The sequence below is a fragment of the Lepus europaeus genome, chromosome 19, assembly GCF_033115175.1.
Source record: "Lepus europaeus isolate LE1 chromosome 19, mLepTim1.pri, whole genome shotgun sequence".
In the NCBI taxonomy this organism is placed as follows: domain Eukaryota; kingdom Metazoa; phylum Chordata; class Mammalia; order Lagomorpha; family Leporidae; genus Lepus; species Lepus europaeus.
Window position 1 is genome coordinate 20,685,092 of NC_084845.1, and position 68,820 is coordinate 20,753,911.

The following is a 68,820-nucleotide window of genomic DNA, read 5'->3' on the forward strand; positions in this document are numbered from 1 at the left end:
CCTACAGAGGTGACCAGCCATGACAACGCTTTCCGTTATTAGCTATAGTGCCTGAGAGAAGCGAACGCACCTAGGAGGGAGGTTGGCCTCAGCCTCTTATTTCAAAGGGTCACACTCAAAGATCTGGTGGGCCATTCAGCTGGTATCAGACGAGAATGGTGGAATGTGTGAGAGGGGAAGCAGAGAGGGGGCAGGGGGCGGACGTGGCTTCTACCAGCTCCCTTTCTGAGAGCACATCCCGCGACCCCATCATTAGATCCAATCTCCATCCTCAAGCCAGTTGGGATTTGGCATCAGCTTAAAAAAGATAAGAACAGAAAGCAGGTGAAATACAAGCACAAGGTTCCTTGAAATTCTGCAGCATCACAGGCTACATAGAATGTTCCAGCTGTGCACATCCGGAATGCTTTCATCACAGCAGAAACGGCGAAGGCATACGTTGTGTTCAACGTACAGTCCTCATAAAGCGAAATGCTTGGTTTCTTAGAATAAAATTGCCGGGGGGGGGGGGGGGGGGGCGCAGCATCTCCTGCGCTCGCCAGCACCAATGGTGCCTGGATTTCCTGATCGACAGCGCCCCCTAGTGCTGTCTTCTACTCATGTCCCTAACTCCGTGGTGCAGCCTCACATTCCGCCTCAGCTGAAAACAATGGCTAGTGGGAATTTGCTGCAGGAGAGACTTCTTTCGTTGACTTCCCTTGAAGGAGAAGACGTCAGGTGTTTGAATCTGGAGGATGAATCTGTACCACTTCTATGTGTAACATAAGCTGTCATGTTTGATGCTTCGTTCATTCCTCCAGTGAAGAAGCGTTAAGCTAAGCCATGCGGACTGCAGAAGGCACCGTGCTGAGATCTCCAATGAAAACGAATGCTTTCCCAGGTGAACAGCAGAGAGGTGTGAGACCAGCGTCCTGAGACGTCGTTGCCTGGTGTGTGCAGGGCAGATGGACACCACTGTTTCCCACATCAGACTTCCTCATCCTACCTGGCTCAGAAAGAGATGTGGGAAGCATATTCTCTCTCTCTTTAAAGATTTTATTTATTTATTTGAGAGGGAGAGCTACAGACAGAGAAAGCTACAGACAGAGAGAGAGAGAAAGGGAGATACAGAAAGAGAGGTCTTCCATGCTCTGGTTCGCCTCCAAATGGCTGCAACAGCCAGAGCTGTGCCAATTTGAAGCCAGGAGCTTCTTCTGGATCTCCCACACAGCTGCAGGGGCCCAAGGACTTGGGCCATCTTCTACTGCTTTCCCAGGCCATAGCAGAGAGCTTGATCAGAAGTGGAGCAGCCGGGACTTGGACTCGAACTGGCGCCCGCCCATATGAGATCTCGGCATCACAGGCAGAGGCTTAGCCTACTGCGCCACAGCACTGGCCCCTAGCATATACTCTCTTTATCATCCACCCCACAACTGATTCCAGTGCACCTGTGCTGGGGACACAAACCGTCCTAAATGTCCTCCAAGCCAAGAAGACAGCCTTGCCCCAGCCAGGGCGTAGCAGCTTTCTGTGGAGTTGGGCTCAAGGCTCTGACACTCTCCCGTGGGTCTCAGTCTCAGACACTGGGGTAATTCGTATGCATGAGAAGGCAGCGGCATTTGTGGTGCGGTTCTGAAAGGCAGTATTAAGGGCGAGAATTTGATTTGAAGTGAAGGGAAGACAAAGAAAGGTGTGAATTTAGTTCCAGACCCTGCAGAGGATGAAATAAGATGTTCTGCTTTGGCTCGAGACGCTGTGGATCTGTCCCTCAGTGCACCTGTCCACAGGTGGCTGGGATCCACTCCCTGCACGCTGCCTTTGCTGTTCTTTGAGAACAGTTTCAGAAATCCCAAAGTCACCGCGTGGACACCAAATGATCCTGTAAAGTGTGGGCACATCGCACGCCAAAACGGCCCGAAAGAAACTCGACCGGTTTGTTCTCTCAAGATGGCTTTTCTTTGTCTTCGCCGGCAGCCTGTGGGTATGTACGTGCACCGGTGTACAGCCAGAATGGAAAAGGCTGGTAAATATTAGGCAATGTTCAAAGAACTGGGAGAGAGGAGCTGATAAACTCTCAACATAAAGGAAAGATAAGAAAGCAGAGGAGCCAATTGCCTGATTTGATCAGTTTATGCTGTTATGTCGAAATATTGTACCACAGCCCGTAGAAATGTACAGTATTGCCTGTTAACCAAAAATTTTTTGTAATGTTTAAAAAAGGAAAATAGGGGCTAGTGCTGGGGATGTAGTGGGCTAAGCCGCCACCTGCTATGCCAGCATCCATAGGAGTGCTGATTCGGGGCTCAGATGCTCCACTTCTGATCCAGCTCCCTGCTAATGACGATGACCCAAGTCCTTGGGGCCCTGCTACCATGTGGGAGGCCAGATGGAGTTCCTGGACCCCAGCTTTGGCCTGGCCCAGCCCTGGCCATTGCAGGCATTTGAGAAGTGAACCAGCACACGGAAGCTCTCTCTCATTCTGTGCATCTCTCTGCCTTCTATAATTTATGTGTATGCACATATATAGTAACATATGCATATTGTAAAATAAATATCTGGTTAAAGAAAAAACCAGAAAAATTGACCACAGTGCTGTGTCTTCCAGGAAGGGTCATGTGACTCGTGGGAGCAGAGCCTCTACTGTATCCGCCCCCCCTTCAGAAGAGGAGGGCACCGAGCCTAAAAGTTTGGCCACATTAAAGGCAATACATCAGTTCAGAACTCTGGGCCTCCGGCTGCTGAGGCCAGGAGTGGACAAGCAGCCCGCCGACACTGGCCAGGGGAAGGGGCACCCAGGGAGGGCATGGCAGGGAGTTGGAGGCCGGTCCGGTGCATTGAGGAGAGAGCAGCCAGAGGTCAATACTTGCTGAGAACCTGGCTGGGCCCAGGGAACTTCTGAGAAGCAGGATGGCTGAGAATTCCCTTCAGGGCACGCGAAGGGCTGTGCTGTCACATCCCAGCACCTTTGCCGCTGCACGCCCCTCGGGCCGAGTCCGCAGCATGGCCACCTTGTGTCTGAGGGCGCTTTAGGGAAGTCCCTGGGAAGACGTGGGGCTCCCCCCTCACTCAGGCCAGGCTGTGAGAAGAGGAGAAGCACAGGAGGTGGGAAGGGAGGTGCAACAGGGACCGGGAAGAGGCAGGCTTCGGGAGCACCCAGTCAGGAGAAAACAGGAGGAGACTCCTGGCCGACATCCCACTGCAAGTGGGTTGAGGACTTGAGTCACATTTGTTTATTAATGGTAAGGGTGACTGTTAGTAACCCCAAAGTCTTGGAGACACCAAAGGCTGATAAGTATTAAATTCTTTTTTTTTTAAAGATCTATTTATTTATTTGAAAGTCAGAGATACACAGAGGGAGAGGGAGAGGGAGAGGGAGAGGGAGAGGGAGAGGCAGAGAGAGAGAGAGAGGTCTTCCATCCACTGGTTCACTCCCCAGATGGCCACAACAGCCAGAGCTGCACCGATCCGAAACCAGGAGCCAGGAGCTTCTTCCAAGTTTCCCACACAGGTGCAGGGGCCCATGGTCTCCCACGTAGGTAGCAGGAGTCCAACGACTTGGGCCATCCTCTGCTGCTCTCCCAGGTACATTAGCAGGAGCTGGATCAGAAGCAGAACAGCCTGGAATCAAATTGGTGTCCATATGGGATGCCAGCACAGCAGGCCGTGGCTTTAACCCCGCTGTGCTATAGCGCTGGCCCCAGTATTAAAATTCTTACTGATATAACTAGTGAGAGAAACTACGTATACCAGTTGCTCTTCTGGACGCCAGAGACACCCGGGAGAGTAGGACATCATGAGTCCACTCTCGTGGACCAGACTTCCGGGTGGGGACCAGTGCCCCACGAGGGTGGACAACCACCCTCCAACCTGCTCTCCTGAAAGATGTGGCCTGCAGGCAGCCTGGAATGCTTGAGCAGGGTGTATGAACCCCAGGCGTGGCACTCAAGGTTCAGTCTTCCTCCCTGAGCTCCCTATGTGACAGCCCTGTCTGCGGTCACCCTCTGCTCCATGACAGCCCTGATCGCCGTATGTGTGGGAGGGACCCATGAGGGGAACCTTGTCGCTCTCGGCCACGGTTCTGTTCCCCAGTGGGAAGCTGACACCAAACAGTGCCCCGAGGCCCTGGTTATTGGCTTGGGAGACGTGAAAGGTAACTGACCGCTTTAGTTATTTGATTAGAAAAACAAATAGTACATGAGGGCTTTAGCCCTATGGTCGTCTCCCCCAGCTCTCAGAAAGCACCAGTACCAAGGATGATCCTTTGTGGTGACCTGCAGGGACCCACGCCTGCTGGTTCTCGTGCCTGTGGGCAGCCCCCGGCCCCACCAGTGAATCCTGGATGTTGAAGACACGGTGGCACTATCTTTCAGAGGTAGGCCATAAGGATACCTTTTTGGGTCACCTGCCTGAAAGGAGTAAGCCCCTTGGTCCCGAGCTCACTGGGGCAGCCGTGCGGAGGGGCCCACCTGTGGAGGGACGGAGGCCTCATTGCCCACAGCCGGGACCAACTTGCCAGGCCAGGGGATGAGCCGCCTTGGGAGCCCCTCCCCCTGCCCAATCATCCCTTTGGACGTCAGCACCTCCGATGTGAACAAAGCAAGGGCCACCCAGTCATTGCATGTCCAACTTCCCGAGCCACGGGAGCCGGGAGAGCCGGCAGATGTTTCCTATCAAGTGTCTGTGACGAGGCCACAACAGCAAATGCACTGAAGTGGGTGCCGCTCCTTACTACTTGTATGGGCGTTTTCTCAGCTTCATATGAAGTTTCGGAAAGAAAACTTTGGTTTTTTTTTTTTTTAAGCTTTTATTTAATGAATCTAAATTTCCAAAGTACAGCTTATGGATTACAATGGCTTCCCCCCACCCCGATAACTTCCCTCCCACCCGCAACCCTCCCCTTTCCCGCTCTCTCTCCCCTTCCATTCACATCAAGATTCATTTTCAATTCTCTTTAAATACAGAAAATCAGTTTAGTATATATAAAGTAAAGATTTCAACAGTTTGCCCTCACATAGCAACACAAAGTGAAAAATACTGTTGGAGTACTAGTTATAGCATTAAATCACAATGTACAGCACATTAAGGACAGAGATCCTACACAATATTTTTTTTTAAAGTTGATTAATTTTCTATGTAATTTCCAATTTAACACCAAGTTTTGTTTTTCCATTTTCAATTATCTTTATATACAGAAGATCGATTCAGTATATACTAAGTAAAGATTTCATCAGTTTGCACCCACACAGAAACACAAAGTGTAAAAATACTGTTTCAGTACTAGCTGTATCATTACTTCACATTGGACAACTCATTAAGGACAGATCCCACATGGGACATAAGTACACAGTGACTCCTGATGTTGATTTAACAATTTAACACTCTTGTTTATGGCGTCAGTAATCTCCCTAGGCTCTAGTCATGAGTTGCTGAGGCTATGGAAGCCTTTAGGGTTCGCCGACTTCGATCTTATTCCAACAGGGTCATAGTCAAAGTGGAAGTTCTCTCCTCCCTTCAGAGAAAGGTACCTCCTACTTTGATGGCCCCGTTCTTTCCACTGGGATCACACTCGCTGAGATCTTTCATTTAGGTCTTCTTCTTCTTCTTCTTCTTTTTTTTTTCAGAGTGTCTTGGCTTGGAAAGAAAACTTTGTAACTATTACCTGCTTAAAAGGTTACAGCAGGCCTGTGCCCTGGCTCACTAGGCTAATCCTCTGCCTGCGGCGCTGGCACTCCGGGTTCTAGTCTCACTTGGGGCGCCGGTTCTGTCCCGGTTGCCCCTCTTCCAGTCCAGCTCTCTGCTGTGGCCCAGGAAGGCAGTGGAGGATGGCCCAAGTGCTTGGGCCCTGCACCCCATGGAGGACCAGGAGGAAGGGCCTGGCTCCTGGCTTCGGATTGGCGCAGCACAGCGGCTGTGGCGGCCATTTTGGAGGTGAACCAATGGAGGGAAGATCTCTCTCTCTAACTCGGCCTGTCAAAAAAAAAAAAAAAAAAAGTTGCAGCAAAGGTCCTTAGCGTTGCCAATACAAGGTTGTGAGCGGACCCTACTGCCAGCCCTGGAACTCCCAGGCTTAGGTAACAGGGTTCCAGTGCTGGGTATGCCTGTGGCCCAGGTGGCCGGCAGGGGGCGTCTCTGCAGCTCAGCACCAAGGATGCTGGGGTCTCCTTGGCGGGGGGCCGAGGGATGCCAGTGATTAAGGAAAGACCGTGTTTCACAGAAGACATAAAAGTCGGCCATGACTCATTTATCTTGTTGACGTGGCCTGCAGAGGACTCAGCTCGGCGTGCACCAGGGCTGTTGTCTGGGAGGGCTTTGCACACCATGGCGGATCCACACCTGGTCTTGCTTGGGACATAAATGACTTCGTCATGTGCAGCTCCGTGTCTTGCTCTCTGTGCACAGGGCAATGAGTGAGTACGGCGCCCTCCCCTGCCCACCAGCCCCACGCATAGACAGGCACCAGGGCCTGGGGGAGGGGGTGGAGCTGCCCAAAGTGCCTGGGGCTCCCGGCCCCAGCCTTCCCTGTGCCCACTGTCTGCTTCATGATGGCAAGCCACTGTGTGGGCTCCGTACCTTTCAGGTTTCTGCAGATAGTCTGGGGAGCTTACCCAGCTCACTCTGCGAACCGTCGGCACCTGCGGGGCCTCAGATCCCCGGGGCCGGGCGGCGAGTGGTGCGAGCCTCCCACCCTGGCCTGCACAGCCCCAGGCAGCCCCAGGCAGCCCCAGGCAGCCCCAGGCCCTGTGCTGCTCCACAGGCCGCTCCTCTGCTAAAGCCTGGCACCCGCTGGGAACCCAAACCCTGAGAGGAGCGAGGGTACAGGCGGGCACCTGCCAGCCCCCATGCTGGGGGAAGGGGCCTCTTGGAAGAAAACGCCCAGGTAAGTCCAAAGATGACCTGTTGCCCCCGAAGGCACCCTGTTTAAGGCCTGAAGGTTGGGGTGAGGGCCCTTCAAGCCTGGTCAGGGAGGCGGGGTCCAGCCGCTGTGCTGCACTCCAGGCAGGCGCCCCGCAGGAGGCGCTGAAGAGCAAGTGCGGGCCAAGCAGGCCCCCCCTTTGCCGCAGGTTTCCTCCCTGAAGTCAGACCCCAGCTCCCCCAAAGCTGCTGCAATTCTGCAGTGGACAGCCCCGCCATCGCCATCGGGCGGGAGTGGGGTGGGGTAGGGGAGAAGGCGAGCCTCCAGAGACCTCACTGTTGCCAAGCATCCAAAGCAGGCCCTGCAAATTCCAAGGGGCCTCTCTCCAGGCGCTCCAGGTGTGGGAATGTTTTCCATGCTGGAGAACTTCCTGAAATCCTCTCCTCCCTGATTTTCTCCCTATTTACTTGTGTGTGTGTGTGTGTGTGTGATTGTTTGGGAGCCAGAGGGAGAGAGCACCCATTTGAGTTTAACTCCTGAACGCCCCCAGTGGCTGCAGCCTGGCTGTGAGCTGGACACCAGGCACTCCATGTACGTCTCCCACGTGGGCGGTGGGACCTGTCACCAGTGTGTCGCCGGGTCTGCACCAGCAGGAAGCTGAAGTCCAGAGCTGGGTATGGAACCCAGGCACTCCGATGTGTGACGCCAGCGCCTTAACCAGCAGCTTTACTGTTAGCCCAAACCCCGGGCCCCTGTGTGTGTTTTGTCACCCCCTGCAGCAACCCCTCCCTGTCCAAAGGCACGCTGTACCCAAGGGCCAGCCCCCCGCAGCTCGCTCCCCTCTCCTCCTCGCTCCTTCCTGCTGGAGAGTGGTGGCTGGGAGGCCAAGAGGCCCGGAGCTTGGTTCTGATTCTGTTGATCTGGGGTTAGGGAGCTCTGGGGTCGGGGAGCTCTGGGGTCGGGGAGCTCTGGGGTCGGGGGGCTCTGGGGTCGGGGAGCTCTGGGGTCGGGGAGCGCTGGGGTCGGGGAGCTCTGGGGTCGGGGGGCTCTGGGGTCGGGGAGCTCTGGGGTCGGGGGGCTCTGGGGTCGGGGGGCTCTGGGGTCGGGGGGCTCTGGGTCGGGGAGCACTGGGGTCCGGGGGCTCTGGGGTCGGGGAGCTCTGGGGTCGGCGGGCTCTGGGGTCGGGGGGCTCTGGGGTCGGGGAGCTCTGGGGTCGGGGGGCTCTGGGTTGGGGAGCACTGGGGTTGGGGGGCTCTGGGGTTGGGGAGCTCTGGGTCGGGGAGCTCTGGGGTCGGCGGGCTCTGGGGTCGGGGGGCTCTGGGGTCGGGGAGCTCTGGGGTCGGGGGGCTCTGGGGTCAGGGAGCTCTGGGGTCGGGGAGCTCTGGGGTTGGGGAGCTCTGGGTCGGGGAGCTCTGGGGTCGGGGGGGCTCTGGGGTCGGGGAGCTCTGGGTCGGGGAGCTCTGGGTAGGGGAGCTCTGGGGTCGGGGGGCTCTGGGTCGGGGAGCTCTGGGGTCGGGGGGCTCTGGGTCGGGGAGCACTGGGGTCGGGGGGCTCTGGGGTCGGGGAGCTCTGGGGTCGGGGGGCTCTGGGGTCGGGGAGCTCTGGGGTCGGGGGGCTCTGGGTCGGGGAGCACTGGGGTCGGGGGGCTCTGGTGTCGGGGAGCTCTGGGTCGGGGAGCTCTGGGGTCGGGGGGCTCTGGGGTCGGGGAGCTCTGGGTCGGGGAGCTCTGGGGTCGGGGGGCTCTGGGGTCGGGGAGCTCTGGGGTCGGGGAGCTCTGGGGTCGGGGGGCTCTGGGGTCGGGGAGCTCTGGGTCGGGGAGCTCTGGGGTCGGGGGGCTCTGGGGTCGGGGAGCTCTGGGGTCGGGGGGCTCTGGGGTCGGGGAGCTCTGGGGTCGGGGGGCTCTGGGTTGGGGAGCATTGGGGTCGGGGGGCTCTGGGGTCGGGGAGCTCTGGGTCGGGGAGCTCTGGGGTCGGGGGGCTCTGGGGTCGGGGAGCTCTGGGTCGGGGAGCTCTGGGGTCGGGGGGCTCTGGGGTCGGGGAGCTCTGGGGTCGGGGAGCTCTGGGTCGGGGAGCTCTGGGGTCGGGGAGCTCTGGGGTCGGGGAGCTCTGGGGTTGGGGGGCTCTGGAACTAGGGAGCACTGGGGTTGGGGAGCTCTGGGGTCGGGGAGCTCTGGGATTGGGGAGCTCTGGGGTCGGGGAGCCTTCCTTCAGTGGTTGCAGACTCTAAGGCAGAGAGGGCAGGTTCTCACGGTGCTGGACGGCTGTGGGCAGGCTTCTGGGACTTCCCACAGTCCTTAGATTTGCCCTGGGCCTGAAGCTGGACCCGAAGTCCAAGATTTGAGGACCACCCTTTCCCAGAGGGGCTTCTTCTTGGAAGCAAAGACCTTCCCACTTGGGTCAGAAAACACGCCCTGGAGTCTCAGCTCTGCTCCACCTGCAGGAAGCTCTCCAGGGCTCAGGATGCAAGCTAGAACATCTCCAGCTCCCACTGTGCCCTGCGCTAGGAAAACACCTGCCCGAACGCACCTGATGTTTCAGCATCTCTGTCGTCACCGTCACTGACCTTAATTCCTCCTCAAAATGCAGTTTGTCAGCTTCATTGAATGCCAAGTTTGTCGCGATCTCATCAGTCATAACACAAACCACGCAGGTGACACTCACCATCTAAGTGACTTTTGTAAGGAATTGTGTGTCCCACAGGCCACCAAGCAAACACACGCCAGGGGTGACTTCACAGGATGCGTGTTGGAGAAGACGCATCCTGCCTTTGAACAAAGTCTCAAACAGACCCAAGTTTCCCAAAAACGGGAAAGAAAGACAGGCTACTACCAAAAAAAAAAAAAAAAAAAAAAAAAAACCTAAAAAATAAAATAAAACAAACAAAAACCACACCAAATCTGCAGCAGCATTAAAGTAAAACTACTTGGGAGAAGAAAAAATTTCCATCCTATGTGCAATTTGAAATAAAAACTTCAGAATTGTAATAGTGACTACCACAATTTTCTGTAATAAAACATCTATTATAACAGATATGGCAATACAATAAAAGTCCTATTGTTCCAGAAACTGTATTATAACTGAAACAGGATAATTATAGAAATACTTGCGTGAGAATTGCATGTTCAACAGAACCATTGAAAGCCATTCTTCTCAGCCTGCAAAGAAGTCTTCTGAGCACAGACCTCTTCAGCAGGATCTGAAACGGAGGGAGACAAGGTGCACTTGGGAGACAAGGTGCAGTTAGGAAAAAAACTATGCTGGTAGCACAGCCTTCCCAAGCCCCCTGGGGAGCACATGCAAGGTTTTCCAGGGCCCTGCTGCAGGCTTCTGCCCTTACCGGGAATACTCAAATCCGAGAGTAGGGCTTTTTTTTTTTTTTTTTTTTTTTTTTTTTTTTTTAAGATTTCTTTATTTATTTGAAAGTCAGAGTTACACAGAGAGAGGAGAGGCAGAGAGAGAGAGGAGAAAGTCTTCCATCCACCGGTTCACTCCCCAATTGGCTATTGTTGATCCGAAGGCAGGAGCCAGGAGCCTCCTCCAGGTCTCCCATGTGGGTGCAGGACCCTAGCACCTGGGCCATCCTCCACTGCCTACCCAGGCCACAGCAGAGAGCTGGGTCGGAAGTGGAGCAGCTGGGACCTGAACCGGCACCCACATGGTTTGCTGGCACCGCAGGCGGTGGCTCCACCTGCTACACCACAGCGCCGGCCCCGTGAGTAGGTTTGAAGGAGGGCATCTTGGTACATCCTTGCAGGAGACAGATTTTTGGGTGAATCTCAGCTCTGTCAAGTTCTTCTGTAAATTCTGCCTTGGAATTTCCAGTGTTTTAGAACCCTTGGCCCCTGGGAATGCTTTGCAGGGATCCAATCAGATGCTGAAAGCTTTGCTGGTCCTGCCAGCCTCCCTGCCTGCTCTTCAAGGCTCCTGTCTTCATGCAGTCCGCACACTGTCGAGGGTAGGGGCGCTCCCCCACCACGTTCTAACAGAGGAAATTGAGGACTACCTGCTGGCGAGCAAGGGTTTGTCTGGAGGCGCGTCTGCACTGGAGGCACGCTGTTTTCACGTTTCACTTAGCTCTATCTTTTTTTTTTTAATGTGGCTTTGGGGAAATTGATGAGGATTAGAGAGGAGGGAGGGGCCAAAGGACCTGCAAGGCATCCCTTGTCTCTCCACTCCTGATGGACCACGTCCCATTGCAGGGAACTCGGCACCTGAAAGAGCCCCGAGGAGATTCGCAGAGTGCTGACGGAGCTCAGGGACTGAGAGTGTACTGGGGGAAGCACTAATACTACGAGACCCTGATGATAACACACAGTCAACACCACGGCGAGTACCGAGAGCGCTGCTAAGTGGTGGCCACAGGGACACGATAACCGTCTACAAATATTTGAAGGATGTAAACACCAAGGAAGCAGATGAATTAATTATTTAGGAGAGCAGTGATGAAGCCCCAGACAAGATCATTACCAGTAACAGAGCCACCTTGTTCCTCGTCAACCCTTTCAGAACCAAGCTCTCCCTAAAGGCACATGGCCCTCTTGACACAGGCTTGGCCTATTGTGCCACGCAGGGAAATGTATGTCCCGTGCATGGGCTTGGATTCTAATAATCACAGCTGGCATTTGGTGAATACCTGGGGTTATGGGTTAAAATCGTGTTGCCTGGGGGCTGGTGTTGTGGCATAGTGGATTAGACTGTAACCTGTGATGCCAGCATCCCATATGCTCACTGGTTTGTGTCCCAGCTGCTCCACTTCCCATCCAGCTCCGTGCTTATGGCCTGGGAAAGCAGTGGAAGATGGCCCAAGTGCTAGGGCCCCTGACATCCATGTGGGAGACGTGGGTAAAGCTCCTGGCTCCTGGCTTTGGCTTGGCTCAGCCCTGGGCAAGGGGTAGCCACTTGGGGAATAAACCAGTGGATGGAAGATCTCTCAATCTAACTCTATCAGATAAACAACATAAATCTTTGAATCTAAATAAATAAAATTGTGTTGCCCAAAAAGATGTGGAAGTCCTAACCCTGTCGCTGTAAATGTGGCTTCATTTGGATCTAGGGTCTTTGCAGATGAGAGCGAGTGAAAGCGAGGTATTAGGTGGTATTTCTGCATCTTTAGAAGCAGATGGAGATGCGCGCACAGACGCAAAGACCCAGAGAGAGTGCTCTGGGGGGAAAGAAGCACAGAGGCAGCTGCAGCACCCACTGCTGGTGACCAGAAAGAGGCTGGGAAGGGGCCTTCCCTACAGAGGATGCTGCCCTTTGAGAAAGATTGTCCTGGGGCAGGTGCTGTATTAAGCCGCTGCCTGCAATGCCAGCATCCCATCTGCACAGCTGATCAAGTCCTGGCTGCTCCACTTCCAATCCAGCTCCCGGCTAACACGCCTGGGGAAGCAGCAGAGGATGGCCCAAATGCCTGGGCCCCTGCACACACGCGGGAGACCACAAGGAGCTCTGGGCTTCAGCCTGGCCCAGCCTCAGATGGTGCGGCCACTTGAAGAGTAAACCAGTGGATGGAGGACCTCTCTCTCTCTCTCTCCCCCTCTGTAACTCTGCCTTTCAAATAAATAAATAAATCTTTCAAAATACACATCAAGTCGACCCTAGTGGATCAGTCTGCTAGAGCAAAATCCTCCCTCGGGGTATTTATAAACAGCAGAAATTGATTTCTCCCAGTTCTTCAGGCTGAGAAGTCCAGGACCTCGGGTGAGGCCGGGTCCTCAGAGGTGGCACCTTCCTGCTATGGCCTCACTAGCCACAGAGTCCCTCAGGCCACTTCTACAAGCACCACCCATGGCAGGAGCCCTCATGACTAATCACTACTGCCACCCATGGCGGGGGCCTCATGACCCACTCACCTCCCACAGAGCCTACCTCTCCTGCCAGCACACCGGGGATTAGGTTGGAACGTGGGCATTTTGCAGGCACAGTAGCATTCAGCCCAGAGCAGGGGCACAGCCCTGTCCACACCTCAGTTTCAGATTCCAGCCTCCAGAACAGCGAGACAACTGTGGTGTCCGCTCCAGGCCACCCAGTCGGAGGTCCTCTGCATGGCAGCCCGAGCAGATGAGTGTGCCTGGTACCTGTCCACGCGGGTGCTCAACACTGCTTGTGGAAGGGATGGGGGTGGGAGGGCAGGGAGACCTCCCTGGCCCACAGGGGCCAAGGACTCAACGTCCCAGACAAGGAAACCGAGGCACAGAGATGTTGAAGAAACGTCTCGAGTCCCTGTAAGCGTTACCAAAGCAAAGCTGCGGGCCCGGGCTGGCGCACATTCCACTGAGACCCTGTGTTTGCAAGGGGCCCAGCTGGTATCCTGAGTTGCACTTCCAGGCTCCAACGTGGGTAATCATTTTATGACTTCACTCGCGGCAGGATGCAGGCCCCCGGCTGCCGTGGGCTGGCCACCCGCGTGGACTTCACACGCTGCCCTTTGCACGTGGCTTCCGCTTTGCTGTTTCCTGCACAGCATGTCCCCATCTTTGCCCTACACCGGGTCTCTGGGGCTGGAGTCAGTTCTATCGTGCACCGCCAGAGGGAGCCCGCGGCAGAGGCAGGGCCGGCCTCCCCCCAGGCTGACACAGCAGCAGGCTGGGTTATTCTTAGCTTCAGTTTACTTTCACTCTTCAAAGTCCTGCAGAGGCGAGTCAGAGTTCCCACCCGGCTAGAGAGGGAGTCCTTCCACGCCAGGAGAACCCGGAGTTGGAGAACCTCATAATGGGGATAGAGGACGACACAGTGACAATGGCTGCCAGGGGTCCTCTGGTGTCCAGCAGCCCCCGGGGATAGCCAGGCAGGGTGCTGGGCGCACACACACACACATGCACACGCACGAGCCTTGGGCTGGACACGCCCAGGCTGCACCCCGAGGCCTCCTCACTGGGCAGCCCTGGGAGGACCAACCTCTGTGTGTGTAGCTCCTGCCACGTGTGACTTGGGTACTGGACCGCTTGGAGCCCGGGCTGAGCGGGCAGTGGAAAGCCCCAGAAGTCTCTTTCAGACCAGAGATGGTTCGGCGGCTCTCAGGGCTCCAGCAGGCTCTCCAGGGCGCTGGGCAGAACTGGAAACAGGCTGTCTCCTCTCCCAAGCCTTCCCAGCCCTGCCCCCTCCGGCCCTCTGCTCGCTCCCATGAGGCTCCCCTGCCCCAGCTCTGGCCTGACTTCTGCCCGTGAGGCCCCTGTGCACACACTGGGGCCAGCTGGAAGTCCACTCTGGCCAGCGGTCACCCATGTTGACTTGGCACTTCTATTTTTTTTCCCTTAAACTTGCATTTATTTATTTATTTTGAGACGCACAGAGATTGCACTCGGCATTTCTGACCGTCTTCCCTGTGCCCTCTCCCTGCCCAGACTGGGGAGGTCAGGAAAGAGCGCTCTACCCTAGAGACCCCTTAAGGCACCAGGAAGGCTGGAGGGGGCCCCGAGTGGCACCGTGGGTGAGTGCTGGAGGCAGCAGGTGCAAGGCTGCGGGGCACCCCCAGTAGGGCCCCTGGGGGCCGCAGGCACTCGGCTCCTGCCCTAGCAGCGATTCCAGCGTTGGTCTAGGGGCAGCCAGGGCGGGGGCGGGGGTCCTGGCCCGCGCCCTCGGGTACCTCCCCGGCTTGGGCGCGGCCTCTGGACTCTGGACTTGGGCCCGCGACCCCACGCCTGTCGACCCGGAAGCCCCCGTGAGCCGGCGCCGGAAGGCGGGGAGGCGGGGCCAGCGAGCCGGGGCCGCGCCGCCGCCGCTGCCGCCGCCGGGGCCTGTGAGAGGCTTGGCAGGGCGCGTGGGGGGCAGGAGCCGGGGCCGGGGTGGGCCGTCCCGGGCTCGGAAGGGCCCGCGGGCCTCGGTCACCCCGCGAGCGCGGAGCGGGCCTGTAACCTGGGCACACCCAGGTAAAGGTGCGGCCGAGGGCGCGGCGCTGGCCTGGGGAGGGGACAACCCAGGCTCTTGGGGCCCGGAGGCCTGGGGGCGGCTTGGGGGCGGGGGCTGGGGTCCTGCTCCGGGGTGAGGCCAGGTTCTGTATTTCTGAGCCTCGGAGTGTCAGTGTGTGCGTTTTCCATGTGAAGAAACTGAGGCACGGGCGGGCGGTTTGCACTCCAGTAAGCAGCAGTCCCCCCGGGGGCGCCCCCCCCCCCCCGCCATAGTCACTGGGTGTAGGTGGGGGCTGGGGTGTCGCACCTGCGGGGGGCAGCACACCTGGCCCTGCCCATAGCAGGTGATCAGGAAGCATTGCTATGGTAGAGGAGATGCGATTAGTTTTGGTGAGCACAGGCAGGTGCTTTTGCCTTTTATAAAACCAGTGGGGGTGCAGTGGCTGGCTGTGTGTGTGTGTGTGTGTTGTGTGTGAGTGAGAGAGGGAAGTCCAGCTGCTCTTCAGCCCTGGATTGCAGAAGCAGAGCCCCCGTGACCTGCTCCGATATATTTCAGATATCTCCTGCAGCCTACAGAGATGGGCATTCCTACAAGAAGTGGAGCCGAGGAGTTGGCATTGGCTTCCCCCGTGCCTTGCAGCTGGGCTTCCCATGACCCGGGCCGGCCTTGTGCACACATCTGAGTCTGAACTGGGTGTGGCCCTGGGGTGAGGGGGCGACACTGCCCTCGAGGCTGTGCCTCTCACAGTGCTCTCCTGCCTCCTACTTCACCCCTTCTGGCCATGCGCAGACAAGCACCTTGGTGTACGAGGACAAGCTGGCTTCCCTCTCTGGAGCCCTTTTTTTTAAAAAAAAAAGGGGGGGGGCTCCGGAGATGGGGTTACAAAGCTGCCTTCCATAAGAGTCTGGTTTTTTTTGTTTTTTGTTTTGTTTGTTTGTTTGTTTTAAGGATTTATTAATTTATTTGAAAGAGCTACGGGGGTGGGGCGTGGAGAGAGAGGTCTTCCATCTGCCGTTTCACTCTCCAATTGACCACAACAGTCGGAGCTGCGCCAATCCGAAGCCAGGAGTCAGGAGCTTCCTCCAGGTCTCCCACGCAGGTGCAGGGGCCCAAAGACTTGGGCTATCTTCTGCTGTTTTCCCAGGCCATAGCAGAGAGCTGGATCGGAAGAGGAGCAGCCGGGACTTGAACTGGCGCCCATTTGGGATGGCAGCACTGCAGGCAGCGGCTTTACCCACTAAGCCACAGTGTCAGCCCCCACAAGAGTCTTTTGGTGTCCAACTTCTGAAATGATTCTTGCAAGGAAATGAAGGGGCAGCCACAATGCTCGCGTCGGCCCCTCCCTTCCCCTGTCTGCAGAGGTTGAGGCTTGTGCCTGGGGCTGGCCTGCTTGGGCTCGGTGGAGGTTGGGGGTAGTAGCACCGTAAGTTCTATCAGCCCAGGTGGGTTTGGGGTTATAGGGAGTGAAGTGTGTGTGTTTCTTGCTGTGGAACCCAAGTATAGAAATCCCATCTCAGAAGTGGCGTCCGGGCACCTGCAGGCCAAGAGTGGCAGGGCCTGGGCTGTGCCTCCCCTTTTCCTAGATAGTTGACAGACAAAAAGCTCGGGTATGAACCAGAGCTAAGCTGGTAGGTGGTTCCACATCTTACAGTAGGATTGCAGTTTCTGACCGGTGCTACGGTGCAAGTCCTTCCTCTGGGCATCTTAACCCATGTTTGCAACAAGGCTCATTTTGTTTGCTTTTCAGGGCTGTGGCCACCTGGCAAGCCAGGCTGTGCCCTCCGGCTCCCTGTTTCTGGGTGGCTTCTGCCAGGTGCAGCGCCTTCCCTGTGATTAGCGATGCTGTTGTCATGACGTCTGTGTGCAGACAAACCTTGCCCACTGGAGGAGTGGAAGGCAGCTCCCTTCCAGGGAGGAGGAGGAGCTGGTGGAGCCCTGGACAGGGCAGCTGGAGCAGGGACTGGCTGGCCCGAGTCTTCCAGGCCTTGGGCAACCCTGTGAGGCCTCCCCGTCCATTGCCTTTCGCCCCTCACTTGGCCGGAGAGGCCTGGAGAAGCCTGTTCGCAGCGTGGGAAGGAAGGAGGACTGAGCAAAGGCCCAGACACCCCGGCCACGCTCTCCCAGGGTCTTGCCTCGCACAGTTGGGTCAGAAGTACAGAACCTTGCCTCCCCAGGCCCTCTGTGGTTAGCACAGCCCCACGTGGCTCCTGGGCACTTGTGGGAGTCATGGATGCCAAGGACATCAGAGGGAAGGAGGAGGGGAGATGGAGAGCGCCCCGCCCCGCCCTTTCTGGGACCAGGGCGTGGACGGACGCGTGGTGGCTGTGAACGCTCGGTGCCCTCTCCCAGGGCTGGGAGATCAGGGTTACGTACCTAAGAGACTTCTGATTCAGGATTCTCCTTGGCTCCAAAGCAGGTCACATAACCCAGAGTTACTGAGCAGTAGACCCTGCCAGTGCCTTGCGGATTCTTGGTGTGTTCAGTCTCTGGTTGCTTCATGGGTTCCTGAATGTTTCTTAATGTTTATTTTCAGCTACTTGAAGGGCAGAGAGAGAAAGAAAGAGAAAGAGAGAGATCAGTCTCCTATCTGCTGGTTCACTCCCCAAATGCTCACAACAGCTAAAGCTGGGCTGGGCCAAAGCCAGGGACCTGTAACTTCATCCGGGTCTCCCACACGGCGGCAGGGGTGCAAACACTTGGGCCGTCGTCCGCTGCCTCCAGGGTGCACTGGCAGGGTGCGGGGTGGGGAGCACCTGCCCTGGCCGGGCTGTCAGTGCCCCGTGTGTAGAGCTGTCCCCTCTGAAGAGCAGCAGGGCGGGGACGCTGGGGGTATGTGTCCGTACCAGGGCGGTTATTTAGAGCCACACTGAGTCTGCCACGCACCAGCCCCAGACACTTTGCCTCCGCCTGCTCACACCTCGCGAGCGTGCAGCCCGTGGGAGGCCCACCTCCAGCCGGGCAAAGCCGAGTGGGCCCGGATCCCGTCCTCTGCCCTTCCCCGGCTTGGTGTCAGCGCAGACGCCCCGTCACGTAGAAGAGGTCACGAGGATCTCGAGACATCCTGGGCTCTGCCAGGCTTTGTGTGTTGAGGGCGGCCTGAGCCAGTGGAGGGGCCGCTGCAGGAGAGGGCAGAGCCGTGGCCGGGGTGACGCCTTCATCTGTCCCGAGTCAGCAGCTAATCGGAGGGCAAAGGAGCCCTTGTGTCCCCTCTGCTGCTTCTGTTTGCTCCTAGCTGGCTGCTGCCCTGAGCGCTCTGTGATGGGGGCATCTCACTGCTGCCTGCTCACGGTGGGGCTGCAGCCTGCACACAGTGGGGCTGCGGCTCCCTCCAGAACCTCAGGACTCTTCCGCTCATGAGCGCTCTCCCCTCGGCTTTCCCCAGGGCCCGCCAGGATGCCCGTCGTGGTAGAGGACATCATGAAGCTGCTATGCACCCTCTCCGAGGACAGGAAGATGAAGGCGGCCGTCAAGCACTCGGGCAGGGGTGCCCTGGTCACGGGCACCGTGGCCTTCGTCGGTGGCTTGGTGGGCGGCCCGCCGGGACTAGCCGTGGGTAAGCGCAGGCCAGGCAGCCTGGGCAGGGGCGGGGAGTTCTTGAGGTTTGTGCTCAGGGTGCCTGGCCTCAGCCTTCCCCCAGGGATGCCTCCGGGGTGTCTGGGCCCCTGCCTCTTGAGCGCCAGGGCATTTCAGAAAGGAACCAGGGAGGAAGCTGAGCACCTTACGATGAGTCCTCATTTGGAAAGCAGAAAGTGCAGGAAAAACCACGAGGAGAGAGCTGGCCGCTACCCCTGGAGCCGTCACCCTGCCCCTCTTGGGCTGCCCGTTCCATCCGGGAATGAAGCTCTGGCTGATTCCCTGTCCTTCCTCGGAGCTGGGATGAAGTTGCGACCTTTGGGCAGGGGCAGGAGGGATCGCTGTGCCCTGGCCGTGGGGTGTGGCCTGACCCCTGGGCTAGGGTGCAGCTGAGGGGCTGGGGGAGGCCTTCCTGGAGGCGGCCCCAGGCGCGTCCTGCTGCACAGGTTAGCTGTGTCCTGGGGCTGCCTTGGGCGGTGCAGGGGTTTCCCCAGTGCCTCCTCCATGTGGGGCCGCGGGGCCTCGGAGAGCTCCCCGCCTGGTGGAAAGCCTTTCCATTCAACTGCTGGTCTTCCCACGGATGTGGGCTGGAGAGAGGCCGCTTTTCTTCCGATGCTGGCGTCTGTTTCCAGCTCGCTGGCCAGATTTCCTGGGCTGTTCTCCCCTTGACATTCAAGGACATTGGGCTGAAGCCACAGGACGGGAAGAATAAGTGTGCGGGCGGCCCCAGACTTCCCATCGAGAGAAACTCCTGGAGCGAACCAGCAAGGGAAGAGACGAGGCCATTTCCTCCTTCCTCGATGGCCCGCTGGATGCTTAGACCCTTGGGAGCGCGCAGGGGAGGGCTTCCTGGGGTGGTTTTATCCTGTAGCTGTGCCCAGAGGCCACTTTGGGAGCATGCATTGCATGGCACCTTCCTCCCAAGTTCTGGATGATGTAGATGGATCCGGGAGAATGGGCATTTTGACAAGGAGGAGGATAGCTTTACACGTGGGGTGGGGGCTCGTGGCTTACTGGTGCTCTCAGCTCAGCAGGTCCTAGACTAGTGCCTGCCTATCCCCTGCCACCCACAGGGAGACCCAGATGCAGTTCTCGGCTCCTGAATTTGGCTGGCCCAGCCCGGCCGGTGTGGCCATTAGGGGAGTGAACCAGTGGATGAAAGATCTCGCTCTTCCCCCTGCCCCCTCTCTGTAACTCTGCCTTCCAAGTAAAAAGGAAAGACTTGAGGGGGACCCCGCAAGTGTCTGCCTCAGACCAGAGCAGGTGCCCCTGCAGCTGCATCTGCATGGCTGTCTGCGGGGGCACGGGCTTTGTGCCTGCTGTCTGAGTCCAGCCCTCGGTGGGTTCTCTCTGGCCCATGCTGCACTTTTTTAAAATAAGGTTTTCATTTTGGAAGAATAGTAGATTGACAGGAAGTTGCAATACATTCCCACGTATCTCTCACTTAGGTTTAATTGCCCTAATGTTAACAAGGATCATGGTACATTTGTCAAAACATTACTGTTAACCATTCAGATTTGGATTTCACTGGTTGGTTTGTTTGTTTAAGATTTATTTATTTATTGAATGGCAGAGCAGCTGGGGGACGAGGGGACAAAAGGAAGAGATCTTCCATGTGCTGGTTCACTCCCCAGATGGCTGCAATGGGCAGGGCTGGGCCAGAATGAAGCTGGGAGCCCGTATCTCCATCCTGGTCTCTCCTGGATGCCAGGGACCATCTGCTGCTGCTTTCCCTGGCATAGTAACATGGAGCTGGGAAGTGGGGCAGCCAGGACTTGAGCCAGTGCTACAATATGGGATGTCGGTGTTGCAAGTAGCAGTTTCTTCTCTCTCTCTTTTTTTTTTTAAGATTGATTTATTGGGGCCAGCGCTGTGGCACAGTGGGTTAATGCCCTGGCCTGAAGCACCAGCATCCCATATGGCCACTGTTTCAAGACCGGCTGCTCCGCTTCCAATCCAGCTCTCTGCTATGGCCTGGGAAAGCAGTAGCAGATGGCCCAAGTCCTTGGGCCCCTGCACCCAGGTGGGAGACCCAGAAGAAGCTCCTGGCTCCTGGCTTCGGATAAGTGCAGCCCCAGCCGTTGCAGCCAGCTGGGGAGTGAACCATCAGATGGAAGATCTCTCTCTCTCTCTCTCTCTCTCTCTGCCTCTCCTCTCTCTGTGTAACTGTGACTTTTAAATAAATAATAATAATAAAAAATACAACCACAACCCTTAAAAAAAAAGATTGATTGATTGATTGATTTGAAAAGCAGAGTTAGAACAGGAGAGAGAGAGAGAGAATCTTCCATCCACTGATTCACTCCTCAGATGGCCACAATGGCCAGGGTTGGGCCAGGCCAAACTCTGGAGCTAGGAGCTTCATCCGGGTTTCCCTTGTGGGTGTAGGGGCACTTGGGCCATCTTCTGCTGCTTTCCCAGGCACATTAGCATGGAGCTGGATCAGAAGAGGAGCAGCTGGGACTTGAACTGGTGCCTGTATGGGATGCTGGTGCTGCAGGTGGTGGCTTAACCCACTCCGCTCCAGTGCCGGCCCCAAGTTTCACCAGGTTTTGCTTAGTGATCCTTTCTTTTTTGGTCCTAGGTTCCAGTCCACAATCCCACAGTGCTTGTAATCTGTTTGTTTCCTAGTCTCCGCTGGTCTGTGCCAGCTGGTCAGACTCTCCTGCTTTCGTGACCTTGGCGGTCAGGGGAGGAACCGGGCAGGTGTTTGATTTGTCCTATGTGTGTGTGTCTCATGGTTAGACTGGAGTCGTGGGCCTCGGGAAAGAAGTCTGCTCAGAGGTGACGGTCCTCCCTTGCATCACCCCAGGGCACACGGCATCCGCTTGGCACCCCGGCGATGCCAGCCTGGCTCCCTTGGGGAAGGTCATGCATGCCGGGTTTTTCCACTGTGAAGTCTGTTTCCCTTCCACACACTGTTCTCCAGGGTGACTCACAAAGGCCAGACGGCTGCAACGTTAAATATATCTGATTCCTGATATTTTTAAATTGAGGCATAGATATAACCCGGTATTGTGTGTGGCAGGAATTGGCTGGCCTGGGGGAGCAGCTGCCCCCTCAGGCAGGGACCCAGCTCTCGAGGTCGGCACAGGCCCCCGGTGCCCGCCTCACTCCTATTGGGCACCGGCCCGGCCCCTGAAGCTCCTTGGGTTTGGACTCCAGCCTCAGGGCCCTTCCCCAGCGGGCAGCATTGCTCCGATGCTCCAGCCCCTGCGAAGCCCTCAGGGGGAGTAGGTTTGCACCCCGTCCAGCGGCAGGAAAACAGATAGTAGACCGCATTCAGCGTGTTCCTCTTGGCGGAACCTGGAGGGGTTTTAGGAAGAGTGTCGCTTTAAGAGAACAGCGGCTCCTCATCTGTCCCCAGGGTCCTGTCACCTCCTGAGCCACTGGAAATTTCCTAGGCTCCAGGGCGCTGCGCACATCAGCCACCCCCACTGCATGAAGGGAGATGGCGCAGGAAGCACAGGGCCGCCCTCCACCGTGGGAGAGGACTTCAGCCCGCACTTCATTTTGCATCTGTCAGTGCGGCGCCTAAGGCTTGGGTGGCAATTGCCAGAGCCAGGTGGAGCCAGGATGACATTAACCTCGGGCCTCCCTGCTGCCCGCGGAGCAGGCACGCGGCGGAGCCCCGCCGCGCTCACGGCCGTCCTTGTTTTCCAGGGGGTGCCGTTGGGGGCCTGCTGGGCGCCTGGATGACGAGTGGACAGTTTAAGCCGATCCCGCAGATCCTGCTGGAGCTGCCCCTAGCTGAGCAGCAGAAGCTGTTTAACGAGGCCAGCGCCATCCTCCGGCACCTGGACTGGGCCGACGCCGTGCAGCTGACCGCGCTGGTCATGGGCAGTGAGGCCCTGCAGCAGAAGCTGCTGGCGATGCTCGTGGGCTACATCACCAAGGAGCTGCGGGCGGAGATTCGGTACGAGGACTAGGCCGCCCCTGCCGGCGACTCCGGCTGTGCCTTGAGATAACCCTGCGGCTTGCGGGGGTGCCACAGGCTGTCGGGGGAGCCTCCACCCGGAGTGGGGTCTCCTGCTGGAGAGGCTACCGCTGTACTGTGACGTGTTCTAGAAATTACTTACCAGCGTGCCCTGGCGGCCCTTTGACCCGGAAGCCATTCAGAAGCAGGGGCGCGTCCATCTCAGGCCTCAGAGGCAGTTTTCTGCGTTCCCTGTCAGGTGCTCGGGCGTCACCGTGGTCCCAGTACGCTTCCTTCGCCCTCCCTTCTTCCAAGCACCTGTGTGGGAACCGGCCCCTCAGGCCAGGGTCTCAGGACCCCGAGCGACCTGTGCCAGAATCGTGTTTACCTCCCGGGCGTGCTGCGCCCTGTCCACTGACTCCCCAGCGACATCCCGGAGGAGGGGGTCAGCGGCTGAGCCAAGCTGCAAGCATGAGGCGTGGTGGGCCCCTGCTCCTGCTCGCTGCACACCCAGCTCCCCCCTTCCCCCCCGAGAAACCCTGGTCACGCTTGAGTTCCGCGTTTCAGATGAAACCGTTTCCTTAGGAGGCGCTGCTCTTTCTGAAGAGGTGGGTTCAAAGGCATCTCTAAGAAATGTCTGTAGCCCGAGGGTTGCCCTGACACTGTGCTCCAGCGACAATAAATTCTCCCCTGAAAAGGCACTTTCCCACGCGTTTTGTGTACAGCATCTCTAACATTCAAAAGCCTTCGTGTGAGACAACAGCGAAAGTTCCAGAATGAAGACAGCTCCCCTCCTCCACCCAGAGTCCCACGCCTCACACCCGCCTGCCTCCCCAGCTGGCCCGGGGCCCTGTGCTGCCACCACTGTGCACACAGCCCCCAGCCTCTTCTGGCAACCAGAGAGTGCCCTGTAGGGGCCCAGGCCCTGGGGCAGAGCAGCCTTGGGTGCTCTCCCGGGTCTGGTAGGCCTGGAGGCCATCTTCCCTCTAACCCATGGTGATCCGGGCAGGACCGAGCCTTTGGTTCTGTGGGAGAAACGGCTCTTCCAGCAGCCTCACCCGGCCCTGGTCAGGAGCCCTAGCGCCAGCCACTCCTGGAGTTGGGGAAGTCGCTGTGATGGCTTCCGTGCCGCTGGAGTGGACGGGGCTGGGCAGGGGCTGCACAGCTGAGCACAGCTGTGCGTCCTGCCTAGCGAGCCCCTCACACAGCCCCTCCCGTGGACCCACAGTGGGGCTGCGCTGCACACAGTGGTGTGTTAGCTTCTGAGGACTTTGAGGTTGACCTCTCGGTAACGTTGGCACAATAAAGTCTTCAGGTTCAGGATGAAGACCTTTTCCCATTTTGAACGAGACAATGCGTCCTGCGCTGGCTTGCAAGCCCTCCTCCGTGGACGCTCGGGGCTGCACGGCGCTCCCTTCCTGTAGCTGGCCACTGTTCTCATGGCCAGGGCCAGGCCACACAAGGCAGTCGCAGTCCCGGGGTCCTGTGTCCAGGGAGCCCCTCTCCCCGGGAAGAACACCCCAGAGGAGCGGGCCGGGCCCCGACCGTGGACAGACAGGACTGGGGGTGGCCTGGTGGCTGTGTGCCCCCACCCTGCTCCTGTGCTCCTCTGGATGCGCCCCAGGCTCTCTCCCCGCTCTGCTAGCCCCCTGCCGGCCCTGGGGGGTTCAGTGTTTACATTTCTGTGTCTTTGGAAGACGAATTTATTTGGTTTTGGATAGCGAACATTGGGCTGGCACAACCGTTAACAGGTGCCAGAGGGTTCAAACTGAGGAAGGCGCCCCCCAGACCTCCCCCTCGCAGACCTGGAGGCAGCCACTACTGCCGTTACTTACCCATTCTCTTAACGGTTTTACAGTAGCCTTGCACGTTTCCTTTGTCAACGTTTATTGCTGAAAACTTGGAAAAATCTGGACAAATCCGGTCAAATAAAACTCAGTACAAATTCCAGCACCCCGAGAACCCCTGCTGATGAGGTTGGCCTCTTTCCTGTGTGTTTCTAACGCATCTGCATCCCTACTGTGCTCGCCTCTTGGGGCACACATCTCCATCACCGTTACACGGCACCTTCCACGTAGTTTCAGATCCCCAGAAACCTTCGCAAGGGCTGTGCAGTGTTCCGCGGGCTCTGCCCTCATCCCCGGCGGTGCTTCCCATCGCGGGTGTTTACTGTCACAATGCTGAGTGAACCCCTTGTGTGACTTCTCTGCGTGGCTTAGATCAGCACAGTTGGGCTTCCTCAGAATGAAATTACTGGATTAAAAAGCGTGCAGTTAAAAAGAAGTGGCTTGGGGCTGGCAGTGTGGCTCAGTGGGCTAAGCCTCTGCCTGTGGTGCTGGCCTCTCATATGGGCACTGGTTCATGTCCCAGCTGCTCTACTTCCAGTCCAGCTTTCTGCTGTGGCCTGGGAAAGCAGTAGAAGATGGCCGAAGTGCCTGGGCCCCTGCACCTGCATGGGAGACCTGGAGGAGGTTTCTAGCTTCTGGTTCCTGGCTTAGGATCGGCTCAGCTCCAGCTGTTGCAGCCAACTGCGGAGTTAACCAGCAGATGGAAGACCTTTCACTCTGTCTCTCCCTCTCACTGTCTATAACTCTACCTCTCAAAGTGTCTTTAGTCTGTTTTTTTTTTTTTTTAAAGATTGGTTTATTTATTTGAAAGTCAGAGTTACACAGAGAGAAGGAGAGGCAGAGCGAGAGAGGTCTTCCATCTGCTGGTTCACTTCCCAGATGGCCGCAACAGCTGGAGTTGGGCTGATCCGAAGTCAAGAGCCAGGAGTTTCCTCCGGGTCTTCCCATGTGAGTGCAGGGGCCCAAGGACTTGGGCCATCTTCTACTGCTTTCCCAGGCCATGGCAGAGAGCTGGTCTGGAAGTGGAGCAGCTGGGACTAGAACCGGCATCCATATGGGAGACTGGCACTTAAGGTACTGCACCACAGCACCATCCCCTGTTTTATTTGTTTATTGGAGAGGCAGAGAGAGATCGACAGATAGATAGAGAACTCGCTCTCATCCACTGGGTCACTCCCTAAATACCTGCAATGGCCAGGGCTGGGCCAGGGCTGATCCAGGAGCCGGGAACTGAATTTCCCTCTGCCGTGTGGAGGACGGAGCCCAATTACTTGAGCCATCAGCGCTGCCTCGCAGCCTGTACACTAGTGGGCCGTGGGGCCAGGAGCCGTGAAAGGGGCGTGGGTGTCTTAAATGGCATCCTCCTTGCGACATCCCTCCCCTCAGGCAACACTCTCCTCCCCCAGCAACAGGGTTTGCGGGCGCCCTGCCCACTGCACCCTCGCGCCGAAAGAGCCTCGTTCCGTGGGTGATCGCTGCCGTCCAGGTTTGCTTCCTTCGTCTTTGGGTTACAAGTGGAGTCGACAGGCCTGTGGCGGGGCTGCTGCCCTCCTGGGACCTGCAGAGCCCCTCACCCCCCGCAGCAGGCTGCCCAGGGGGCTGCGCGCCCCAGCGTCCCCGGGCGGCGGGCCTGGCCCTCGCAGCGGGCACCATCGCCCAGTGCCGGCCACAGGGTGCCAGGGTGACCAGGCCACCCCGGTGCAGGCCGCCCGTGCCCTCGAGCAAAGCCGTCTACAGGCGGCCGGTGTTCACCTGCTCCGGGGGTTCACAGGACAGCGCCAAGCAAGGCTGCTCCCTGGCAGCTGCTCTAGTTCTCGCCGGCATCCGGCCGGGGGTGGGTGGCGGGGGGGGGCGGGGGGGGGGGCGGTGGCCGGCCCGGTCCTCCCGTGCGTGGTGGAGATGCGCCCCCTCGTGGGCGAGCCGGGCACTGCCTGGCCGCCCTTCCCCCGGGGTGACCGCTGGCCCTGGGGGTCTGGCCTCCGGAGGGAGGGGCCTGAGCTCCCGCATCAGCCCTGTGTCCTGCAGCCTTTTTGCATTTAAAGCAGAACGCCGCTGGATGCTGAGCCACCAGTCTTGGCAGTTAAGAAACCCCAGGCTTCCTCTGGAGCTCGCAGAGTAGGGGAGCGCCTGCTGGGGTCAACGTGCTGGGAGGAGGCTTGGGGGTCCCAGCCTCCAGGTCAGCCACAGGGCTCCCCCAAATTCTGGTGAGTGGAGGGGATTGAAAGGTATTTACACACACACACACACGCAAGCATGTGCGTGCGGGGATACATGAGGACAATGTCACGTCCGGAAAAGCATCCCAAGAAAATAACTGCAGTGGACAAGAAGCAAAGATACCAAGAGCGCTGCTGTTTGCAATAGCAGGAAGAAGGGGAGCCAGTGCCAGAGCCGCCGGCAGGGGCGCCTTTACTGTGACTGTGGGCAGTGGTGGGACACGGGAGCCACGGCAAGAACCAGGGCAGGGCGGGTGCCTGCAGTGGTGTGGCGCGGCCGGCCGCACAGTCACACCTGTGTGCCTGGGAGCAACAGGAGGAACACAGTGGCGCTGGTGGTCCTGGGCGCTGCCAGCCTGGGACACTGTGGCTCACAGGGAGCATAGTGGACATCTCATGCTGAGGGGGCTCTGAGGTCTAAAATGTGAGTCATGGGATTGGCGTTGTGGCACAGCAGGTTAGGCCACCGCCTGCCCCTCCGGCATCCCATATGAGCGCTGGTTAAGTCCCGGCTGCTCTGTTTCCGATCCAGCTCCCTGCTAACGCACCTGGGAGAGCAGTGGAGGATGGCCCAGGTACTTGGGCCCCTGCCGCCCACATGGGAGACCCAGATGGAGTTCTAAGCTCTTGGCTTTGGCCCAGCCCAGCCCCAGCCATTGGGGCTATTTGGAGAGTGAACCGGCAGATGGAAAATTTTCTCTGTCTCTTCCTCTCTGAAACTCTACCTTTCAAATAAATGAATTAAAAAATATTTTTAAAAATGTGACTTGTGGCCGGCGCCGCGGCTCACTAGGCTAATCCTCCGCCTTGCGGCGCCGGCACACCGGGTTCTAGTCCCGGTCGGGGCACCGATCCTGTCCCAGTTGCCCCTCAACCAGGCCAGCTCTCTGCTGTGGCCAGGGAGTGCAGTGGAGGATGGCCCAATTCCTTGGGCCCTGCACCCCATGGGAGACCAGGATAAGCACCTGGCTCCTGGCTTCGGATTGGCATGATGTGCCGGCCGCGGCGCGTCTACAGCAGTGGCCATTGGAGGGTGAACCAATGGCAAAAGGAAGACCTTTCTCTCTGTCTCTCTCTCACTGTCCACTCTGCCTATCAAAAAGAAAAAAAAGTGACTTGTTTATGCGTTCCTAAACCACACAGGAACCAGCTTTGTCAGACTTTCGGAGAGCTGGACACACACCTCCAACTCCTGGGTCTGCCTCCCAGGGGCATTCAAGGCCACCATGACTTGAGACCAGCCACAACCACACAGCATCGTGCTGCCCGCATTCCCATTAAGTCCCAAAGCACAGCCCGGGTTCCTGGTGCTGGAGGTGCGAGGCTGTGGGCCCTCTCTCACGGCGGCACTACCCAATGGAAATGCAATAGAAGTGCACACGGGAGCCCCATCTGCCGCTTGCATGTTCTGATAACCACATTTCTCAGAAGTAAGAGCCAACAGGTGGAATTAGCTGAACAATATACTTTATTTGACCCCATATGTTATCATTTGTGCATGCAATCAACACGGGATTACGTATGAGGCATTTTCACAGGAAGCCTTTGAATCTGCTGCATATTTAACGGGAACAGCACGTTTCAGTTCTGTCGAGCTAGGTGTCAAGCCACATGTGGCCTGCAGCTACCACGTTTCCCACCTGGGCGGTCAAGGAGACAGGGGCTTCCTGTAAGGGGCAGGAATTTCCTCTGTCCCTGCTGTCTGTTGGGAGGTGCTAGGGGCTGGGTTGTGGTACCCAGCTTGACACTGTAACCTCTCGCGGCACTGCAGCTGGAGAAGGGGCTGAAGGAGAGCGTTAGGTCTCATGGGGCCGTCCTCATGGGACTGGGGTCCTTACAAGAGGAGGTGCTGGGCAGCTTGCTTGCTCGCTCCCTCCTGGACATGAGGACTCCATGAGGAGCAGGAGGTGGCCGCTGCCTGAAGCTGACCATGCTGACACCTCAATTGTGGGCACCCAGTCTCTTGAAGGGTGAGAAAATCCATTTTCTGCAGCTTAAGACCCACAGTGCGCGGCATTCCGTTACGGCAGCCTGAGCTAATCAGATTTAGGGGCAAGGGCATTTTCTCTGCCTGGAGGGGTCAAGTAGAGCTGGGAAGTGAAGCCCTCCTCCCCGGGTGAGCCTGCACATCTCCAGGGAGAGAGCATCTTGCTGTAGCCTCTGAGATCCAGCCTGGCCCCTGCCACAGAGCTTTCAAGGGTGGCATCCCCAAGTCCCCTCCCTCCCACTGCACCTGCCAAGCTGGGTGTCACTAAGGAAAGACACCTGCTTGCACCACCTGGCCTCTCTCCCTGCTTCTTCCTTTCTTCCTTCTGTTTAAGAGACAGGGGGAGGGAGGGAGGCAGAGAGAGAGAGACAGACAGACAGACAGACACCATCCACTGGTTTACTTCCGAGATGCGTGCAATAGCCAGGGCTTGGCCAAGTCGGGGGCTGAGAACTGAATCCTAGTCTCCAGATATGGGTGCTGGGAAATCAAGTACTTGAGCTGTCACCTGCCACCTCCCAGGGCCACATTAACTGGAAGCTGGAATCGGGAGTGGAGCCAGGGCTCAAACCCAGACCCTCCAGTGTGAGATGCAGGTATCCTGACCGCTAGGCCGAATGCCCACGGCTGGCCTCACCTCTCTCTGCCATCAGTGCTCTCAAACTGTTAACTACAGGTTCTTGTCTTCGTGCAAGAAGGAATCCAGACCTGAGACAGAGAGCAGTGGGCTAATGAAGAGAAGCAATGGAGAGAGTTCACCTGCTAGGCCAGGCGGGCCTCTCTGGAGAGAACTGAGCCCAGTCTGTACTCACACTGCGGTTTTTATGGACCTGGGCGGGGGTTCCTGTTCTGTCCTCCTCCCTCTCCTGGGAAACTGGGTGAGTGATTTTTCTGGATGCGGAGTTTCCAAAAATCCTCCCAGGACCTTCTCAGCACAGCGTTATTGGACCTCACAGCCCCTCGGTGCAGGGCAGGGGGATTCCCCTGAGCTGCCCCCGGGAGTGGGCTGAACCCACCTGCCAGGCTACCAAGCAAGCACAGGGACTGCAAGTGTAACGGCCGCTCTGCTTTCGGGGTTATGTCCTCGTCCCAGTGTAAGAAAGTCCATTTTCTTTAACAATCCTCGTTTCTTCCTGTTTTCATTGGTACCTCTCCCCTACGTAAGCTAATGCCTGCTTGGTTACCTTAACAAAGCACAGCTACAAGAGCTGCCCAGTCCAGTGCTTCTCCCTCTAACCTGGTCTCTCCTGGGGCTCCACGCCTTCCTCTTTGTCCCCTCTTAGGTGGTGGCCTGCTTCCTGCTTCTCAGGTCAGAAGAGAACGCCCACTGCCCACCTCTGCACCCACAGAGCCCGTCTCTCCTCCCGTTTCTATAAACTGACCTTGCTCTTTAAAAAAACGCAAATGACAAAGGATGAAGTAAGCATATGGGACTTCATCAAAATTAAAAACGTTTGTGTCTGGCACTAGTAACAAAGTGAAAGACAAGCCATGGCTAGAATACAGTAACTGCAGAGGATGCATCTGACGAGGGCCTAGAACCCAGAACAGGTGCGTGGATTCCAAACGCTTACCGGGAATGCGTGCTGGGAAAAATCTGTGCACGGACCTCAGAATCGTTTGCACTAAAATAAACTTACCTTTTCACTCCACTTTTGCACAAAATCTTTCAAGTACCTTTGTCTAAAGAACTTGTATAAGAGCCGGAGCTGTGGCTGCAGTGCCAGAATCCTATATGGGCACCGGTTCAAGTCCCGGCTGCTCCTCTTCCGATCCAGCTCTCTGCTATGGCCTGGGAAAGCAGTAGAAGTTGACCCAAGTCCTTGGGCCCCTGCACCTGGGTGGGAGACCTGGAAGAAGCTCCTGGCTCCTGGCTTCATTCAGATTGGTACAGCTCTGACCAGTGCAGCCAACTGGGGAGTGAACCAGCGGATAGAAGACCATTCTCTCTCTCTCTCTCTCTCTCTCTCTCTCTCTCTCTCTCTCTCTCTCTGCCTCTGCCTCTGCCTCTCCTCTTTCTGTGTAACTCTGACTTTCAAATAAACAAATAAAAAGAAACTAGCTGCTCCCTCACAGTGGGTTTCTCCAGTGAGTTTTCCAGTCCTGCTCTGGTCAGCTTGCCTTCTGCTTCCCAACCCCTTCCAGCCCTGCTCCTACCACCTGTGGACCTCTTACCAAGGTCACCCCTGTCCTCCCTGCGACCACACCCAGGGTCAGCTCTAATTGACCATGGACAGATTGGGCACAGCTGGTGCCTCCCCTTTTGCTGGGCCTCCCCTGGCCTCACTGGCTACACCTGCTCCCCCTCTGTTGCTTCTCCCCCTAGATGGAGCTCCACACTCTTGGTTTTGGCCTGGCCCAACTGTTGTGGCCCTTTGGGGAGTGAACCAATGGATGGGAGATTTCTCTCTCTCTTTCTCCCTCTCTCTCTCCCTGTAACTCTGCCTTTCAAATAAAAAAAATCTTAAAAAATAGACGGAATTGTCCAATTGTGACATCAGTCCAGCTGTGCTGACATCTGTTGTCCTCCCTGCAGACAGGTGTCTAGTTAATCAAAACTCAGGAGAGGGGTAATTGCTGTCCTCTCTGGTGGCTCTTTAGGCAGCTAAGAGGCTGTTACAGTGAGGGCTGCTCCAGGATGGGTTGCTCTCCAAGTGCGGTTAATTAAAAAAAAAATCAGCAAACCAGAGTGCCATGTTGTGGGGTGAAATTGCCTGGACTTTTTCTGTTTTTAAAGATTTGTTTATTTAAATGCAGAAATACAGAGAGAGAAGGAGAGAGAGACATCTTTGATCCACTGGATCACTCCCTGAACGGCTGCAACAGTGTGAGGGCTGGGCCAGGCCAAAGCCAGGAGCCAGGAGCTCCTGCTGGGTCTCCCACGTGGGTGCAGGGGCCCAAGCACTTGGGCCGCCCTCTGCTGCTTTCCCAGATGCATCAGTAGGGAGCAGGATCGGAAGAGGAGCAGGCGGGACACGAACCGGTGCCCACATGGGATGCTGGCACCGCAGGTGGAGGCTTAGCCTATTATGCCACAACACTGGCCCTGTGGGCTTCTTTAATAACATACTTTTATATTTATTGTCTGCCTCCTTAATTCTTCCAGAAGGGGAGTGTTTTTTGTCTGTTTTGTTCATGGTGTTCTCCCCAATGCATGCCAAATAGATAATGTAAATAATGTAATATTTGCTGGATGAATAAATAAATAAAATATAATAATATATAATGTAAAATATATCATATTATTATATATCATAAAATTATTATATATGTAATATATTTTAATATATATTTATATAATATAAAATTTATTATATAGAATATAAAACAAGTATAAAGTCAGCAGTTTCGTCCTTTCATTCTGCACCAGTGCTAACCCATCGTCCCACAGAGCTGTCTCTTTGGAACCAGGCCTGGCCCGGAAATGATCTCAGGCCCAGGACCCTCCTGCCCGTGAGCTGCAGGAACAGCTCTGATAACAGCACAGCACCTGAGAGCCGCATTCCCTAACCTGCTGGGTGATCACGGTGAAAAGGACCGATGAAGCCAAGTGTTGGTGAGGAAGTGGAGCAGCTGGAACTCCACACTGCCGGGTAGTGTGCACTGGCGCAAGCTCTACACCCACCGATACCCACCCAACGTCGATACGCTCCATGCCCAGTGATTCCACTTCTGGTTAGGAACCTAGCAGAGATGAGTGTTTAGGTCCAGTAGAGACGTCTGCAGGAATGTGTGCAAAATAAACCCAAAGTGGGAATGACCCAAATGTCCCTCCATGGTGGAATGGATGAGGACTTGCAGAGGGTTCCTATCATAGAATAGCGCAGTGCAAGGCGGTAAAGAACCCATGCCCACAAAAGTGGGGAGGAGTCTCGCAGAAGCAACATCCAGCAAAGGAGGGCAGAGCAAAACGATAGCTACAGTGGGACGTCATTTATACCAGGGGTCTTCAAAAAGTTCATGGAAAACGCATGTTATGAAAAAAAAATCTATGCATTGATTTCAAAGTTCTTTTTTTAGCAAAGCAGACATTTTCAAGATTTATTTTCATTTGAAAGGCAGCATGACAGATAGAGGGAGACAGAGAGAGATCTTCCACCCATCTCCAAATGAGGGCAGCATCCAGGGCTGAGCCAGGCTGAAGCCAGGAACCGGGCACTCCTTAAAGGTCTCACAAGTGGGAGGCAGGGTCCTAAGGGTTTGGGCCCTCATCCACTGCCTCCCCGTGTGTGTGAACAGGAAGCTGGGTAGGAAGTGTAGCAGCTAGGACTCGAATCAGCATTTTGATATGGAATGCTGGCACTGCAGCTTAACCACTGTGCCACAGCACCGGCCCCTAAACTTCTTCTAAATCCATTTTCCCATGAACTGTATAAATACCTGCATACAAATTTTTGAAAAAGAAAACCAGAAAAAGTCTTAGGATAGAAATCAGAACAACGAGTAGTTAATCCTTGAAGGCAGACAGCTCTGGGCGGGGTAGAGGGAGCCTTCCGGAGCACTGCGGCTGTGGGCGGCACTCCCTTCTCGCTGTGTCAGTCTCACCAAGCTGCACGCTAGATTTACGTGCTGCACTGGAGGCAGGCTGCACTTCGATTCAAAGAGAGAGAAAAAGAAAACAAAGGAGTCCCATGGGAGGATGGCCCAGGTGGTGGCTGCCCTTCCCCAGCCATGGGTCTTAGAAGACTTATTGATTTCCTAACTGCTTACTCCTTGACCTTTGGGAAGCTGATCCATACGCACAAGGGCTTGGCCCTGATGGGGAGGACGCGGATGCTTGTACGCAAAGCGAATCCTGGAAGCCCTCGGTCCTTCTGCGTCCCTGCGCGCCCTCCTGCAGAAGGGCCTGCAGCCTTTGTCCAGTCAGCTTTGCATCTACCCCATGTGCCTCCCAAGGCACCCCGCGCGCCAGGTTTCTGACTTGTGCCACAGGCCAGTTTTTGACTTGAATAAAGGGAACAAGCGCTATATCCTCTGTGCCTCCCAATGTTCTGCTTTCATTTTTCTTGATTTATTTATGTATTTGAAAGGCTGAGTTACAGAGAGAGACAGAGACAGAGACAGAGAGACAGAGAGAGAGAGAGGTCTTCCATCCACTGGTTCACTCCCCAAATGCCTACAAACGCTGGAGCTGGGCTGATCCTAAGCCAGGAGCCAGGAGCTTCTTCCAGGTCTCCCACACAGGTACAGGGGCCCAAGAACATAGGCCATCTTCTACTGCTTTCCCAGGCCATAGCAGAGAGCTGGATCGGAAGAGGAGCAGCCGGGACCTGAACCAGCGCCCATATGGGATGCAGCACTGCAGGTGGCAGCTTCACCCTCTCCGCCACAGCGCCAGCCCCACGGCTTTCAGGTTTTGGAGCTGTTCATTTTGGGGGGATTTCTCTGCAGCCCAGCTGAACAGAAATGCACACCGTTCCCCGGATTGCGTCTGCTTGCCAGCCATCATCTTGTGCAGGGGGTAATCGGGACCCCAAAGCACGAGCACCAGATTCCTTTCCCCAGAATCTTCTGAGAGAGCTGGACGGTGACTCAGCTGGGACCACAGGGACCGCTCCTCCTCCTGCATAGGTGGGAGAGGCTGTTGACCACAGTCAGGGATAGATGTGGTGCTTGTCCAGATCTGCGCCCCTGCCCATTGCTAGAACCGGGCTGTACAAAATCACGTGGCTGAGAGGAGGATGCTCAGGGGGAGCCACAGGCACAGCCCACCTGTGGATGCTCTCCCACAGCAGGAGGGCAGGAGCTGTGAGCGTACCAGTGTGTGAAGTGAGGGAACAGCCGGGGTGCTGAATGGAGAGGGCATGGGGAGCCTGAGCCTGTCCTGGGGCTCAGCTGAGCTGTGCTGCTCAGCCCCCAAAATGGGTCTGGGCAGAAGCCCAGGGTCCCTGCCTTGGCTGCACCTCCCTCGCCACGAGCAAGCCTGCTTCGTCCCTTGTTCTCGCTGGACCAACGCCTGCGCTGGCCCTGGGGAAGGAGATTCTCAGGAATCGGGCGGTGCCAGGCAGTGGCTGGCTTGGCCTGGGGCTCGCAGGCCTCCGTTTCCCGAGGCGGGGTTGCAGGTCCTCCCGGGCTTGCTCGCTGTGTGGGGTCCAAGGGAAGGAGGATTTGGGGTTGGGGTGATTTGTACACTGCATGGTTTCCAAATTCCTGTTGCAGAATCCTGGACCTGTGGGACTGCAGAGGGCAATCGAGGAGTCACGTGGAACCCAGCTGTGCTGTGCACAGCGGTGCCCCTGGGGCACGGGTAGGGGCAGCCTCAGGCTCCAGTCCCTCCAGGCTGGGGAGCTGCAGTGGGCAGGAGCCGTTCTCCAGAAAGCCTGTTCTTTGGGGTCGGAGTGACTGGCAGGACCCTCAAGCTGATGCTCCAAGGACGGAAATTTCCCCTTGTTTTTGCCCAGAAGTGCCTGGCTCCGCCTGCCCACACGCCTTGCTCTTCTCCCCTCCACCCACAGGCCTGTTTGAGCCTCGGAACATTCTGGTCACAGCTGGACTCCGCGAGGTCAAGGGGAGCCAGCAGGCGATCAGATGCGGGGAGGGGCTCGGGGAGGCCTCTGGTGTGGTCACGGTTACTCATCCTGCCCTGACCCTGACCAAGTGTCAGGGGCGTGTCCACTCTCTGGGGCCTCGGCTCCCCAGCCTCAACAAGGAAGGGAACGGGGAGGAGGCCTGAAGAGCCTCCCCGGGGCCGCGCGCCCGGCCTGGGTGAGCTCTCCGCACGCACCCTGTGCCTCCCTTCTGTTTCTATTCTGCTCGGAGGCAGTGGAGGCCTTGAGAGGGAGGTAGCCTGGTGAGCCTCGGCCTCTCACTCCGCTGCAGCAGGAACTCCACCCAGCAGCGACCTGCACAGCGCGCCCTTGCCCACCTCCGTGGCCTTCCATGAACTACTCCCCACGGCGTGCCTCAGCTGTGGGCCTGGGGCACCTGCAGGGGCGTGGGAGAGGGCAGAGAGCAAGGAAAAGGTCCCGGGAAGGCCCAGCAGCACGTGTCACAGAGGCAGGACCAGCAGGACGGCAAGGCCAGCGGCACGGTTTGGTCCTTTGCTTTGTCAAAGATTTATTTTGAAACTCAGAGTTACAGATAGAGTGAGAGCAAGAGAGAGAGAGAGAGAGAGTGGGAGAGAGATCTCCCATCTGCTGGTTCACTTTCCAGCTAGCCAATGTGCCCAGCGCTGGGTCAGGCTGAAGCCAGGAGCCAGGAGCTTCATCTGGGTCTCCCATGAGGGTGGCAGGAGTCCAAGCACTTGGGCCATTTTCCACTGCTCTTCCCAGGCCACTAGCAGGGAGCTGGCTCCCAAGTGAAGCGGCTAAGACACAAACTTGCACCCACACGGGATTCCAGCTTCGCAGGCAGGAGTTTAACCCATTGTGCCACAATGCTGGCCCCGGGTGGCATGGTTTTGGAGGTGGACTTCAAGTGTTTGTGACAATTCCCCAAGTCCCCAGGAGCTGAGAAGGTCACAATGCCACCTCCCAGGGCAGGTCTGAGGAGTGCTCTGTGTGCAGGGCGCACACTGAGGAATGAGAAAGGCACCTGCTCTCAGGGAGCTCAGGCTGCGAGGCCAGGTCACAGGGGACAGCGGACAGGAAAGCCGAGCCGGGGCTGCGGGAGCTGTGGAGCACAGATTGGGTTGGCCACACTGCCCTGGGCAGTCCAAGAAGGCTGCAGAGTGGAGGTGGCACATGTGCTGGGTCCACGGGCAGGGGTGCAGAGTGGCATGCAGAAGTGGGATCTGTCGGATCTGTCTGCTTGGTGTCCCCTGGTTCTGCTCTTGAGCACAGGTTTCATAAGCCTGCTTCGGCAGAGCACACGTGTGGAGGATGTGGAGGGGCCCGGATGCAGCAGGCAGGCTTTGCTGGCTGTGGGTGTGAAAGTCCCACACTTGGAGACAACCTTTCCCCCCGCCCACAGCCCCCAAGTGGGTTACTTCCTGCTGGCTGGGGTCAGCGGAAGTGGCTGCCTTGGTTTGCGCAGGTAGCCTGAGAGACTTGGGATCCTGGCTGAGAACCGGATCAGCCCCCCATCTCCCCGGGCCATCGCACCCTGCCCGTCCCCTATGGGTCCCTGTGTCGCTGAGTCATTGGCCTCCTGCAGCAGTGCTCAGGGGAAAGCTTTGTTTACTGGTTTCAAGTAGAGAGGGGGAAGGTTGAGTTCCGGGAAGACACTGCTTGCCTGAGAAGCAGGGGTTAGGGGAGCTTCCAGGACGCTCACGCCGCAGGCGTCTTCCCACACCGCAAGTTCCAGACTCCTGACTCAGGCTGGCTCCTGTTTGTGGCCTGCTCTGAGCACAAAGGTGACCAGATAAGCCTTCTCTGAAACACCAGCTCTGAGAAGTGACCTTGTCAGATCTCTGCCCTGTTCCGTGCCTAAGTCCTGCCCTGATGGATATGCCTGCCTGCCGTGGCCCCTGCTGGCTACATTCAAAGATCACGCTGGGGCAAGACAGAGGCCAGATCCAGCAAAAATCACCTGCTGCAGGGCCGGCACTGTGGCGTAGCAGGTAAAGCCGCTGCCTGCAGTGCTGGCATCCCATACAGGTGCTCCACTCCCGATCCAGCTCTCTGCTATGGCCTGGGAAAGCAGGAGAAGATGACCCAAGTCCTTGGGCCCCTGCACCTGCATGGTGACCCAGAGGAAGCTCCTGGCTCCTGGCTTCCAATCAGCTCAGCTGTGGCTCTTGTGATCATTTGGGGAGTGAACCAGTAGATGGAAGACTTCTCTCTCTCTGTAACTCTGCCTTTGAAATATATATATATTTATATTTATATATATTTATCTCTCTCTCTCTCTCTCTCTCTCTCTCTCTCTCTCTCTATATATATATATATATATATATATATATATATATATCTCACCTGCTGCTAACCTGGCTAGTAGCCCTTGGGCCTTGGCCTACAAACAGATCAGATGTCATTTCTCCGGAGAGCCTAGGCCGGGTTACAGGGGTACTTCCTGGCCCTGCCTAGAAGGGCAACTCACACTCAGTGTCCTGGGGAGAGGCTGGTCCCCAAACCCAGGTTCAAGCCCTCCCATTGGCCTCATTCCTATAGAAAGTGCCGCAGCTCACTGAGCTAATCCTCCGCCGGTACCCTCAGTTCTAGTCCCGGTTGGGGAGCCGGATTCTGTTCCGGTTGCTCCTCTTCTGATCCAGCTCTCTGCTGTGGCCCGGGAAGGCAGTGGAGGACAGCCCAAGTCCTTGGGCCCTGCACCTGCATGGAGGACGCACCTGGCTCTTGGCTTTGGATTGGCGCAGCACGCTGGTTGTAACGGCCATTTGGGGGTGAACCAACGGAAGGAAGACCTTTCTCTGTCTCTCTCATTGTCTAACTCTGCCAGTCAAAACAATAACAACAACAACAACGCACCTCAGCTCCAGAGGTGAAGCTCGTGTGCTGGTTCATCATCCCCTGCCCCATTTCCTACACAAACACTTGGTGCCAAGAGCAGGGCAGGACAGTTAACATAAATAGAGTCCCCAGTCCTGGTGGAGACCGCGATCCTCTGAGGTGCAGGCAAACAGGAAGCCCTCCTAGCTCTTCTTCTGGAAGCTCCTTCCTCTCTCAGGCTCTGGCCACACCTCCTATAGTCTTAGGACGGCTTCATGTGACCTGGCACTGTCTCCCTGGGGCCAGCACACCAACGGCCTCAGCAAGGGACTGTCATGGCAACCAGCGCACCTGCACCCCACACCACTCCCAATTATCAAGAAGGATCAAGAACCCTGGGGTCCCCAGGAGCCGTGCTGGCTCCCTGGCCTCTGGCAGACCCGAACGATACCAGCACTCATGCTGGGGGGCCTTTAAGAAAATCAGGCATCTGAGATTCCGCAGGAGGGGCCCCTCGGTCAACCCCCTTGCAAAGGCCTTTCACTGGTCAGAGCCAGCACACCCCTGCTGACTCCTGAATACGGCGGCCTGACCTCCAGTCCAGAATGTGCCGTCTATGCCGGATGCTCTCGGCTGACCGCACTTCCCGGCACTGCTCCTGCAGGGGCTGCCCGCTGCGAGGGAGCTGCAGGGCGTGCTGAGGCGAGGGCCAGGGTACTCCAGTGCCCCGCAAATGCGTGGGCCTGGCCCTGAGAGCCTTCCCTGTCCTGGAGTCCTCCAGGGACCCGAGGCTGCTTCCAGGAAGGCTCAGCTCTGGGCAGGGACACGGAGTCCACGCACAGCCAGGAGGAGATTCGAGGTGGGGTGGGTGGGGAGAATGGCTGGCAGGACCGCTGGTTCCCGCATCCTTGCCAGGCCTGGCAAACCAAGGCCCGGGCAGGAGTGTGAGGGCCTGGACCCAGCCCTGCAGCGCCCCTGCCAGGCCCCAAGCTCCGGGAAGTAGGGACCTCTGCAGTGAGCAGGCCCTGGCCTGACCTGCCCAGGTGTGGCAGAGCCACAGTCAGCTGCATGACCCCAAGGAAGAGCAGCTCTCTGAGGCCCGATGACCTTCCCCACCACAGCGGGCAGACCCGGGGCCCAGCAGGGAGCTGCGTGAGATAGCTGCGGGTCCCTGGGCGGCCTGGCTGTGGCCGCCATCTGTCCCTGCTGCCGGAGGGATGATCTAACAGCCTGGGCTGGGCCCCCGCCCACCAGGCTGATGACAGCGTCTTGGTGGGCAACAAAGCTGTTGGCGTTGGAGATAGTGCCCCGGGCGGCCCCTTCCCCTCCCACTCATGCTTCCCTTCCTGAGGTCTGATCCCCAGCAATCCCGTGGTTCAGTGCTCATAGCTGAGCCTCCCACAGTGACCTGGGGCAAGCACTCAGCCTGTGGTGGTCAGCCTGCTCCCTGGCACCCTCTGCTGTCATCTGAGAGGCTGAGAGGAGGCAGGTGCCAGCTTAACACAGCAGCACTGCACGACAGGAAGGAAGGCAGCTAAGCAGCTTCCGGTCCACACCGCAGGTGCATGTGGCCCTGAGGAAGCCTCAGTCCACCCTCAGGGACGCCAGGAGCAGAGAGCACAGCCCCTGTGCAAGTCCAACTCCACTCTCCCCGCCCCAGCCATCGGCACAGTGGCAAGCTCTTTCTTGAAAAGACTGATTTATTTATTTGAAAGGCAGAGTGACAGAGACAGACAGATCTTCCATTTTCCGGTTCACTCCCCAAATGCCTGCAACAGCTAGGCTGAAGCCAGGAAACAGGAACTCCCTCTGGGTTTCTCATATGGGTGGCAGGGGCCCAAGCACTTGGGCCATCTTCTGCTTTCTCCCCAGGCGCATTAACAGGGAGCTGGGTGGTAAGCAGAGTAGCCGGGACTCAAACCAGCACCCTGCTATGGGATGCTAGTGTCATGAATACCAGCTTAACCTTGTGCATCGCAACACCAGGCCCCAGAGCAAGCTCCCGAAAGCAGAGAGCAGACTTGCTGCCCGGCTGAGGCCTGCAGTGGCCCCAGCCACCCCTGAGCTCCAGGCCACGTGGGCTCCTCTCCTGCTGAGTCTTGGCGTGCACTGTCCCCTCTGCCTGGGCCGCCACCCCTCCAGGTGGCAAGGCTCTCATGCTCACCTTTCAGTGCGCACTGCCCCAGGCTCCCGGGGCTGCAGGAGCCTTGAGTCAGAGCTCATCTCTCATTCTCAGCTGTGTCCCCAGCACCGGGGAGGGGATACCGCAAGCATCAAGGAGCGAGTCTGAACAGAGGCTCTGCAGAGGTTGCTGGCCAGGCTCACACACCCATTGTTCAGGGAAGCAGTGGCCCTGGCCCACCCTGTGGGGTGGCAGCAAGCCTGGGTGCTGGGATGAGGGCAGAGCACCCCTTGCCCACCAGCCTGTCCTGCCTGCGGCCTGGGGTCCTGGGCCCGCCCCTGTCCTAGGCAGCTGCAGAGGTGAGCTCACTGCACGCTCTGGGCCTCCCTCCTGCTTCTATTCTGATCTCTCTCAGCAGCAGGCAGTCCAGTCCCTTCTCCCATCCAAATGAACACTGCCCATCCATCCCTGAAGTTTTCCAGCAAGGGCGGTTCTGGGGAATGGGGTTGGGACAAAGAGACCAGTGGCAGGACTGGCACTCCCTGTCCCGCCATTGCCTGGGTGAGGGGGAAGGGCTGCCTGGCCGGGGTTTCGGAGAGGGCACCAGGTCAGTCTTCAGGAAGCGGCCACTCACCCCTGGACCTTCCAGCCCCGTGCCCTCTGCCCAGGCAGAACCAGCCTGGACCAGTCTAGGAGGCTCTGAGAGGCCAACAGAGGAGGGAAAGTAAACAAGTGGTTCTTGGAAGCACCTGACCCCCCACCACACCTCCTGCCTGTCCCCAAGGGTGACTTCGAGCTCACAGCCGGCCTTGCCGCCCCAAGCGGTGGCAGCGGCAGCTCCCAGATTGCACTCTGATGCGGTCCCCCAGGGTCCACATGTGCACATTTAGAGCTGGCTGAGGGGAGGCCACGTTGACCAGAGAATGAAGCCCTGACGCTGGGGTTTCAGACACCGTGCCGTGGCTGGGGGAGGCTTTTCCAGCTCCCAGGTCACTTCTTCTGGCTGGCAGTGACCCCACTCTGTCATAGTGGGGCTCTGGCCAAGGACAGTGGGGCACCAGGGAGCCTGGTATGGCAGGTGGCAGGCGGCGGACACTCAAGCTCAGGTCCAGTGCACACTGGCTTGGCAAGGCCAGTCGCTGCACCCTGGCACTGCACCCCTCGGCACCATCCTGGGGCCAGGCCCGGCCCAGCCAATGGCTCCCTGCTACCTCTACTCCATCACTTAGCTAATCCACGCCAGAGTGAACAGGGCTGCGGTACGAGGCGTGGTCACAACAGCCAGGCGGGGCCGTGTCCTTGGGGAGCCCAGACAAGGTGCGGGGTGAATGTTGGTCTCAGCGGGGCTGTGTGGACATTGCTGGTTTTTGGCCCCCAGCACAGGCTGAGTCACATTTCAAGCAAGGACACCTCCAGGCTTGCAGCCTCACGAGTCAATCAACTCTCTTACTGTCAGTCTGGGTGCGGTTTCTGTCCTTGCAACTAAGAGCCCCAACAGAAGGCGGCTTTCTCTGCTGTGGGGAAAGCTGAGGACGGGACAAAGAGCTCTGTACACCTGGCACCTGGACAGAGAAGAGACAGGGCAGAGTCCTTGCCAGGCTGCCACACCCTGGCCTGCTGGGGACCCATAGTGCAAGGGGAGCCCTCCTGCCTTGCCTCGCCTGGCAGGGCCCAGCCCCTGGTGGTGGGCACCAGCACAGGAGCTGGCCAGGCCTTGGTTCCTGGAGGTCCCCCAGACCCACGCTCTTCCACTGGGGGTGTGCTTGTCCATGGTGGGAGCGGGGTTCTTTTTTTTTTTTTTAAGATTTTTATTTATTTATTTGACAGGTAGTTACAGACAGTGAGAGAGAGAGACAGAGAAAAGTCTTCCTTCCATTGGTTCACTCCCCAAATGGCCGCAACGGCTGGAACTATGCGGATCCAAAGCCAGGAACCAGGTGCTTCTTCCTGGTCTCCCGTATGGGTGCAGGGGCCCAAGCACTTGGGCCATCTTCTACTGCTCTCCTAGGCGATAGCAGAGAGCTGGACTGGAAGAGGAGCAACCAGGACTAGAACTGGCACCCATATGGGATGCTGGCACTGCAGGTGGAGGATTAACTTAATGTGCCATGGCACCGGCCCCAGATGTGGGGTTCTAAGGCTTTGGGTCTCCAGAAAAGAGTGGACCCTGACTCCTGTCCTGCCTTCTCTGCACCCTGAGCATCCCTAGGGTCCCTACATCCCAGGGTACCTGGGTCATCTAATTCAAGGGCTTGTCTGGCGCCTGGAGGGCTGAGAAATGGCACTTGTTCCCCAGATGCCTCCGTGTCTGGGGACTACTGAATGGAGAGGTGATTCCCTTAGTGCACAGAGAAGGATGTTGGCTCCGAGAATCCGAGGGAAGGAACCAGCCCCATCCTGCACCTCCTACCACAGGGCGGGGTCCTGGGGCAGCTCGGGAACTGCTGCTCCTAGGGCTTGGGCAGTGGAGCCGGCTTGCACCCCGGAGCTTTGCAGGCCTGCGTCAGCTGTGAAAGGCCGACCAGGAGACGCCCGAGGCGTAGAACTCCACGTGGCTGGGCCAGTCGCCGTCCCCGTTGCCCTCCTTGTCCTCCTCTGAGTCATCGTCATCGCCACTGGATGCCCCGTACAGGGCTCCGGCCCGCTGGGCCAGCTGTCCTGGGGATCCCCGGCCCTGCTCCTCCGCCTCCTCCTTCAGCTTCTGGGCGGCCAGCTCCCGGTAGCAAAGGCTGCACACGCGCAGGGGCTTGGGTGAGAGGCGCGGCAGCAGGAAGCGCTCGCGGGAGCACTCGGCGCAGACCACGAAGCCACACTTGCGGCAGTGGTGGCGCCGGGTGAGGGCCGAGAAGCGCGTGTGCGTGCAGCGCATGCAGATGTCCGTGGCCTTGTCGGGGATCCAGGGCGCCGCGTGCTCCGTGGTGGGCTGGCGGCCCGTGGCCAGCAGCTGCCGCCGCACACACTCTTCAATGTGGCTGATCCACTCCTGGCGCTCCGTGGTGGAGGCGGCCGACACCACGAAGGACTTCTTGGCCGTCTTGATCATCCAGCGGTTCTTGGCCTGCACGGTCTCTGGCAGCGGCTCCAGCGTGACCTCCTCCAGCGGGATGATGTGCTGGCTGCGGTACTTGCGCTTGTTGAGCACGATGCTGCCGTACACCAGGATGTCGTTGAAGAGGAAGAAGATGCGGGGTTTGGCCTTCTTGCGGCACTCCTTGGTCAGCACGCCCTCGCCCAGTAGCACGCGGCCCGGCAGGGCCAGCGGCTGCCCGGACGCCCCGAAGCAGCTCTCCACCGCCGCGATCCGCTGGCTGTTGATCTCCGTGTTCACCAAATGGTCCACCATGGCTGGGCTGCAGGAGGAGCAGACGAGGGGGCATCAGCTTGCCCAGGCATGGCCAGGGGTCAGAGCCACACGGCTCACCCCAGCCCCACAGCCCACTTATTACCCCATCAAGCGCCAGCATGCCCACCCAGCCGCCAACACCCACTACACCAGAAGCCGACCCTATACATGGAGTAAAGGAATTCCTGGGAGGCAAAGGGAGGCGCCCCCCGCCCCAACAAAGGGGAATGTGGAAGGCAGGAAGAGAGGGTGCCACTGAGCAGGCCACGCTGGGCATCAGAGACCCAATCCCCCAGGGGGCTAGGGAGACGAGGCAGAACATGCCTCAGTGCTGTCCAGCCAAGCAGCAGGGAAGCTGGGCCACTCAGCCTCCAACCCCTGTCAGCTGCTCCCTGGGGCATTGTGGGCCCACCTCTCGGCTGGAAGGATGCAGGTGCAGGTGCAGGGCAGTGTGTGCCGGGCAATGCAGGTGTCTGCAACCCCGACACCCCGACTCTCCCACCCACCACACTGAGCTGTCCCTTGCCGGCACACTAATCACTCCATGTTGGTGGCCTCAGACTGCACTCCAGGCTGCCCTCTGCTCTGTCCACACACTCCCTTTGAGCCCACCAGACTCAAGGCTCTGAAAACCACCTGAACGCTGTCAGCTCCCCAGCCCTGGCCCCTCCCCTGAGCCAGACGTTCGCCGCCCACCTGCTCATCCAGTACGTTCCACAGACTCAACACTGAACCCGGCTTTCCCTCAAACCTGCTCCTCTCAGCTTCTCTTCTCCATCACTAGTTCCAGGCCCAAACCTAGGGCTCACCCTGCTGATTTCTTTCCTAATTTCCAGCACTCAACCACCCATGCACCATCACCTTCAACTCCCAAGTCCAGCCGAGCCACCTGCTCTCAGCACACAACTCCACCGCCATCTCATGAGCAAAGGGCCTCTGTGTCTCGCCTGAAACAGACCACCCCACGCCATCCGTGCCTGTGACCGTCTCTCGGTCCCTGTCCCTTTCAGAAAGCCCAGCTCAGCCAGCTGCTCGCCCCACCCAGAAGGGTCGGCCTACTATGGTCTGACTGTCCCATGTGGCGCACAGTCTGCTTTTATAAATAAAGTTTTACTGGGGCCAGCGCCATGGCTTAACAGGCTAATCCTCCGTCTTGCGGCACTGGCACACGAGGTTCTAGTCCCGGTTGGGGCACCGGATTCTATCCTGGTTGCCCCTCTTCCAGGCCAGCTCTCTGCTATGGCCCGGGAGTGCAGTGGAGGATGGCCCAAGTGCTTGGGCCCTGCACCCGCATGGGAGACCAGGAGAAGCACCTGGCTCCTGGCTTCAGATCAGCGAGATGCGCTGGCCGCAACGGCCATTGGAGGGTGAACCAACGGCAAAAAGGAGGACCTTTCTCTCTGTCTCTCTCTCTCTCACCATCCACTCTGCCTGTCCAAAAAAAAAGTTTTATTGGAACACAGCCACACTCATTCACTTATCATTGTCTGTGGCTGCTTTCACCCTGCAATGCAGAACTGAGTGGCGGGGACCCCAAACCATATGGTACTTGTCAGGACCTGGTATTTTTGTTTTTTAAAGATTTATTTATCTGAAAGGCAGTTAAACACATACACACAGAGAAAGAGAGAGAGAGAGAGAGAGAGAGACCTTCCATCCACTGGTTCACGCCCCAAATGGTCCCAATGGCCAGGTCTGGGCAAGGCTGAAGCCAGGAGCCTAGAATTCCATCCCTGTCTCCCATGTGCGTGCACGGGCCACAAGCACTTGAGCCATCTTCTGCTGCTTTCCCTGGCACATTAGCAGGGAACTGGATCAGAAGTGGAGAAGCCAGGGCTGGAACTGTGCATATATGGGAGGTTGGCATCACAGGTGGTGGCTTCATCCATTGTGCCACATGCTGGTCCTGGGGCCAAGCATTTTCTTGTCTATTATTATTTGCTGGTTGCCTTTTATTTCCCCACTTAACTCTGAGCTCCTTGAGAACAGAAGGCTCTGCTTGTTTATTCTCTATCACCAATTCTTTTTTTTAAGATTTATTTATTTATTTGAAAGGCAAAGTTACAGAAAGGGAGAGACAGAAAGAGAGATCTTCATCTGCTGGTTCACTTCCCAAATGGCCACAACAGCCAGGGTTGGACCAGGCTGAAGCCAGGAGCTAGGAACTCTATCTGGGTCTCTTACGTGGGTGGCAGGGACCCACTTGGGCCATCTGCTGCTGCCTTTCCAGGCACATTAGCAGGAAGCTGGAAGGGAGGTGGAGTGGCCAGTACTCCAACCTAACTGGCACTCTGATACGGGATACCAGCATTGCAAACTATGGCTGGACATGCTGTGCCTGCTCTGAGTGCCAGGCATGCAACAGGTCTTCATACGCAAGCTCCCAAGGGCCTGCCATGCATGCATGACTCAGCTTTTACCTGCACAAAGGAAGTGGGTGAGAGCTAACCTCTCCACCCGCACATGTGCACACGTGTTCAGGCACACACAGCACGCCTCTGACCGAGCTGGTCACACGCACAGTCTCTGGGTCACCACGCCGCAGTCTGTACACTCTGTAAATCATGCTGTCGGCTGGCAGCCACAGCGGGGCCTCACTGGAGGGGCTGAGTGCGTTGCACAACAGAGACACTGAGCCCCTCGAGGCACACAGCAATGCTTCATCAGGTCACAAGGAGCCCTGAGAAGGGCAGCCTGGGGCACCTTCTGTAAGAACCACTGCTTCGGGGCTGCTGGGAGAGATGGTACTGCAGACTTCTGGATTATCAGTGACAGCCCTGGGCTGCTGCCGCCACTACTGATCTCCAGGCCCCAGGCTGATGCACAGTCTGGCAAAACCAGAACTGTGTCCCCTACAGTCCATCCCTTCCAGTCCCACTGGGCCGTGCTGGGACCCTGGGATGGTTTGGGGGACTCCACCATGGAGAAGCTCAGTGTATGGCAGACACAACTGAAGCACCTGGGAGCAGGGGGAAAGGGGACAGAACCAGGGTCACTTGCTAGTGGAGAACAGGGGTCAGAATGGAGCAGCCACAAATGCTGAGCAGGAAAAAGCACCTGCTGAACCTTGTGCCACCATTTATGCAGAAATAACACAACGGCACCAGCACTGTGGCATAGAGGGTAAAGCTGCCACCCGCAGTGCTGGCATCTCATATGGGCGCCGGTTCAAGTCCTGGCTGTTCCACTTCTGATCCAGCTCCCTGCTATGCACCTGGGAAAGCAGAGGAGGATGGCTCAAGTCCTTGAGTCCCTGCCACCCCCGTGAGTCCTGGGCTCCCAGCTTCAGCTCGGCCCAGCCTCAGATGTCGTGGACATTTTGGGAATGAACCAGCAGACAGAAGATCACGCTTTCTGCCTTTCAAATTAAAAAAAAAAAAAAAAAAAAAAAAAACAGAGAAAGGAGGCAGCAAATGCATGAAGCCTAAAACTGAATTCTGGGAAGTGTGACCACAAGCTTCCTTCTTTCTAATTCTAAAGTTCTCAAAAGAACAAAATCGCAGGACTGAGTCTGGGCTCGGTTCTGGGTTCTGTCACTGTTGATGTGGAACAGATCTCACTATGGGACACCTGGCTGGGCCTGGCGAGGAGACTGCACAGCATGGTGCCTGGGCACCCCCAGCTGACACAGGCGCTCTGAGGAGGGCAGGCCACGTGTCCCTCCGGCACACCTGTGTGTGGAAGACAGATCTGGCTGCTGGCAGAGCTGGACGCAAACCCCACCCTGCAGGAGCACAGTGAAGCTGAGGGGCTCCGTGCTCAGACAGCAGGCGGCTGGCTCCAGGCCTGTGGGGCTGGGGGAGCTCTGAGTCCAGTTTGTCCAGGTCCACCTCCGATAGGTGCCCCCAGGTAGACAGAAGTACTGAGCAGTGCCCAGGAAGGGAGAGCCGTGGGCAGGGGCACTGCACCCACAGGGGGCCCAGCCAGCAGAAGGGAGAGCCTCCAACATGGTCTCCAGGGCCCTCAGAGGGGGTCACGCTGCTCTGCCCCCACCGACACCCCTGCTCTAGACCCTCAGGGCCACTGTCCGGCTGCTGGTGGCAAAACATGGATCAGGAAGGCAAAGGGCTTCCGGAGGAAAGCGGAGGGGTCTGGGCTGGGAGCTGGCCTTGCACACTGAGGGCTCCTGGGCCCCCTTTGCTCTGGAGCCTTCATAGGATCCCCGATTGGGCAGGGGCCCCGGCAGACAACATCCACTTACTGTCCAGCCCTTTACACAAAAGGTTTGCTGACCTCCGAGCTGCATCCCTGGGTGCTGTAAAATGCTTACTGGCTGGGGCCAGCGCTGTGGCACAGTGGGCAAACCCACGGCCTACAGTGCTGGCATCCCACATGGGCATGCCCACTGGAGACTCAGCTCCTCCACTTCTGATACAGCCCCCTGCTAATGCACTTGGAAAAAGAAGTGGAAGATGGCCCAAGTGCCCATGTGGGAGAACTAGAAGAAGCTCCTGGCATAGGTCTGGCACAGCCATGGTGGTTGAAGCCACTTGGGGAGTGAACCAGTGGATGGAGATCTCTCTCTGTCTCTCCCTCTCTATAACTGTGCCTTTCAAATAAATAAATAAATCTTAAAAAAAAAAAAGATTCATGTCATTCTCTTTTGAAGGACCTACATGCCATTAACCTAGTTGATTTTCTCCAGCTATTAACTGGATTATTATATTATATATTATATATATTATAATACATATATTATATTATATTTTTATATTTCAAAAATGCACTGTTCACATACTCAAAATGAAGCATACTCTTAAATGCACTTTAGTTTGGACTCCATTTTAAATGTTAGTATCATTACATCCTCCCCTCCCCTCCCCCCAGTATCTTGCATTGTATTTCTTTTTTCTACTCTAAAAAGACACAGTGAATTTCTCACCTAAAAGCCACCTGCAGTACCACAGAGCACAGCGCCAAGGAGAGAAAATTCTCTACGTTCATCTGTTTTCAGAGGAGAGTCCGACTCTGAGGTCACACAGGCATGGCCTCAGACCTGCAGGGCCGAGTCTGGGACTCTAAAAATGGTGTTTGGGGGGTGGCGCTGTGGTGTAGAGGTGTAAGGTTGTCACAAAACACACCAAACACCGGAGTAAGGGACAGGGTTTATTGGGGGAAACCCGACAGATAGGAGGGGGTGAAGAAGGAAAGAGAGAGCTGGAGAGCATAAGAGAGAGGAGAGAGATCAGGAGACGGAGAGAAAGAGACAGAGAGAGAGCCACGTGGTCAGGAACAGGTCCTCTTAAAACTTTGCCAGGGGGCAGGCAGGGAAGTAGGAGCAGCGAATCCCATTAGGATGGGGGTGGAGCTGACACTGGTGGTTGGGCCATGGGGCCACCTGGCTTCCAGCAATGGTGGCAGGGGCTAGAGCCTAGGATGCTGTCAGGATGTAGACTGCACCATAGATAAGACTGTGCTATTTTTCTAACAGCAGGTAAAGCCACTGCCTGCGATGCTGGCATCCCATATGGGCGCCAGTTCTAGTCCCAGCTGCTCCACTTCAAATTCAGCTCCCTGCTCATGTACCTGGCCAGGCAGCAGAAAATGGCCCATGTGTTTGGTTCCTGCCACCCACTTGGGAAACTGGGATGGACTTTTGGCTCTGGTCTGGCCCAGCCCCTACCGTTGTGACTATTTGGGGAGTGAACCAGCAGAAGGAAGATCTATTTCTCTCTCTGCCTCTGCCTCTCTGTAATTCTGCCTTTCAAATAAAATAAATCTTAGATGGAAAAAAAAAAAAAAAGCTTAATGCTCAACAGCTACTGCAGGGACACACCCAGAGAAGCCCCAGGGCTCTGTTCCAGTGGGACATTGCTCTCAGTGAGGGATGTACCTGGCCAAGGCCACAGAGGACGTCAGAATCCCAGGGGTGGCTCAGCAGTCGGGACTTTCCCTGAGCTTTGTGACTGGGCTCCCCCTTCCATGCAGGGACCTCAGCTCCAACCAGGCCCACATGCTTCAACCCTGCCTTTATCTTCAAACATTTCCCAAGTCCTACCATGTGCTAGACACCGTGCTAAGCACTGGGTTACAGCAGGCAGCCAGCAACAGGCCCACTGCACTTCTGATACGGGAGCCAGATTGGCAGTAGCTTCTGACAACCAGGAAGAAAAGAAAAGTTGATCTCCCTGGGGCTGGCATTGTGGCGCAGCAGGTAAAGCCGCTGCCTGCAGTGCCGGCATCCCACGGGGGCGTGGATTTGAGACCTGACTGCTCCATTCCCGATCCAGCTCCCTGCTTATGTGCCCGGGAAAGCAGCAGAAGTTGGCCAAAGTGTCTGGGCCCCTGCATCCACATGGGAGACCCGCAAGAAGCTCCTGGCTTTTGGGGGAGTGAACCAACAAATGGAAGATCTCTCACTGTGTCTGTCCCTCTTTCTCTGTAACTCTACCTTTCAAATAGATACAATAAATCTTTAAAATAAAAAAAAAAGAAAGAAAGAAAGAAAGGTTGATGTCCCTGAGGCTGGCGCAGGATGATGGCCAGGGAAGGCCTTAGGAGGAAGTGACCTCACCCCAACTTGAACACCGTGAAGGGGTCAGCCATGCAAACATGTGGTTTCGGGGTGTTGATGGGGTGCTCTGGCCCTCAGGACCTGCACAAGGTAGAATAAATGAAGTGCAGGCCACACAGGAAGGAGTGAGGAGGCAAGGGGGGGGGGTAAGGTCACGGGGACAGCACAGGCCAGGCTGCAGGCCCACAGGCCAAGGTGACACCCTGAGTTTTCTGCAAGTGCGGTGCCTTCTCCCAGGGGCTCCCCGCAGCTTTGTCTGGCCCTGAGCTTCCTGGAAGGCCCTCGTAGTAAGACCAGCAACAGAGAAAATAAAACAGAAGTGCCATTCACTGAGCGCCGCCGCCGGCTCGTCTGGCACTGTGTGAAGCACATGACCTGTGTTAGCTCATTTAATCCTCACAAAAGTCCCTGCTGGGGAAGGTGCTTCCACCACCGCCACCACCAGCGCCAAGGTCCCTGCTCTGAAATGACCACGAACTGCTGAAGCCCCATCTCTACCTTATTTTATTTTTAAAAACATATTTATTTGAAAGGGAGAATTAGAGAGAGAGAAAGGGAGACAGAGAGAGAAAGAGAGATCTTCCATCCGCTGGCTCACTCCCTGATGGCCATAATGACCAGAGCTGAGCCGGGCAAAAACAGGAGGCGGGAGCTTCTTCCGGGTCTCCCAAGTGGGGGCAGGGGCCCAAGCACTCGGTCCTCTCCCGCTGCTTTCCCAGGAGCATTAGAGGGAGCCGGGTCAGCAGTACAGCAGCCTGGCAGGCACTGCAGGAGGCAGCCTTACGTGCTCTGCCACAACAGTTGCCCCTGAAGGCTGATCCCAACCAAAGAGAATCAGAAATCCTCCTGTCCAGAGGGTTAGCTCCTCTCCAAACACTCCCCGCCCAGGGTGGCCAGGGTGGCCAGGGCAGCCGCCCCCCCACCTTCGCTGGGCTGCCCCACCCCTCCCCGCCCCAGGCCACAGGGGCCCCTTCCCTCCTTGGGGCAGGCAGGTCCCTTAGCTCAGCAGGGCTGCCTGCCGCCTGTGTGTTGGCAGCCCTGAGGGCTGACGTGAGCAGGGTGAACTCAGTCACCTCTCATCTGACACGGAGCCCGGTGGGAGTCGTGGCCAGCTGCAGAGGCCGACCCCAGCCTCCCCCTGGCCTCTGACCCCAGCCTCCCCCTGGCCTCTGACCCCAGCTCGGGTAGTGAAATAACAGCTTTGTCTGTGGATTCCAAGGAGTCTCTGCCTAGGGCTGTGAGGATCGGGTTTCAGAGCGCCCGGGAAAGTCCGTTTTTCCCTCCTGTTTCAGGGAGAGAGAAAAGGAGGGCGATTCCACGCACCTCTCGGTGCAACAGTCTCGGTGCATCCCGATAATCAAGCCCCACCTGTCTCCTTGGACGGCTCCCACCCAGAGCCACAAACCACCGCTTTGGCGCCAGGCGGCTCCTACGTAAGAACCAGCCAGGGCAGCGATCGCGTGGAAAGTCCGCCTCCAGCCGACAGGGACCGGGGAGCGAGGCCCCGACTGCAGCAGGCGGCCACGACTCCCCGACACGTCGCCGCACCCCCGTAGGCATCACCCTGGGGACCGGCCTCGCCCCTGAGCACCCCCACCCCCACCCGCTGGCTCCCGCACTCCCCAGAGCCCCTGCAGTCCCCACCCTGCCTGCAGGCAGTGCGCGTCCTCAGCGCTTCTCCTCCCGTCCAAGTCCAGGACGCCGCGCCCGCGCAGCCCGGGAGCCGCCTGGACGGGGCGGCCCAGGGGTTCAGGGAGGTAGGGGCTGCCAGGCAGGACTCCCGCCCGGCCCGCCAGCCGCGGCCGGTCCCGGGGGCTGAGGAAGCGCTTACCTTCTCCGCGCGGCGCCCGCGCCCGGCCAGCCAGCAAGCAGCCCAGCCCGCGAGCCAGCACTCGGCCGCGGCGTCCCGCTGGCCGGCCTCAGCCAATCCCCGCGCCGCCCACGCCGCCCGACGGCCGCCTCGGCCAATCGGAGCCCTGGAGCGCAGGGGGCGGGGCCGCCTCGGTTCCCGAGAAATGCGCGCTGGCGGAGCGGCCGAGGGGCTCGGTCAGCGGTCAGCGCCTCTGGGCGCTGGGCTGGGCGGGGCTTGCTCGGCATCCCTCGCGGGGGCGCTCCCCAGTTGGACCCCACCCCTCCTCCAGCCGCCTTTTAATGCCGCCCCCGCCCCTCGCCTTCGGCTGCTCTGGCCGTGAGGGCCGGAGTTAAAGGCTCTTACCCCTGCCCGGGGGCGTCCCCGCTGTTGACAGACCCGTCACCCCTCCACTGAAGCCCCGGGGCGTTAATCACCTCCATATTGGAAATCAGCGGCGCTTTAGTTTGTATTTTAGACTTTTCGTAGTTCAAACTTACACTGAAGGAAAGAAAATAGTTTGGGGGGCCCAGCCCCGGGCTCCTCCTGCGCCTCCTGCCCCCTACGCCCCTCGGAGTGAAGTCCACAGCCCTCGGGCCCCGGGAGGCCTCAGTCCAAGCCCTCCCATCCCACTGGCTTCTTCCTGTTCCTCAAAACGTCAAGGCCGTCCCCACCCCTGGGCCTTTGCACTTTCCCTGCCTCCCCTCAGAGTGTCATCTCAGAGAGGCTTTCCTGGCCGCCCACAGTGGCTCCCTGCCCCACCCCGCCCCTCTCAACCTCACCCTTGTGCATGTCCCTTCCGCCAGGCTGTGAGCCCCACGCGGGGCTCGGCTGCTCTGTCCATTCCTTATCTGTGGATCAACACTTGTCCATCTTACAGATGCCAGTAGGAAGAGCCCCTGCCCTTCGAAGAGGGGCTGACCCCTGCCAGGGCAGTGCCTGCTGGGCTAGGCCCAGCCCTTGGGCCTCCTGCTCACCTCTGGCCTGGCCCCAGGGCCTCTGTGCTGTACACAGACCTTCGGGTCAGCCTCATGGGTCTGGGTGTATTAATTTCTCCTCCAGGCTCTTGTCTTGCACCCAGAAAAGCATTCTGAGTGCAGACACGTATAAGTGCAAGAAGTGCGGTCAGTCTTTATTCAAAACGTGAGAAAGTGAACACACACACACACACACGAGCATGGGTTGCCCCACACAGAGAAATACCCACCATGAGTGGACAGTGGGCCAGGAGATTGCCCCAAAGGAGGAGGATGAGGGAAGGGAGAGAGAGAGAGAGGCACCTGGCAGCCCCTCCAGCCGGGGTCTGTGACAAAAGACCCTCCCAGTTGTTGGCCTCTTTTATGAGGAGGGGGGTGGTGTCTCTCCACATGGAGCTTAGTATCCGTGTTTTCACGGCATAGTCCCCCTTAGGTCCTGGATGAAGCAGCTGCATCCTGGAAAGGCGCATTTTGATTGACAGGCTGGAGGATAGTGGCACCCGGGGGCTTGCAGCTACCTAACTACCTGCCTGCCTATTGCCATCAGTCTCAAGCCCTGGCCCCAAGCGCTGCTGGAAGGCCTGAGCCCTGCTCCCCTGGGTGGTTCGGGTGAGGCTGTGTGGTGGAGCCCTGCCAGGGAGGTGCCATGGAGCCATGGGGTGGGCTGAGAAGGGAAGGGGGTGGGGGGAGGGAGGAGGGAAAAGGCCAAGAGAAAGAGGAAGGGTGCAGGTGACCAGCAAGTTGAGAGGGCCACCGGCTGTGGCCTCAGAGAGTCCTTGTCCCCTCCCATCTCCCATTAACCTCCTGGGAGAGGTCAGTGTCCAGCAGGGACCACAGCCTGGTAGGGAGCCTCTGAGCCAAATTTGACCTCTCTGATGTGTCTTTTGGCCTCGCCAAGTATTTCAACATTTAAATACGTCGTTGTGTGAGACTCTGTGGAAGATCAGAATCTCCAGCTCTGGTTACATCAGCATGCTCGAGAACGTGGGCCCTTGTGCCCACCAGGAGCTGTCCTTTCTGTTCTGCCATCCCCAGTGGTCCCCACCGCCCTCTGGACTTCCCCCATGGCCTGCTCTACCCACGCTTGGACCGCCGGTTAAAGGAACATTTGCACTTAGGAAGGACCAGGTCCAGACTCCCAGGGGCTGAGGCGTATAACCCGGGAGCTCAGTTGGGTCCTTGCGACACCGGGACATGCTGTTCCAGGTGTGCACACTGCTTGTCGCTGGCGGGTGGAAGGAGGCTTCAGGCTGAGCTCCAGGGTTGCCCCGGGGCCCAGATCCCTCACCCGCAGGGCAAGGGCTGCATGGGCTTCTTAGGGAGGGTGGGTCCTGCCTGGGGAGTGCAGTTGGCCATGAGATTTGGGAGAAAGCTGGTCCCCTGGGAGGTCAGGGCCGGCCTGTTTATGGTGGCATCCTAGCACCTAACACTGTTCCTGGCACAGAGCAGTCTCAGGAAAGGGACTCTGGGAAACCGGAGGGAGGACGCACACCTGTTGGTCCTGGCGTCGGGAGACCCCCTCCTAGCCTTGCTTGGCTGCTGGTCCGGGGTCCACCATGGCCTTGGTCTCCTCATCTCTCCTGCTCAGACATTCTCAGGGCGTGAGTGGAGTCTGGGAAAACCCCCAAGCCAGTGCAGAGTCTGCTGTCCAGCTGCGTGCTCCTAGCAGCAGCGAGGAGACTGGGCGGAGGGCCCCACTCCTCCAAAACAGAGGAAAAACTCGTGACTCAGGGGAGGGCAGAGGCTGAGTCAGCCAAGCCACAAGCCATGGAAAAATGAGGCTTCCTTGAGGTTTTTTTCTGCTGCTCGGCTAACAAGGAGAAGCTGCCGCCCAGACGGCAGGAACTAAGCAGGGTTTCAGGAAGCTTCTCCAGAGATTCTGGCAGGCCCCTCTGTGGAAAAGGCCAGGGATTGTTCTTGGATCGCTTGCTAAGTTCTGTGTGCCAAGCAGTTCGTGCGAAACACTGAGGCTATCTTATCTCTCCTCACACTGCACCTGTTATGCCCGTTCCTGGTTTAAGAAACTGACATAGACACCAAAGTATGCAGGAGAGAGGAAATCAATGGCATAAAATAGTATCAATTGGTAAATCTAGGTCAGGGTCAGCCAGAGTTTTCTTTAAAGGGCCAAATAGTAAGTTTTTGGGACCCGACAGTCAGGACCTCTGTGGCACCCGCCCAGCTCTGCCGTGGTGAAGCAAGAGCAGCCATTGGCGAGACATAAACAGTGGGTAAGCTGCTTTTAAGAACACCCGTATTTGATTTCCATGTGTTATGAAACATTCTTCTTTTTCAAGTTTTTTTTTTTTCCCATCCCCTTCAAAATGTGAAAACCATTCTTAGCTCACAGATCAGACAAAAACAGCCCACAGGATGCAGTTTGCCAGTCTGGATCTCTGGCTGTTCACTGCACTCTGCTTGCAACTCTTTGGTCAGTTTAAAAACTTTCCAAACAAAATGTTTTCAAAAAAGAAAAAAAAAGAAAGAAAGAAAAGGAACAGAGCTTCTCTTGTTTATAATGGGGAGGTCCTGAAGTGGACTCCACATATATCCGCTTCCCAAACAACTCCACTCTGCTTCCTTCTTTTTTTATTAAAATTTATTTTTTAAAAGATTATTTATTTATTTGAAAGTCAGAGTTACACACAGAGAGAGGGAGAGGGAGAGAGAGAGAGAGTGAGCGAGAGAGGGAGAGAAGTCATCCATCCGCTGGTTCACTCCCTATTTGGCCTCAATGGCTGGAGCTGCGCCGATCTGAAGCCAGGAGCCAGAAGATTCTTCCTGGTCTCCCACGGGGGTGCAGGGGCCCAAGGACTTGGGCCGTCCTCCACTGTTTTCCCAGGCCATAGAAGAGAGCCGATCTGAAGTGGAGCAGCTGGGACTCAAATCAGTGCCCACGTGGGATACCGGCACCGCAGGCGGCGGCTTTACCTGCTACGCTACAGCACCGGCCCCTCCACTCTGCTTTCTGTGTCAAGAGTGTGCACAAGACGCAGAGTCACAGAGCTGTGGAAACGTGAGACGCTTTGGCAGGGTCTCCACTGCTGTGGTGAGGAACATTCGCTCTAAAGAAAGAAACCCTAACCTGTTTGGAAAACTGTGGTTTTCTCTCTCTTTTTTTTTTTTAAATGATTTATTTATTCATTTGAAAGTCAGAGAGAGGAGAAGCAGAGAGAGAGAGAGAGAGAGAGAGAGAGAGAGAGTGTGTGTGTGCGTTCCTCGATCCGATGGTTCACTCCCCAATTGGCCGCAACAGCCGGAGCTGCACCAATCTGAAGCCAGGACCCAGGAGCTTCTTCTGGGTCTCTCACGCAGGTGCAGGGGCCCAAGGACTTGGGCCATCTTCCACTGCTTTCCCAGGCTGCAGCAGAGAGCTGGATCGGAAGTGGAGCAGCCAGGTCTCGAACCAGCGCCCATGAAAACTGTGATTTTCAGAGAACCCCTTGTGGGCTGGATTCCTGCAATGGTATTGGATCTGAACGTGAGACTGGACCCACACTGCACTCTACTAAACACCACGCTGCAGGGACAACCCCCACCCCCACCCCAGTGTCAATATTCACGCCTTTCCCTGTGCTTCTGCCCCGTGTTTATCATTCCATCTGTTTGCACATCCTCCTCATGTTTGCAGGCATTGTTGTCCCAGCTTCCCATCCTGGATTTTCCCCATGAGGCTCCAGCTAGGTCAAAGGGGGGAGAAAAAAAATGAAATAAAAACAGAAAGACTGCCCTTTGATAAATGCTTCGGATGGGTGGAGCAAATACTGTGCACAAATATAACCTTCAGCTAGTTTTTCAGGTAAAATTCCTGTTTGACAGAGTTCCATCTGGGTCACTCATTCATTCAACAAGTGGCTTGTTGCCACCGCCCGAGTGTTGGATGCACTGGCTCTGCCCTTGGGGGCAGACACATGAGCATGATTTATCCCCAAGGAGTGAGGGCTGCTCACCTACCTGGGGCAGAGGAAGGAGCCCCCCAGCTGAGAAGTGTCTTCGCTGGATAACACACCTTGGAGAGCCACTTTGGCACTGGGGAGTCAGCCAACCTCTCACCTGCTGCTTTAAAGGCAGGGACAGGAATTTTCAGGGCCAGGGACAAGCAGGTGCACACATGGTGTAGAAGGCCAGGGGAAGCTCTCTGCATGAGGCATGGGGCCAGGGTGGCCGGGAAAGGCTTCAAAGGAAGGAAGGGCAGGTTTTTAAATTTAAATTATTGATTGAGCTTCCTGGCGTTGCCCACATTTTTGCCATTATCCCCCAAGTTTTCATAAATCCATGCTCCTGCTGGTGGGAGTGTAAATAGTCGCAGTCACCCTCCATGGAAAGTGCTGTGATGTCATCTTTCACATTAGAGGATGCACAGAGACCTCTGCCCAGCTGGTGCACGGCCAGGAGTTTATCCCATGGATAAACATTCCATGGGTGTTCATGTACTGTGCAAAAGGCCCTGTGCACACATTCACTCATCACAGCTTCAGTAGGGAAAGATGGGGGACAACCCCACATACCTCTGATGAGAGTGGGTAAACGCATTACAGCACATCAGACAGTAGAACAGCTTAGCACAAGTAAAGGCAAGGAGGCAGGCCTGGATGTCCTGAGCTGGAAGGATTTCCAGGATAGTGAATGAAAAAAAGCAAGGTGCATGACGGTTTATAAATGTGACTGTGTGTGTGTAAAATATTGTTGGCAGAATTCCCAAGAAACTGGCCACAGTGGTTCCCCAGGTAGGAGAAACGGCTGGCTCTGACATGCGGGAGGGAGACACACAGGCATGCATGCCTGTGTCTAGTCCCCTCTCATGTTAAATAAAATTGACCCATGTAAGCAATAAGATACTGTAGAAATGATGACTTCCAAGGGTAGGTCATAAAAGACATGCAGCTTCTGCCTGGCTCTCTCGGGTCACTCACTCTGGGGGAGGCCAGCTGCTTGGTCATGAGGATGGACAAGTAGTCCTACAGAGGGGCCCATGCAGTGTGAAACAGAGGCCTCCTGCCAATAGCCTGCACCAACTGCCAGCTGTGGGAGGAGCCCAGGAAGGCCCGGAGGCCACTGCAGCCCAGGCCAGCAACTTAACTGTAACCTCATGAGAAACCTTGAGGCAGAGCCAACCACAGAAGCCACGTGCTGTCACACACGGCTATTGTTCCAAGCGTCTACATTTAGAGGTGACTTGCTACACAGCAACAGGTGGATTTTGTACTGTTTGCATTTGAACATCTCCAATATGCTCCTGCTAATATTAACCCTAACAGTAACCCGAGGTGTGCTGGTGTGATGGATGGCTTGGGAATGTTGCAGTTAGCTCAATGTGAAGTGGCGAGATGGGACCAAGTGCAGGCTCCACCATGGTACCCAGAGAACGAAGAGCAGAATGACTTCCACGTATGTGTGTTGGGGATCTGTGCAGGCACTGAACGGCCCTTAGTTGCAAAGACCTCAAATGAGCTGCCTGCAGGCCCCATAGACCTTTTCTAAATTGATGCCAGGATTGGTTAAATGGTAAATATTGACAAGATCAAGTACCAGTCAAGATATACGGAGCACTCATACAATGCCAGAGGAAATAAAATTGGTGCGACTACTTCAGAAAACCACTTGGCAGTGTCTGTTAAAGCTCCATATACATGATCTTATGGCCCCGAAATTCTACCTAGGAGAAGAAATCCAAGAAAAATGAGGACATATGTTCACCAAAGTATTTGTGCAAGATAGTTCATCAAACATTTATTTACAGTAGCTCTAAGGTGAGTGCAACCTAATGTCCATCAATAGTGTAAGGAGTAAATAGTGCATCTTTATGCAATCAACCAATTTTCAGTGATAAAAAAGAATGCTATTGGGGCTGGTACTATGGTATAGCAGGTAAAGCCGCTGCCTGCACCACTGGCATCCCATAGGGGAATTGATTCAAGTCCAGGCTGCTCCACTTCTGACCCATCTCCCTGCTAATGTGCCTAGAAAATCAGTGGAGGATGGCCCAAGTGCTTGGGCCCCTGTATCCGTGTGGGAGACCTGGATGAAGCTCTGGGCTCCTGGCTTCAGCCTGACCCGGCTCCAGTCATTGTGGCCATTTGGGGAGTGAACCAATGGATGGAAGACCTCTCTCTCTCTCTCTCTCCCACTCTCCCATGCTCTCTCTCTGCCTCTCATTCTCTGTAACTCTTTCAAATAAACAAATCAATTTATAAATCTTTTTCTTTAAAAAAGAGTGTTACTACACAAAACATCATGAGTGAATTCCACAGACCTAATGCTTGTAAGAAGTAAACAGTTGATTCCTTTTTCCTCTTTATTTTTTCATTTTTAAAATTTATTTATTTGAAAGGCAGAGTTACAGATATAGAGGAGAGACAGAGAGAGATCTTCCATTTGCTGGTTCATCCTGCAAATGGCCACAATGGTCAGAGCTGGGCCAAGCCAAAGCCAGGAGCCAGGAGCTTCAACTGGGTCTCCCACGTGGGTGCAGGGGCCCAATCACTTGGGCCATCCTTTGCTGCTTTCCCAAGCACATTATCAGGGAGCTGGATCAGACGGGGAGCAGCAGGCACTCAAACCAGTGCCCACATGGGCTTGTTGGTGCTGCAGACCACAGCTTAACCCACTGTGCCACAGCGCCGGCCCCAGTTGGTTCATTTTCAAAGTAAGATGATTGGCTGTGAGTGGACAACTAACTGCTGTAACTGCTAGGCTACATACACATGAAAGTTCTTAGGCACACAGGATGTTAGGGACTAAAACAGCTGAAGCAAATGCTGGGAAGAGTGTAACCCCATGGTCCTCAGCCAGTGAAGAACTGGGGGAGACACTGCTTGCTAGGAAATAGCTTGCTGTAAGCCCCCCTGATTGTGCTCGCCCACCACACCTGGTCTAGCAAGAGTAATAAAGTCTTGCTTTTGCTACTTTTTCTGTCTGAGTCCATCCTTCGAGTGGACAGGTGAGGATGTTGCTCACATGCTGCGTGAGAGAAGTCAGACATGGATGAGCACACACATTGTGATTTGAAGTTCAAAAGGCAAAGCTGATGTATGGTAATAAGGGCAGAACAGTGGTTACTATGAAAGGGTCCAGTATTGATTAGGAAAGGGCAGCTAACATATTTTATATAAGTTTATATCTTGGTCCTGGTGGTGAGCCCAGGTGTATATGCCTATGTAAATATTGATCTATTTGTGCACTTTTTTTTTTAATTTTTTTTTTTTTTGACAGGCAGAGTGGACAGTGAGAGAGAGAGACAGAGAGAAAGGTCTTCCTTTTGCCGTTGGTTCACCCTCCAATGGCCGCCGCGGTAGCGCGCTGCGGCCGGTGCACCGCGCTGTTCCGATGGCAGGAGCCAGGTGCTTCTCCTGGTCTCCCATGGGGTGCAGGACCCAAGGACTTGGGCCATCCTCCACTGCACTCCCTAGCCACAGCAGAGAGCTGGCCTGGAAGAGGGGCAACCGGGACAGGATCGGTGCCCCAACCGGGACTAGAACCCGGTGTGCCGGCGCCGCAAGGCAGAGGTTTAGCCTGTTGAGCCACGGTGCCGGCCCGCACTTTTAAAATGTCTTCTAAGGCCGGCGCCGCGGCTCACTAGGCTAATCCTCCGCCTTGCGGCGCTGGCACACCGGGTTCTAGTCCTGGTCGGGGCACCGATCCTGTCCCGGTTGCTCCTCTTCCAGGCCAGCTCTCTGCTGTGGCCAGGGAGTGCAGTGGAGGATGGCCCAAGTCCTTGGGCCCTGCACCCCATGGGAGACCAGGATAAGCACCTGGCTCCTGCCATCGGATCAGCGTGGTGCGCCGGCCGCAGCGCGCCAGCTGCAGCGGCCATTGGAGGGTGAACCAACGGCAAAAGGAAGACCTTTCTCTCTCTCACTGTCCACTCTGCCTGTCAAAAAAAAAAAGTCTTCCAAAAATATTTTATTACTTTTTTTAAAAGATCTATTTATTTATTTGAAAGGCAGAGTTACAGAGGGGCAGAGGCAGAGAGAGAGAGAGAGAGAGAGGTCTTCCATTCTCTGGTAAACTCCCCAAATGGCCTCAACGGCCGGAGCTGTGTCTATCCGAAGCCAGGAGCCAGGAGTTTCTTCCGGGTCTCACATACAGGTGCAGGGACCCAAGGAGTTGGGCCATCTTCTTGCTTTCCCAGGCCATAGCAGAAAGCTGGATCGGAAGTGGAGCAGCCGGGACTTGAACTGACACCCATATGGGATGCTGGCACTGCAGGCAGCATCTTTACTGGCTACACCACAGTGCTGGCCCCTTTATTTATTACTTTTTGACATATTTTTAATTTATTTGTGCACCTTACTGAATGCATGTTAAATCTCCATAAAATAAAATGTGTGCTCCCCATGGGGCTGATGCTGTGGCGTCATGGGTTAAGCCTCGGCTTGTGGCGCCAGCACCCCTTATGGCCTGCTCTTCCTCTTCCAATCCAGCTCTTCTTACAACCTGGGAGAGCAATGGAAGATGGCCCAGATGCTTGGGCTTCTATACCCACATGAGAGACCTGGAAGAAGCTCCTGGATCCTGGCTTCGAATTGGCCCAGATCTGACCTGTTGCAGCCATTTAGGGAGTGAACCAGTGTTTGGAAGACCTCTCTCTCTCTGCCTCTCCTTCTCTCTGTAACTCTGCCTCATAAATAAATCTTTAAAAAAAAAAAAAAGTTAGCTCTCTGGATTCAGATCTGGCTAAAAAGCCCATGAGAGTTTCTCAGGCATGGAAAGCCAAGACACTGGCAAAAAAATGACCTAAATGAAAGATCTCTGTGAGTGAAATCCCAGTGGAAAGAACGGGCCATCAAAGGAGGTACCTTTCTCTGAATGGAGGAGAGAACTTCCACTTTGATTATGGCCTTGTCTAAATAAGGTTGGAGTTTGTGAACTCAAGAGGCTGCCATAGCCTTGGCAGCTCATAACAAGAGCCTCGAGTGATTACTGACGTCATAAATAAAAGTGTCAATTGTTAAATCAACAACAGGAGTCACTGTGCACTTGCTCCCCACGTAGGACCTCTGTCCTTAATGTGTTGTACTATGAGAATTAACAGTAAAACTAGTCTTCAAACAGTACTTTATACTTTATGTGTTTGTGTGGGTGCAAACTGTTGAAATCTTTACTTAGTATAGAGTTGATCTTCTGTATATAAAGATAATTAAAAATGAATCTTAATGAAGAATGGGATGGGAAAGGGAGTAGGAGATGGGATGATTTGTGGGTGGGAGGGTGGTTATGGGAGGAAAACCGCTATAATCCAAAAGTTGTAGTTTGAAATTTATATTTATTAAATAAAAGTTTTCTTAAAAAAATAAATAAATAAAAAGTGCGCTCCCCGTGGGAGCCCGCCCTCTGCAGGGCCTCCAAGGGCAGCGTATTCTGCAGTTCCTGCAGCAGGTCTCCTCCAAGGGGGTTCCTCTTTCCCCTGACACCAGGCCTTGGGGGCCAGGAGTCTGGTTGGGGTGGGCAGCTAGGAGCCGAGCAGGGCACACATCACTGAGGCTTCCTCCCCCAGTGGTGGTAGCCATGAAAATGCCACGCTCGGCCACCTGCTGCGGGAGCATGGCTGGCGGAGAGCCCTGGTGCTCTCTCCAGATGCTCGCGTGTGTTTATTACCAACGTCTGGCTTCCTCCAGGCTGCCTGCGGCCAATGCCCGGGCGTGGCAGGGCGTGGCAGGGCGCTGACGCCGGGCTCCTGGCTGCCCCGGGACAGTGTGGCACAGGGTGCGCTTGGGCCTCAATGGCACCTTCTTGGAACTGGGCGCCGCCTGAGACGCTCCTCGCCCCGGTCTGCATCTCTCCAGTGTGCGGGACACCACACTTCCCCGACTCCCTCCACCTCACCCTTATCCCGCGACTCAGGAACCCGGCTCTGGTCGCCTAGAGACTGGCCACAGGCCCCACCTCTGCTCTGCCTGCTCCCGGCCCCTCCACCCCTATGTCTCGTGTCGTGTCCACTGATGCCATGGCACAGTTTTATCACCATCTCCTCACAGCTCAGGTTCAGCGAGGCAGAAAACTCATCCTGTTTCATGATGCAATTTATTCCTGTTTCTTAAGACAGACTCCAGTACTATCTTCACAAATGCCCCATAGAGGCCTCCTTTGAGGTCTAAAGTGGGGAGATCTTTCACCCTGAGAAAACGAATGGAAAGAAAAAAACTTCCCTGGCAGCCAATGATCCCATTTTCTGGGGAGAAAATTGTGCTTTAGAAAAATTAAGTAATCTGTTCAAAGTCACACAACTTTAAAAAAAAAAAAATGCCAGACTGAAGATTCAAACCCAGTTCTCTCCTGTTACTCCAAAGCTTGAATCCTTAATTCCTGTATTATATATGCCTCTCATTTCACTGATTATAAAGGAATATTAAGGCCTTTATAGTGAGGGAGGGAGGGAGAGATGGAGGGAGGGGGAGACAGAGAGACAGAGAGAGGGAAAGATGGAGAAATGGAGAGAGGGAAAGAGGGAGAAGAGAGAGGGAGAGAGAGAGAGATTTTATCTGCTGGTTCACTCCCCAAATGCCTGCAACAGCCAGACCACACTGAAGCCAGGAACCAGGAACCAGGACCTGGCTCTCCCAGGCAGGTGTCAGGGGTCCTAATACTCGAACCATCTTCACTGCCTCCCAGGATGCCTTGCCAAGAAGTTGGCTGGGAGGCAGAGCAGCAGTGCCGGCCCTGGCACTCTGATACGGTGTGGGTGTTACAAGGGACAGCTTAACCCACTGCGTCACATGCCTACAGCTGGACCTACGCTTTGGAAGTTCACACAGCTCACTGTTATTTTCTTTTCAGGCTTTGGAGTTTCGCATTGAGACAGAAGATTTGGGGTGTTAGCTAAAATGGAGAACCTACTGCAATCTACCTGTACAAGCAGTGTTCAAAACGCTCATGGGAATGCATATTATGAAAAAAAAAAGCCATGTGGATTTCAGTTTTTGCATCAATACAAACTTATCTTTTAGTTCCTCTTTCTGGAAGTTTTTCAAAGTAACCTTGGATATTCCACAAATTATAACTAAAAGTTCTGGGCCAAACATATACAGTTAGTACTTGAGGACTCTAAAACACAAGACCTAGAATCTCACAATGGGCCATTCAGAATGTCCAGGATACAATCCAAAATCATCCAGCACACAAGGAACCAGGGAAATGTGGCTAATTCTTAACGGGAAACACCAACAGCTGTCGACACAACGGTGACCCAGATCTTGGCATTACTGAGCAGTTTCAGCAGCTGGTATACCTTTCTCCACAAGGTAAGGCTAAAAACTCCTGAAATGAAAGGGGAAGGGCCTCAAGTCAATGACTGAAGCTACTATCTTAAGGATTGAGCAAATAGGGGCCGGCATTGTGACACACAAGGGTAAGCCACTGCCTACAACGCTGGCATCCCGTATTGAAGTGATGGTTGGAGTCCCACTTCCGATCTAGCTCCCTGCTAATGAGCCTGGGAAAGCAAATGAAGATGGCCCAAGTGCTTGGGCCCCTGACCCCACATGGGAGACCTGGAAGAGGCTCTGGGTTCCTGGCTTTGACCTGGCACAGCCCCTGCCGCTGGTGAGCCAGTAGATGGAAGATCTCTATTCTCTCCCCACTCCCCCTGCTATGTAACTCTGCCTTTCAAATAAATAAAAAATAAATTAAATTAAAAGAAGAAATTATATCAGTTCTACAAAGTTTCTTTCAGTGTATAAGACCAGTATTACCCTACTACCAAAACTAGAAGACAGTATAAGAAAACTATAAAGTAACATCTCTCATAAATGTAGACGTAAAAGTCCTCAACAAAATGTTATCATAGTGAATCCAGCAATATATAAAAAAGATAATATATCAAGACCAAGTGGGATTTATCCTAGGAATTCAAGGCTGGGTCAACACTTAAAAAATCAATAGTAATTCACTGTTGTCAATAGACTAACCATTGTTCTAGAAGTCCTAGCCAGTGCAACAAAGCAAGAAAAAGAAATAAAAGGAAATTGGAAAGAGTTAAATCTCTATTCTCATCTCACCTGATAGTCTGCATAGAAAATCACAAAGAATCTACAAAAACACTCCCTGAACTAATAAGTGCATTTAGCAAGTTCACAGGAAAAAAGTCAATACATACGCAGAAAATATATTGCTATATGCTAACAATGGAAAATTGGGAAGCAAAACTTTTAAAAACAGTACCATTTGCAATGGCATCAAAATATGAAGCACTTTTGTATGTCTAACAAGTGTATTTAGTTTTTACACTAAAAACTATAAAACACAAATGCAAGACATCAATGAAGAACTAAAAATAAATGAAGAGGCAATAACACATTTATGGAATGGAAGATTCAATATTGTTAAAATTTCTATTTTCCCTAAGTTTATCTATACCTTCAACCAATCATTAAAACTTCAGCGGGATTTAAAAAAAAAACTTTATTTATTTATTTACATTGAAAATCAGAGTTTAATAGAGAGAGAGAGGAAGAGGGAGAGAGAGAGGGAGAGAGAGAACTTCCATCTGCAGGTCCACTCCCCAGATGGCTGCAACTGCTGGGGCTAGACCAGGCCAAGGTCAGGAACCAGGATCTTCTATGGGCCTCCCACATGGGTGCAGGAGCCCTAACACTTGGGCCATTTTACTCCGCTTTTCCCAGCCCATCAGCAGGGAGCTGGATTGGAAGTGAAGCAGCCAGGACAAGATTGGCATCTACATGCGGTGCTGGAGTTGCAGGTGGTGGCTTCAGCTGCTACGCCACCCCCAGCAGGATCTTATTGTAGATATTCACCAGCTAAAATTTATGTGAAAAGATGAACTGAAATCGTCAAAAGATTCCAAAAAACAAAACCAAACCAGAGCAAAGGTGGAGGACTCACATTGCCTTTCACTACAGAGCTGAGACAGTGTGGTTCTGTCAAAAAGATGTACACACCAATCAGTGGAGCAGAACAGAGTCCAAAGATGGAGCCCAGCAATATGATCAATCGACCTTAACAATGGTGCAAATACAGCTGTTGAAAGGAGGACAGTGTTTTCAATAAGTGATGCTGGGAAATTTGTTAAGTCCATATGCAAAAATAATGAACCTTGACTTAATGTCATAGCTTATACAAACATTAGCTCTAAGAGGATCATTGACCTAAGTGTAAAACACCAAACTATGAAACTTTCAGGGAAGAGGTTGGATAAAACCTTTGTGAAAGGTTTAGCATGGGAAATGCCGAGTTTTTAGATGCCAAAAGCATGATTCTTGAAGAAGAAAAGATAAATTGGACTTTGTCAAACTTAATCTCTTTCTCGATCAAAGGCACAGTTAAAATAAAATAACAGCCACAGTCTAGGAGCATTTGAAAATCATGTATCTAAAATTGGGCTTTTATCTAGGAAATATTAAAAACTCCTAAAACTCAACCAAAGGAAGCCTGGCAGCCCACTCTGTGCAGGGCATTGCAGTAGACGCTTCGCTGGCTGCGGGCAGGCGCTGAGCGCAGCTGGCCACCTGGCCATTTGCGTCAACTCCCACATGGGTGCAGGGGCCAATCACTTGGGCCATTCTCTGCTGCTTTCCCAGCCACATTACCAGGAAGCTGGATAGGAAGTGGAGCAGCTGAGACTCGAACCAGCATCCATATGGGATGCTGGTGCTGCAGGTGGCGGCTTTACCCGCTGTGCCACAGCGCCGGCCCCCATTTCCCACTCTAACTCCTGTCATACCAAGCACTGGAAAGAAAGCAGAACAGCTAGGACTTTCCTACATTGCTACTTGGAATGCAAGATAAATTGTGAAACAATCTGGCATTATTTTTTTTTTAAAAAAAGATTTACTTATTTATTGTAAAGACAAAGTTACAGAGAGAGAGGGAGAGACAGAAAGAGGTCTTCCATCTGCTGGTTCACTCCACAGATGGCTGCAAAAGCCAGAGCTGGGTCAAGTGAAGCCAGGAGCCAGGAGCTTCTTCCAGGTCTCCCACATGCGTGAAGGGGTCCAAGCAGTTGGGCCATCTTCCACTGCTGTCTCAGGAACATTAGCTGGGAGCTGGATCAGAAATGGATCAGCTGGGACTCGAACCAGCACCCACATGGGATGCTGGCATAGCAGGAGGTGGCTTAACCTGCTCTGCCACAAGGTTGGCACCTTGGCAATTTCTTACAAAGTTAAACAAACATTCATTATATGATTCAGAACTCTCACTTCTAGATATTTATTCAATCGAAATAAAAACTTTTGTTCACATAGAAATCTGTTAACAAATGCTTATAATGGCTCTATTAATAAAAACCAAAGATTGGAATGCTCCAACATGTTTCAAGTAGTGCACGGATGAACAAAGTATAATCTATCCATAATGAAAAAGGAGCAATCAATTACTGACTCATCCAGCAATGGACGTGAATCCCAAATATGCTGCCCGAAAGATGCCAGACTCAGGGAGCTGCACACTGTGTTCTTTCATTCTTCCCTTCCTTCCTGAAACAGGAGTGCTTCCTTTGCGGATCCAGAACAGACTAGAAAGGGACTGTGTGAGGGGGATTCGGGGGATGAGGAGAACTCTTGAATTTTGATTGTGGGAGCTGTCAGACTACTCTGTGTATTTGCCAAAATGCACAGAATTATACACTAAAAGGGTGAAATACCATGTAAATTTAAACATTGTGGTGCAATGTGCAATTGTGGTGAAGCTGCTGCCTGCATCGCCAGCATCCCATATTGGAGCACTGGGATCGAGTCCCACCTCTGCTGCTTCCAATCCAGCTCCCTGCTAACACACCTGGGAAAGGAGAGGCTGATGGTCCAAGAGCTTGGGCCCTTGCCAACCATGTGGGCGATCAGATGGGGTTCTAGGGCTCCTGGTTTGGACCTGGCCAAGCCCTGTCTGTTGCAACCTTTTGGGGAGTGACCCAGCAGATAGAAGATCTCTTTTTCTCTCTGTCACTCTGCCTTTCAAATAAAGAAAGTAAATCTTTAAAAAATTAAAAATAGAAGCAAATATTACTAAACTATGAAGCTTTGTACTTTGTAACTGAAAGTCTCATAGCACACATAACATTTTCCACATTCCTTCTTCACATGGTTGCCAATTAATTGAGATGTTTGTGTGTTTGTTTAAAAAGCTCCACGTGTTAAAATTCCAAGAGAAATGGCTAAGTCCAGGAGTGGGGTTTGGCGACCACGAAGGCAGCAAGGACGGTCTTGCCGGGAAGCTTCCATGGACCCAGCGTTACAAGGGTAGGAAAACAACAGGCTCCCATTGTCTGAGACCCGCTCTCCGTGCTCCGGGTAGAGTTCCTGCTTCCACCCTCCCAGGAGTTTCCCAGCTGTGTCCCAGGAGACCAAGGTCAGAACTTCCCCTCTTCTCCAAAGCCGCAGGAGGGAATTTCCTGGCTATGACAGCAGAGTGGGGAAGCTCAATGCCAGACTTTCCCTCCCCCAACCCTTAACAGGCAGAACTGAGCAAACCAGCAAGTCAAAAACAGCACAGTAAACGGGGACGTCCCAACGCCCCCTCATGTCAAGGGAAATAAAATAAAACTAGAAGCAAACGAACAACAGGCTAGGCGCGGAGCTTGCTGTACGAAAGCAAGGACAAAGACCCTGCTGGATGTCTTTTTTTTTTTTTTTTTCAGACAAAGTTAGACAGTGAGAGAGAGAGGCAGAGAGCTGGACTGGAAGAGGAGCAACTAGGACAGAACCGGCGCCCCACAGGGACTAGAACCCGGGGTACCGGCACCACAGGCAGAGGATTAGCCTAGTGAGCCATGGCGCTGGCCAGATGTCTTTTTTTTTTTTTAATATTTATTTGAAAATCAGAGTTACACAGAGAGAAGAGAGGCGCGCGGATCCAAGCGCTTGGGTCATCTTTGGCTTCTTTCCTGGGTGCAGTGACAGGGAGCATGATGGAAAGCGGAGGAGCCGGAACTTAAACTGGCACCAATATGGTGGTGACTTAACTCGCTGCACCATAGTACTGGTCCCTTTCCTTCTTTTACGCAATTGAAAATACTTGCTCTAAACCAAGGACAGACAAAACAACAGCAGGAAAAAAATATTCCTCAAATATTCCATCAAATTAAACTGCACAGTTTAAAAACAAAACTCAGGGGCTGGCGTTGTGGTGCAGGGCATAAAGCTGCCCTCTGCAGTGCCGGCATCGCATATGGGCAATTGTTTTTATCCTGGCTGCTGTACTCTCAATTCAGCTCCCTGCTAATGTACCTGGGAAAGCAGCAGAGGATGGCCCAAGTGCTTGGGCCCCTGTACCCACATAGGAAACCTGGATGAAGCTCCTGGCTTCAGTCTGGCCCAGCCCCGACCATTGTGGCCATCTGGGGAGTGAACCAGTGGATTTCAAATAAATAAATTTTAAAACACACACACACGCGCGTGCGCGCACACACACAAAGGTACCGAACTGTTTATCTTGAAACCTGTGTTCTTCCCTCTCCTCTCCTTCCAGGAGGAAGCGCTTAGATCTCTGAGCTGTTTTGTCCGGGCTTCATCAAGGCCTG

At 55.4% G+C, this 68,820-nt stretch overlaps 2 protein-coding genes across 8 annotated transcripts; one reads left to right on the forward strand and one right to left on the reverse strand.

Moving 5' to 3' along the window:
- The first annotated feature begins 13,830 nt into the window (after nucleotides 1-13,830).
- Nucleotides 13,831-22,899, forward strand: C19H19orf12 (chromosome 19 C19orf12 homolog). 3 transcript variants are annotated; one of them, XM_062176696.1, is made up of 3 exons: nucleotides 13,831-14,260; nucleotides 18,062-18,232; nucleotides 21,916-22,899. In XM_062176696.1, the coding sequence occupies exons 2-3, from the start codon at nucleotides 18,073-18,075 to the stop codon at nucleotides 22,179-22,181; spliced, it is 426 nt and encodes a 141-aa protein (XP_062032680.1). In that variant the 5' UTR covers nucleotides 13,831-14,260; nucleotides 18,062-18,072; the 3' UTR covers nucleotides 22,182-22,899. The 3 variants fall into 3 exon arrangements, with proteins under 3 accessions (XP_062032680.1, XP_062032681.1, XP_062032679.1); XM_062176697.1 differs by lacking the exon at nucleotides 13,831-14,260 and adding an exon at nucleotides 14,561-14,705; XM_062176695.1 differs by lacking the exon at nucleotides 13,831-14,260 and adding an exon at nucleotides 14,617-14,699 and having other exon boundaries at nucleotides 21,916-22,896.
- A 14,179-nt stretch (nucleotides 22,900-37,078) lies between these two features.
- Nucleotides 37,079-53,951, reverse strand: PLEKHF1 (pleckstrin homology and FYVE domain containing 1). Of its 5 annotated transcripts, none has more exons than XM_062176683.1 (2): nucleotides 53,842-53,951; nucleotides 37,079-43,016 (listed from the first exon to the last, which is right to left on the reverse strand). In XM_062176683.1, the coding sequence occupies exons 1-2, from the start codon at nucleotides 53,922-53,924 to the stop codon at nucleotides 42,170-42,172; spliced, it is 930 nt and encodes a 309-aa protein (XP_062032667.1). In that variant the 5' UTR covers nucleotides 53,925-53,951; the 3' UTR covers nucleotides 37,079-42,169. The 5 variants fall into 5 exon arrangements, with proteins under 5 accessions (XP_062032667.1, XP_062032668.1, XP_062032671.1 ...); XM_062176684.1 differs by lacking the exon at nucleotides 53,842-53,951 and adding an exon at nucleotides 51,355-51,419; XM_062176687.1 differs by lacking the exon at nucleotides 53,842-53,951 and adding an exon at nucleotides 51,168-51,185.
- Between the last annotated feature and the right edge of the window lie 14,869 nt (nucleotides 53,952-68,820).

Bases quoted from the DNA above. Each gene is read 5' to 3' on its own strand.
- C19H19orf12 (XM_062176696.1), top strand. From the start codon at position 18,073: ATGCCCGTCGTGGTAGAGGACATCATGAAGCTGCTATGCACCCTCTCC. The intron at 18,233-21,915 runs GTAAGCGCAGGC...CTTGTTTTCCAG, and splicing joins CCCGCCGGGACTAGCCGTGG to GGGGTGCCGTTGGGGGCCTG.
- PLEKHF1 (XM_062176683.1), bottom strand. From the start codon at position 53,924: ATGAGGAGACCAAGGCCATGGTGGACCCCGGACCAGCAGCCAAGCAAG. The intron at 43,017-53,841 runs GTGTGCGTCCTC...CTCCTCCTGCAG, and splicing joins CCCGACGCCAGGACCAACAG to CCCAGCCATGGTGGACCATT.